The sequence below is a fragment of the Hipposideros armiger genome, unplaced genomic scaffold (genome assembly GCF_001890085.2).
Source record: "Hipposideros armiger isolate ML-2016 unplaced genomic scaffold, ASM189008v1 scaffold_67, whole genome shotgun sequence".
Classification (NCBI taxonomy): Eukaryota; Metazoa; Chordata; class Mammalia; order Chiroptera; family Hipposideridae; genus Hipposideros; species Hipposideros armiger.
In genome coordinates this window covers 3,949,146-4,016,569 of record NW_017731417.1, presented here as the reverse complement: position 1 = coordinate 4,016,569, position 67,424 = coordinate 3,949,146, and the positions used below count along the sequence as shown (strand labels likewise).

The 67,424-nt window shown below is 40.5% G+C and overlaps 1 protein-coding gene and 1 long non-coding RNA gene across 8 annotated transcripts; one reads left to right on the top strand and one right to left on the bottom strand.

Moving 5' to 3' along the window:
* Positions 1–10,732: 10,732 nt before the first annotated feature.
* PPP4R3A (protein phosphatase 4 regulatory subunit 3A) lies at positions 10,733–47,331 on the top strand. 6 transcript variants are annotated; one of them, XM_019642318.1, is made up of 16 exons: positions 11,533–11,699; positions 17,116–17,172; positions 22,073–22,128; positions 25,805–25,903; positions 29,769–30,386; positions 33,170–33,247; positions 33,330–33,446; positions 33,890–34,006; positions 35,875–36,006; positions 36,103–36,205; positions 37,432–37,590; positions 42,669–42,838; positions 43,726–43,868; positions 44,561–44,751; positions 45,187–45,413; positions 46,497–47,331. In XM_019642318.1, exons 1-16 carry the CDS (start codon positions 11,558–11,560, stop codon positions 46,605–46,607), a joined length of 2,520 nt encoding a protein of 839 aa, XP_019497863.1. In that variant the 5' UTR covers positions 11,533–11,557; the 3' UTR covers positions 46,608–47,331. The 6 variants fall into 6 exon arrangements, with proteins under 6 accessions (XP_019497865.1, XP_019497863.1, XP_019497861.1 ...); XM_019642316.1 differs by having other exon boundaries at positions 33,890–34,045; XM_019642317.1 differs by having other exon boundaries at positions 33,890–34,045; positions 44,561–44,727; positions 46,497–47,208.
* LOC109382659 (uncharacterized) lies at positions 32,137–56,725 on the bottom strand. Of its 2 annotated transcripts, XR_002123959.1 has the most exons (4): positions 56,248–56,725; positions 51,919–52,066; positions 48,367–48,469; positions 32,137–32,224 (listed from the first exon to the last, which is right to left on the bottom strand). It is a non-coding gene; the product is annotated as an uncharacterized LOC109382659 (long non-coding RNA). The 2 variants fall into 2 exon arrangements; XR_002123958.1 differs by lacking the exon at positions 32,137–32,224 and having other exon boundaries at positions 47,231–48,469.
* Between the last annotated feature and the right edge of the window lie 10,699 nt (positions 56,726–67,424).

Below are 67,424 nucleotides of genomic sequence, written 5' to 3'. Positions count from 1 at the left end.
TTTTTTTTAGCAGAAGACCTATAGGGTATGAAGTTGTGAAAACCCCTTGATCCTTGAACCATCATCTCTCCAGGGAATGTAAGTACAGTCATCACTGGAAGAATCCCATGAACTTTACATGTCAATTAAATTCCTCTTCAGAAGTTATGATATTTCCAGGGACCTTCCCCCCCCCCTTATATAAAATATCTTCACATTAACAGCACGATTTAAAATTAAATATGAAAATTTTCAAATATTCAAATAGTTGCTGAACATAAATTTCTATCATTCATAGAAGGCTACTAAAAGGATGACAACTTCTGACCACATTTGTTCACTATATATTTATTGTGTTTTTCATTAGGTCCATCAGTATTTAGTGTTTGTATATTACTATGGCTATTTAGTTTAGACTGCTAAATAACTTGTTGATATTGTTTAACAGATTATTTCTAAAATGGTGTTTATAAAAACAGGATTCAGGGGCCGGCCGAGTGGCTCAGTTGGTTAAGAACTCGCGCAAGAGTGCGAGCTCTGAGCAACAGCGGTTCGATGCCCGGCCCGAGCTGAGTTGCTGCTGAGCTGCCAACAGGTAGCAGGATGGCTCAGCTAAAAAACATAAATAAATAAAAACAGGATTCTGTTTAATCATAGCAGTTAATTAATGTTTAGCATTCTATTTCTAGTTAATCAATATTCTATATCATCTTACAATTTGCTGTTTAGTACTCAATACTTTTTTTCCCCAAAAAATAGAATGACCTTACCTTTTTCATAATAAATAGTCCTAAAGATGTCTTTACAGTCAAATTTTATTTTTTTAAATAAATTTTAATTGGGGAATTGGGGGAGGGGAACAGTGTTGGGGAATCAGGGAAGGGGAACAGACAAGCTGCTATCTTTTTGTTCTTTAGTCTAATTGTGGAGGATGACTGCTTCACTGGCCCATATTGGTGTTATCATTGTGCTCTTCCGGGATGAGGCAGATCGGTTGCTGGCCATTGGACAGCCGCTTACGGCGGTTCATGGCAGTTACTGCCAGCCCCACTGCAGTCTATGCCGTTGCTGGCGACTCACCGCAGCTCAGGTCCAGATGGAGCTGTTGTTCACCATCTTAGCTGTAGATGGCGCAGCGTCACTGATCCTCATGTGGGATCCGAACCAGGGCCCTGCTGCTCAGAGCTGGCACCCCAAGCCAACTCTTAACCAATGTGCCACTCTGCTGGCCCTACATACAGATTTTTTATATTAAACTTTCTCTTCCTTGTTTGGCATTAAATGTAATTCAATTATGACTATTTCCCAGAATTCAACATCAATTGCCTTGGCGACATGATGTTATCTCCTGAATGCTTTGTATCAACAATTGTCTCAAACTTGAAAAGCATTGTAGTTATATTAAAACCTGGCATTTCATTCCCAGATATTTTATTTCTTTAAGTGATTGGGTTAGGGGAGACACAGAAACTCTAATGGTTTCAATATGATCAAAATATTGCTGGTAAGAAATTTAAGTAAATTTGATTCAAGTAAATTAGTGATGTAAATACCAGGCTATTCTAATTTAGTTCCCTTCTTTCAGATACTTAAAACCCTTACAACTATTATATATATAGAGAGAGATGCTTTTTAAGGCTTTCAGTTTAACTAAACAGAAAATATTCAAATTGACTTTCTAATGGCTATTATTCATCTGAAGACATTATCACAAGAATAGCTATATTTAATTTTGTTTTGCATCGTATCACCTCTAAGGGGTCCGTGGTGGCCCTTAAAAACATAGATCAATGTCCTGGAACCTGTGAATGCGACCTTATGGGGGGAAAAATGGCCTTTCTAGATGCAATTAAGTTAGGGACTTTGAGATGGAGAGATTGTTCCAGATTATTTGAATGAGTCTTAAATGTCATCACAAGTGTTCTTGTCAAAGAAAAACGGGGAGATCTGATAGACACACAGAAGAGAAGACAAAATAGAGGAGGAAGACAGTGCAGCACCTGCAGCCACTAGAACAAAAAAGGCCAGGAACAGATTCTTTCCCCTGGGGCCTCTGGAGGGAGCGCCACTCTGATGACATCTTGGTTTGGGACTTCTGGCCTCTGGAACTGACAGAGATGGATTTTTGCTGTTCCAAGAAACCCAGTTTGTGGTAATTTGTTATTGCAGCTCTAGGAAATTCATATATTCTCTTAGTTACACTACTTGCTGGTGTATTTCTAGAACATCAGCTGCTTTTAAATTTTCTGGTCTTCCACAGTGGCATATATTTATTTGTTCTAATAATAGAAACTCACAAGAGCACCTCAGGAAGCACTATTATATTTTGGATTCAACGATGTTTTAATCTGTGATGATGAGTTATAATATTTCCAGGTAGGATCAAATGGGGTTTTAGTTGTGGATTGTTTCATCAGATCACATTAACTATGTAGAACTTTGTATCTACTAATAAAAGAAAATACCATATGTCATTCTATCACGGCAGGCTAATTTATATGGTGAAAACAACAAAAATTGGTGGGGAAAACATTTTTTTAAATCTTAGTAGCATTTAAAAATGATAATAAAGTAAGAAATTGTAAACCCAAAAGTGAAGAGAAACCAATTATCTAATAAGAGAGAAGGACAGAATCCCAGGACATTAGGAGGAAGTCTATTGGACAGGATGGACTAGAGGTAGAACAGCCCTCATGGAATTATACAGCGTTTTCAAATAACCTGGGTTGACAAGAGCATCTCAAACCTTCAACTTACTTTCAAGTGATTTTAAATTGGTAGTAACCCAGGAAACTGGCAGACGCAAATGCAACTCTTCTCTGGTTCTTGACCTCAAGTTACTTCTACAAATAATTTTTCAAATACAGTGCCCAAACTACAGCCGAAGAATATAAGGACCCTCCCCCCACCTCCAACCCCCACCAATCAGCCTCTGAGCAAGAGGAAGCAGAAATAACAAGCAGAAACAGACCCACCAAAGCCATCAGGCATTGCATTTACCAGATACATGCTATAAAACAGCTGTACAAACTAAGTTTAAGTAAATAAGAAACAAGTTTGAAGATCTCTCTAGGAAAAGAAAAGAGAGGGTTTGTTAATTGGATCATAGGTTGTTATAACTAAGTAATCCAGGTCAAGAACAAGGAATGTCAACCAGATTAGAGAGATAGAAAGATGGGAAATACAGAAGAAATGGCCGACTTAGAAGAGGCAATAAGAAAATCAAAATACAATCAGATGTTGTCCCACAAGGGGAAGATTAGAGGGCAGAGGGCAAAACTCAAAGTCCTTTCAGAGGTTTCTCAATTTTATTGATCTTTTTAAAAAAATCAGCTTTTTTTTTCATTGATTTTCTCTATGATTTTTATGTTTTCAATCTCATTTATGTCTTCTCTAATCTTTATTATTTCCTCTTTCTCTCATGCCATGGGTTTATTTTGTTCTTTTTCTACGTCTAGAGGTTAGAGGTTGGATGATTGACGTGCAACTTGACCTCTTTTCCAATGTATGCTTTAAGTGCTGTAAATTTCCCCTTGGTGCCGCCTTAGCTGTGTCCTACACATTTTCATGCACAATTAAAAATTGTACTTGAATTTTCATTCAGTTCAACTTTTACAATTTTCCCTTGGAACTTCCTCTTTAATACATGGGTTTTTAATAAATGTGTTCCCTAGTTTTCCAAAGGTTAGAGACTTCCCTGTTAAATCTTTCTGTTATTGAATTCTAGTTTGATTTATTGTGATTGGAGAACATACTCTGTATAACTTCAATTCTTTAAAATTTGTTGAGGTTTGTTTTATGGCCCAGGATATAGTCTGTCTTGCTGTATGTTTTGTGGGCAATTTGTTTTGCCACTTCCTCTGGCCTCTGTGGTTTGTGATGAGAAATTTGCTGTCATGCAAATTGTTTTTCCCCTGTAGTTAAGGTGGTGTTTCTTTCTTGCTGCTTTCAAGACATTTTCCTTGTTTTTAGTTTTCAGAAGTTTGACTATAATGTAAATGGTGTGGATTTCTTTAGATTTATCCTATTTGGACAACTCAGCTTCTTGAATCTGAAGGTTTATGCATTTTGCCATATTGGGGGAGTTTTCGACCATTATTTCTTTTTCAGCCCTGGCTTCTTTCTACCCTCCTTAGCTCTCCAAAAACATGAATGGTAGATCTTTTGTTATAGACCCACAGGTCTCATAGACTCTGTTCATTTTTTTTCCAGCCTATTTTTCTCTGTTGTTCAGGTTGGGTAATTTCTACTACAGCAATACCTTGGTTTGTGAGCATAATTTGTTCTGAAATAAACTACTCGTATTGCAAGACAGCACTCGTTTACCAAGTTAAAATGTATTAGAAATGTTTGCTCGTCTTGTGGAACACTTGCAAAACAAGTTACTCGCAATCCAAGGTTTTACTGTGTTCTATCTTTAAGTTTGCTGGTCCTAGATTCTGCCATAGAGTTCCTCAATTGAGTTTTTTCATTTCAGTTACTGTATTTTCCATTTCAAAAAATTTCTATTTGATTCTTCTTTATATCTTTTATTTCTTTGCTGAGACTTTCTATTTTGTTCACTTGTTTCAAGTGTATTCAAGTGTATTGTTGTTGAAGCGTTTTATGATGATTGTTTTATAAACTTTGTCAGATAACTCCAACATCTCTGTCATCTCAGTGTCAACATCTATTTATTTTTGTTGTTGTTTTTAGCTGAGCCATCCTGCTACCTGTTGGCAGCTCAGCGGCTGCTCAGCTCGGGCCAGGACTCGAACCGCTGTTGTTCAGAGCTCAAACTCATGAGCGAGCTCTTAACCAACTGAGCTACTCGGCCGGCCCCTTATTTATTTTATTTTCTTTGTTTAAATTTAAGCTCTACCCAGTTCTTGAAATCACAATAATTTTTCAATTGAGTCTGGGATGTGTTGGGTAATATATTAGGAGACTCTGTATCTTACCTAAACCCTCTGTTTGTCTGGCTTTTTCTGACGTAACTCCAGCAAGGGGAGGGAGCACTGCCTCGTTACTGTCAGGTGGGGGTAAAAGTCTAGGTTCACACTTGGCCTCCTCTGACATCTAAGCTAGGGTGCTCTTCATTACTGCTGGGGGTGGGGGTAGGGATGAGAGTTCCAGCATCCCAGTAGGCCTCCACTGATACCTTCCTGTCTGGGAGGGGTAGGAGTACTTGAAATCCATTCCTCTTCTACACTCATTGGAACTGCTTTAATTCAAACTTCTGTCAATTCTTTTTTTAAGATTTTTTTTTATTGGGGAATTGGGGGATGGGAACAGTGCTGGGGCATTGGGGGAAGGGGAACAGACAAGTTGCTGTCGTTTTGTTCCTCAGTCTAGTTGTGGAGGATGTTGCTTCACTGGCCCAAGTTGGCACCATCATTGCGTTCTTCCCGGGCGAGGCAGATCAGTCGCTGGCTTCTGGATGGCCGCTCACTGCGATTGCTGGCTACACACAGTAGCTCATGGCAACCCACTGCCACAGGGGCTGCAGCCTACGCTGTCACCGGCGACTCACGGCAGCCCAGCTCCAGCGAGCTGTTGTTCAGCATCTTAGCTGCAGAGGGCAGTGTCACTAGCCCTCATATGTGGGATCCAAACCGGGGCCCTCTGGTGTCCCAAGCCAGTTCTTAACCAACGCGCCACTCGGCCGGCCCAAAATTTTGTCAATTCTTGCATGGACTGGGACAGTTAATTTATAAATGGATTCCCTCACTTTGATATCACTGCTCTCCAATCCTTCCTCCACAATGCTTCCAGTGTCATCTTTTAAAAACACAAATCTAGGTATCACATCCCCCTACTTAAAATCCTTCCATGAATCCCTGTACCCTCCAGAACAAAATCCAAAACAATGAAAAGCTTTCAGGATTTGGTCCCTACCAAATTCTAGCACCATCTCACTCTACTGTTGACTCCTGAACTCCAGCCACATTAAACTCTGTGTCCTGGAATTCAAGCCCTGACAGGACTGAGGCCCTGAGGCAAAAAGAGAACAAGAGAAAAAATACCACACCAAAAAAAAACAAAAAACACCACAAAAAAAATCCCCAAATCCCTTTTCATTCCATCTCTTCCCCATCAACAATCTCATGCCATTCCCCCTACTGACTGAGCCCAACCAGAAGCAGAAGCCACAGGGCAAGAGAGCCTGGGTGAAACGCTCCATAGGGATCAGTCCCCAGGCCACAGAGCAGGGCAGGGAAGGGCAGCCAAATAGAGAATAAACAGCACATTGAACTTCAAGTCCTAGGGAGGCAATGAACCAAAATTTTTTTTTAAAAGATTTTTATTGGGGAATTGAGGGGATGGGAACAGTGCTGGGGAATTGGGGGGAGGGGAACAGATAAGTTGCTGTCGTTATGTTCTTCAGTCTAGTTGTGGAGGACGTTGCTTCACTGGCCCAAGTTGGCACCATCATTGCGCTCTTCCCGGGTGAGTCGCTGGCTTCTGGACGGCCGCTCACTGCAGCTGCTGGCTGCTCACGCTGGCTGCTGGCTACGTATGGTAGCCCATGGCAACCCACTGCCACAGGGGCTGCAGCCTATGCCGTCGCCGGCGACTCCCGGCAGCCCAGCTCCAGGTTGAGCTGTTGTTCAGCATCTTAGCTGTGGAGGGCAGTGTCACTAGCCCTCATATGTGGGATCCAAACCGGGGCCCTCTGGTATCCCAAGCCAGTTCTTAACCATCGCGCCACTCGGCCGGCCGGAACCAAAATTTTATCTTGCCAAATGTCATTCTTTATCCCCGAATATCATGAAATTTTTGGACCGAGTTCATCAGTGTGTGAATTCTAGCATCCCAGGTCTCAATTCAAATAATATTAAGTGTGTTAGAAAAGGCTCCCTTTTCTTTTTATGGAGAGTACCACTATTTTCCTCTCCGTGGTTTTAAAATTCTTCACAGTTCACAAAGGAATTAGATAATTATACCCACATATAGAATCTGGTTGGTGTAACACAAATGGTTAAATATATGTCCAATGTCTTTTCATCCCATTCGTAATAGCCATATCTTAGCATGTAGAATTTTATAAATTTCAGAAAAACAGTTCCTCTTCAGCACAATAATTGAAATCTACCCCATGGGCTCTTAAACAAATAGATATCCTTGCCATGAGATGTCGTAATATGCTGCACAATAGTGGCCAGAATCCATAAGTTGGGCAACTTGGACTATGTGCTTTGGATACTGTTAAGTAAATATTTAAAATGTATCTTAAAAATAACATGGTGCTATGAAATAAAATGCTTATAAATGTAATGAAAATGCGAATGTATGATCATATTGGCATCTGCATTTATGGAGAGAATTTAATGATTTCTATTATTCTTACATTCATTGCTGCACACTTTTGGAATTTGAAAGCTCGAAGTGTCATTAAAGATCATCTCATCAGGATTAGAAAATTGAGGCCCAAAGGAGTTTAGTGTCTTATACCAGATCACCAGTTTATTTTTATTTTTTTTAAGGTTTTATTGGGGAATTGGGGAAGGGGAACAGACAAGTTGCTGTCATTTTGTTCTTCAGTCTAGTTGTAGAGGACGTCGCTTCACTGGCCCATGTTAGTATTATCATTGCGCTCTTCCTGGCTGAGGCAGATCAGTCGCCGGCCACCGGTAGGCCACTCACAGCGGTTCTTGGCAGCTCACAACGGCTGCCGGCTGCTCATGCTGGCTTCTGGCTACTTGCTACACAAGGTAGCTTATGGCAGCCCACTGCAGCAGGGGCTGCAGCCTACGCCGTTGCCAGCGACTCACGGCAGCCCAGCTCCAGGTCAAGCTGTTTGTTAACCATCTTAGCTGTAGAGTGCAGTGTCATTGGCCATCACGTGGGATCCAAACCAGGGCCCTGCTGCTCAGAACTGGCATCCCACGCCAGCTCTTCACCAACGTGCCACTCGGCCAGCCCCCAGATCACCAGTTTAGTGGCTGAACTCTTATTAGGGCTCAAGTCTTCTAAGAGTTGGTGCCATGCCTTTCCCCATACAGATACCATTATCTTCACAAACATGTTGGTCATCTATATGGGTGGCGCATTCAGGAGTTGGGCAGTGCAGAATCCAACAGCACTGTTCCTGTCCTTTCCAGGGTTTTTATTTTGAAGCAGGCAACACTATAAAAGGATACACGCAACATGGACAAAGGTAAGTAACATAGAGTAGGTATAAATATTGCATAATGAATTGGCTCCACTGCGTATCTTACAAGTTTATGTTATGCATGAAGTGTTCAGGGGAAAAGCTTAATGTTTAGAGACAGGAGAAATCAGTATCTTATTTAATCCTTACAGCAACCTTAGAAGTTATTATTATTCCTATCTTATGAGTGAGAATACTGAGGCACAGAAAGGTTAAGAAATTTGTAAATGTCACACTGCTACTAAGAGACATGACCTAGATGCAAAATACAACACCTACATCCTTGACCACTGACAATGTATCTCAACATTTTGTGTTTTGCAACCCCTGTTACTGAACTCCATTAGGAATTTTCTTAAATGGTATCACCATTTGTGCATGGTATAGGATAAAGTGGTTCTAAACTATTTATTTACACTGTGATAGTTTTGTGTCAATTTGGCTAGGGCTAGGCAGTAGTATCCAGTTATTCGATCAAGCAGTAATCTAGGTGTTGCTGTGAGGGTACTTTGTAGATGTGATTCACATCTTTGACATTAAGTAAAGAAGATTATCCTCGGTAATCTGGGTGGGCCTCATCCATTTAGTGGAAAGACTTTAAGGCCAAAACTAAGGTTTCCCTGAGGAAGAAATCCTGTCTGTGGACTGTAGTTTAAGTTCCTGCCCAAGAGTTTCCATCCTGCTGCTGACCTGCCCTGTGTATTTCAGACTTGCCTCACCATACCCCACTATTACATAAACAATTCCACAAAATTTCTCCGTGTAGATGTATCCTACTGGTTGTTTCTCTGGTAGAACCCTGACTGATACAACTCAACTGTTATTTAAGATTATATTAAACAGTTCATTTAAACATAATTGTTAATATTACTTGTTACATATAATTTTAAATCTTTTTTCATGTAATAAATAATTCCTATTTATCTTAAAAGTATACTATAAGGAAACATGATCTGTCCACAAATTATATCATTTTTGGTTTGAGGATCAAATAAAGTAATAACGTGAATCAATTTGATGATGTCTTACTATGTCAAAAGTGGACAAAATTGTTGCCACGTCCTCATGCTTGAAATTATTGCTTTTTACTTTTTAGGAAAAACAATTGCTTGCTTTTTAAATTATTATTTCTAGTTTTGCTTATAAATGATGAGCGTCTCAGGCTGCTCTTTGCAAGCATTTCTTTGTATTTGACATGGTAGGGGAGGGAGGACCTAACTTCGGATTTTAAAACTGAAATCCCACATCCTGGAAAAGCCCTCAGCCCTGGTTATGCCATCCAAGCCTCTTTCGGAATAGATGTGTATAACTCAAACTACATTGCAAGTTTGAATATGAAATTCCTGGTAACATTAAACACTGCACATGTCATATCAGTAGCCACCAGCCACATGTGGCTGCCAAGCACTTGAAATGTGGCTGCAGGAACTGAATTTTAAATTTTATTTAAATTTAAAAAAACATACTTGATTCATTCTTGGACAGATTTTAAGTATGTTTGAAATAATTTGAGGATGTGAATCTACTTTTTCAATAAATTTAATGAAATCTCATTACACATCAGGTATTTCCAACAAAAATTTAGCATCCAAATAGAAATTTACACTAAGGGTAAAATACATATCATATTTTGAACTTAGTATGAAAAAAAGGAATTAAAATATTTACTATTTTATTATCTTGAAGAGATTGCATTCAATAAAATACATTATTAAATTTCATTAGTTTCTTCATACTATTTTTTAAGAAGTGGCTACCACAAAATTTAAAATTACATCTATGGCCCAAATTTTATTTCTAGCGGACAACAATGACCTAGATAGCCTGGCAAATGGAAAAAGCCCCCAAAATGGTGGCTGTTATCTACATGAGAGGAATGAGAACCTGATTCCTTTCTGAAGATTAGCCGTGCTTAACATGTAATGTTGAGAATTACTCGTCATTATATAGCATCGCATGTTTTTTGTAGGCCACTCAAGTTCTTTTTGTAACATGGAGAGCTAGAAAATAACTGTTCTGAAAAAGGATAAAGAAAGGAGGCAGCAGCTGGATTGTAAGGTTTTAAAGTTGGCACTTTCTGGTCTTGGTCCCAGGCCCAGAAAATGCCAAGTGTCCCAAGTTCCCAAGTCTCGCTCGCTACAACAGTGCGTGCCCCATAGCAGCTCCCAAGACCTGTGGCTGATCTCTTTGCCAAACCTGTGGCCTTTCCCGGAAGCTTTTCAATTTATTCCCAAAGGAAAACAGCCTGAAGTCAGCAAGACTCCAGCGCCCCCAGAACTCCGCGCTCTGGGTGCCCCAGTGCAGCCCCAAAGGCGGCCCGGAAAGGACACTCGTGGAAGCGGGAGCGCCGCTGGAGAGCCCCAGGCGAAGTGGCCCGGGGGCTAGACAGGGAGCCACGCGGGAAGGCGGCGAGCGGACTCCGGGTCCGAGAGACCAAGCGCGCAGCGGGTAGGGAGCAGGCTGCACAGACGGCCGGAGGCCTGTTCCACGCCCCTTCCGAATCCCCAACCTAAACTGATGACGAACACAGGGTGCGACGGACGCACACACCGCCCAGCGCTCGCACGACAGTGCGTGCAGGGAGCGCGAGGGAGCCCCGGGCCGTCACCGGTGCGACCAGCGTTCCGCCTCCTTCGCACCCGGCGCTCCCGCCACCTTGGCAACTCGGCGCCTGCCAACCGCCTCCGTCCGAGGCTTTCGACGCATTAAGGCTCCCCCGCCTCACTCCTGTCTCTTTAAATGGTGGGACCAACGGGCCGCCCCTGCAGCTGCTGCCTGGGTGGCCCCGCGCGCCGCTATTGAGGGGCGAACCAAGATGGCGGCGGCTTTGGCTCTGTGAGGAAGACGGAAGAGGCGGCGGCAGCGGCAAAGGAAAGGGATTGCCACTAGCCACGAGCGCTCGGCTCCTGGGGGCTTTTGGAGTCTCCCGCCCAGTGGTAGCGGCTGCAGCAGGAGCAGGCGCCCGTCAGCGGCGGACATTTGAAGCAGGGGAGCGGAGCGGAGCCACCGGCTACGGTGGCAGGGTCAGGTATAAGGAAGGAAAACATGGCGGCGGCGGCGGCCTGAGGAGGCGGCGGCGGCGCGGGAAGCGGCTTCGCGGAGATCATGGCGGAGGCGGGAGCAGGGCAGTGACCGTCGCCCCGAGTACCCACCGCGGCGGAGCGGGAGGCCGCTTATCGCTGCGCGCCCCACTCGGGGCGGCCAGGCTCGCCGGGCCTGGACAATAGCGCCGAGCCACCAGAGGCAAGGAAAGGCGGGGGTCCAGAGCTCGGGCCCGCGAGCGGGCCATGCGGGCGCCAGCGCGGCCCCGCGGCGGCCAGCGGCGACAGTGAAGCCGGGGAGCCCTTCGCCTGCGGGCGTCCCCCCGCCTCGGCTCCCTCCTCCCCCGGACCCCTTTCCTGGGCGACTCCGGCGGGGCCTTTGCCCCGGCTCCTGGGCGGCACGATGACCGACACCCGGCGGCGGGTGAAGGTTTACACGCTCAACGAGGACCGGCAGTGGGACGACCGTGGCACCGGGCATGTGTCGTCCGGTTACGTGGAGCGGCTGAAGGGCATGTCCCTGCTTGTCAGGGCCGAGAGTGACGGTAGGTGAACCCCTTCTCGGCGGGACCCTCGCCTCCCCCACGGCCCTGGGCCACCTCCCTGGCTCTTGGGGGGCCAGTGGCCCTCTGCCTACGCGGACGGAGGGGGCGGCTACCGCCTCGGGGGTGGGCGGGCCACGGGTCCCCCAGTCTTCACAGGGGGCGTTCGAAATGTTGTTTTCTCCGAGTGCCTGGTGGCACTTGCGAGGACGAGTGGAGCCAGGCACGTCTGGGCTGTTGCCTGCGAGTGCGGAGGGGTCGGAGCCCTGGCATCCGGAGCCCGGGCTGGGCTGTTCGTTTGCACTCGAGTGACCTTGAGAAAGGCACTGATTAATCCGATCTGCTTCCCTGGTCCACCCATCTGTAAAGCAGGCATGAAACTTTTCCCGGAGCTAAGAAAGTTCTTAGCTGTTTCACTCTTTGGAGAAATAGTTCCCTGTGCTTTTCTTTAAAAAAAAAAAAAAATTTTTTTCCTGTTACATCTTGCCGATCCTGTTGCAGGTGGGCAACACTGGTTCGTGGTTCTGGCAACTACACGCGGCCGAGAAAATGCTTCTTTGCCGTAAGAAGATAGATTTGTGTTTCCCAGTGTTGTCCTTTTTATTGCAGAATTTGGTGTGTAGTGTAACTGTGTAGTCGTCTTTCAAGCTTGGAGTCATTTTATGCGAGCTGTTTTGACTGCTTAAATGTATATCCATAATTTGGTTCAGTTAACAGGTGGGGAAAAGTTGGCAGATAGCTTTAAAACCGTTCCAGTCCGCCCTAGCGCCTATGCTTCACATATTTGGAAACAGCCCTCAAGGTTCAAAGACCAAGTTGTTTTGGAAATAAGTGTTTCACATTTTGAAAGACCTACTCTTTTTAGGGATCGCCACTTACCTCTGTGGCATGTTCATGTCAGGTAAAACTATCTTCAAATTGTTTCTTCTAAAGTTGAAAACCTGTCTTGTTACATTAACCTACAGCCTTGTTACATTAATAGCCAACTATTTCAGCTTATTATGATTGTAGTCGCTGTGTATCTAAATTATTACAAACTCATTTCAAATTTTAATAGGACTCTACTCAACTCAGAAGTCTAATTCCATGAAAAACAAACAAGACTCACCTTTGTGTAATTGAAGACTCCAGGAACATTGATTTCCAATTTAAATTGAAAAATGGTAATTTGGAGTATATTGCCCACAGGTTATCTTAATATGGCTACCAAAATAACTTAAAAGGGGAGAAAAATTATTTCCTTTTGGAGTCGTTTAAAGGGTTTTGAATACATCGAGTATATTTTTGTGAGGCTCATTTGCCTCTTAAAATACAAGTTTGTATGTCAAGTGTTAGTGTGCTTTTGTATGTGACTATCAGAACTATAACCTCTACATCTTTGGATGCTTGGAAAACTTTTTACATAATAAGTTGGAAGGTATGGGCTTTGTATGTTCAGTCTACTTCTTTTGAGATGAAAGCATGTGTCGAGTTGAGATCAATTCTTAGAAGCCTCATAGTTTGAAATAAGGCATATAACTTCACATGGTGTGTTTAATTGGCCTCATACAAAATCTTTCGTTTAAAGTATTTTTAAGCATTATGTCTCAATGTCATACTATCATAGGGAATCATACTCTTCTAATACAATAGGAATCTGGTTTTTTCCCCCCATTTTTATTTTTACCACTTTAGAAATAGCCCCTAACCTCCCTCCTTCCCTTCAGAAGGTTTGGGGTCCTGCAGTAAGGTAAGTTGAATGGCTGAAACAAAATAGATTTAATTTTTAATAGGGAAAGAGAAATGAAATAAATTAACTGATGTGCCCTTGTTAAATTTAAGTTGTAAGGAGAACTAAATCCAAAGAGTGGGCTTAGAAAATTCTAGAATACTTGTGAAATATTGTTGTAAATAATCTTTAGTTTTAGTAACATTTTTTTTTAACAGGAAAGAATAATAAAAATTTACCGAGTGCCTACTATGTGCCAGAGACTCTCTACTTGTGTCCTCTGGTGTAGGAATTATTACTAGCCATATTTTACAGATGGGGAAACTGAGGCTCGGAGAGGCTAAATAACACAGCTTGGTTAAGAAGCAAGATCAGTGTTCATACTGGGTTTGATTGAGATATCTAACTTAAGGCTCGAAACTAGTATTATCAAATATTTAATCACTAACTGTTTACAGTGTGTTTTAAATTTCCATATTGCTGTCTGCTTGCATTTGCTACTTTATACTTACTTAGACTCAAGGTTTATCTCAAAGAAAATGAAAACAATTTTTAGCCTAAAGATATTTAAAATTATGGTTTATTTCCAAGCCACACATAGGAGTTTTTGTATTGACTGCGAGTTTGGGTTATCCATTATTGTGTGCTTTTCCCAATTCTCCATTATAGGTAATTGAGAATTTTCTTTTTATTGTGACGAGCAAAATAGAAAGTGTTTCTGATTGTCTATAAAATGAGTTATTTATCTTGTTAGAGGAGCTTATATACTTATCTGAAAATCAGGATTGCAATTTCTGAATGGAAGTACTTGTGGCCTCCCTGTTACAGGGCACATCTGTCTGGTAAGTATGCTCTTCCCCTAAAGCTGAGTGGCCTGGCACATCTGTAGTCCACCTTGCCTTGGAGGAGATAGATGTCCCACCGAGCTACTGAGCCCATTTTTTGGATTGCATCCTTATTCAGTATAGGTTCCTACTGACAAAATATGTTGTAGGAGGACTTCAGTAAAAATAGGTTACCTCATTTCTCAGATTTTATCGTAGCTATATACCTGCAAAGTTCCATCTTCCAATAAAGATTACTTAGTATTGTTTTTTTTAGTATTGTTCTTTCAGCTTTTGTTGTACCTGTTAACTTGCTGAAGTCAGGGTGATGTCATCCCTTACTTGCTCTCTCACTTTACGTTCAAATCATTATACTCGTCTTTGTTATGGTTTTTACCACCTCCACCTGCCAATTTTAGAATTGATAATAAAATTGGAATTTCTCCACACACTTACAAAGTGTGTGGATGTCTTTGACCACAAAATCATATCCATGCTCTTTACTCTGGATTACTTGCCAAGCATCAAGAAAGAATAATGTCTTAGTTTTTGGTTTTTACCTTAAGTTTTGTAAAGTATGTTTTTATATTTCAAAATAGTTTTATGTATTATCTGACTTGACTATTTCATAGTTAAAAAGGATAAATTCTCACTGTTATTCGAGGCATGGGGAAATGTTTTGTTCAAGGTAGCTCTGTTAGCTAATGGTAAAAACGAACCCTGTGCTTCTAGAACCTGGTTGTAGGTAGATCTTCGTCTCCCTCTATGATGATTAGAAAAGGAAGTCAGTACACTTGGGGTGGGGAAAAGTCGTTTTTGTTTTGTTTTGGCTGTTGTGGTGAGAGAAATAAACAGAAATAGCAGCTTTTTTCTTTTTTTTCTTTTTTCTCTTTTTTGCTATTCTTACATATCAGTTAGTATAGACTCTTGCATACAGGAAGCATTCTGGATGTAACTACCAAGATGAGCTCAGAGTTAGTACTGAGAGAAATATTTCATTTGAAAAGTTGATTTAAACACTTTTTGTTTCTTGTGTAGACCTACTTTGTAGAAAATTAATATGCTTAGGAGTGACTAAACCCTTAGTTATTTTCTGTAGCATGTGATAACTGAAAGTTTGAGGGCCATCAACTACAATACATTGGGTATAGGTGATGGGGCTGGAGTATAGTGAAGGCTTGACAGGTATGGAACCTTTTAATGTAATGCTACTAATTTTTTTTCTAAACTTTTGTTTCAGTTTTTAAATGCCATGTGTAATCTGTGGACCACAAAAATCAGGAGAGAGGGACTTGGAACACAGACCTGCTGTATAGGTTTAAAGTATACACTATCTCCTATCCAGATGAGATTTTGGACTTCCATTAACTCATTTTTGATGGTGTTTTCTTCCTACTAATGAAGCACAGTATCCTGACCTTAGCTTTGAGCATTGATAACAATATACTGGAGAAGCCCAGAAGTTGAACTGCTTACTCAGGAGTGACAGAGCTAGAGCTGTTCATTCTGAAATCCTTAAGTGTTGATCCGAATCGAAGCTGAGGCCTTAACACCAAACCAGATACTCCCATACGACCTGAATCTGATTGGTTGGTTGATATAAAAATAGAACCACAGAAGTTACAGAAACTTTATAATATTTCATTTTTCCAGTGAAAGGAGATGATATCTTTTAAACAAGTAAATTTTCCAGCTAAATAAAACTGTACCAGATTAAAAATCTCAGCAATTTTCAGGGAATGTTTCCTAAATGTATGTTAGCGTGTTTTTCTTAAGCAGTATAATGAATCTGTGTTGGTCAGTATTTCATTTGTAATATATTTCTGGATCATCGTTACCAATAATTTTTCTACTATTCAGTGCAGTGATGCCAGTGAAATTACATTCTGTTCATGTACTAAAACAACAAGTGTTGAGTGCTGGTTATGTACTAGATACTGGGATAGGCACTTTAATATAAATACTCAGGTAATACAGCAACCCTGTGAGGTATTATTTTTTCTGACCCTAAGTCTTGTCGTATTAATTCTTTGAATAGTTTAGTTTTGTGGTCTTTTCCTGCACCCCACCAGAAATCTAGAATTTTTTTAAAATGTAAAATCTTTCCATTTAAAAATATTTGCATGAATTCAGTGTATGAATATGTTTGTTAGACTAGGAATCAAACAAGTTGTCTGCTGGCTGGTTTAAATCCAGGCTGATTTAAACTCTTTTCAAGTGATATTTTAGTCTGCACTACCAACAACCACCCCACTCCCTGGAGGTGTTTGTTTTGTTTTGATGGGGTGTTTTGGGGGTTGGCAACACGATACCAGAAAAACTTGCACATTTCATTTTACAGGAGGAACCAAGATGTCATGAAGCAGGGAGTGAACATTTTTAGTGACCTAATTATTTATAATCATAATTGTACTATTTGTTTTATTGTTACTTTTTCTTGCTGTCAGTGTTTGACAGCTTCTATCTGCAGTTGTCTTGGTGATGGTCTGAGTGGCATTTCCTCCTCTATACTATTGTTCCCCATTTCCTGAGTGTACAGACCTCCTTTTGTCAGTATATTTGGGGCATCAATTTGTGTCAGGATACACAGATCTATCTCCTCCAAAAGTAGCATTGTATTCCACTATATATTTATTTCACACAGTACACTGTTGGTGGCAGAGAGTAGCATTTCTCAAACATTTTTCCTCAGGATACCTTTATACTCTTAAAATTGAGGAGCCCTAAAAGCTTTTGTTTATGTGGATTGTATCAATTGATATTTACTATATTAGAAATTAAAACTAAGACTTTGAAAAGCTTTTCTAAAACGAGAAACATGGAAGAGTGTCTGTCACCTTACATTTTTACAAATCTCTTTAATGCTTGGCTTAATTTGTTTTTAAAGAAGGAGTATCATCTGCATTCAGTCTGTTGCAATATCACAGTATGGACACTGAGAAAAGTAAGTGTGAAAAAATGCAAATACCCTCTTAGTAATATGATAATAGTTTTGATTTTCCAGACCCTTTGAGGGCCCTACAGTCTGGGAACAGCTGGTGTAGAGATTGTTTCTAGTTTTTTACCATTACAAACACTGCCAATGTCTTTATTCATATACTTGGCACCTATGTGAGGATGTAAGTTAATTTCCTAGAAGAATTGTTGGACTAAAGAGTGGTATCTGTTTAAAAGCTTGCTAGATAAAGATAAATGACCCTCTAACATGGGGCTGCTGACTTTCAGTCTTAGTAATAGTAAATGAGAATAAAGGATCCTCATTTATTTTTGAAGACATATATGTGCAAATGTGGACTTGGAGGCCTATCAGAACTTCTTTGGAATTGACTGACAAGCATTTGCTGTCAGGAGTACGCTTTAGTTCACCTAAGGATGGTTGATTTTGCTAGTGGTCAGATTCTGCAACGACAAACTTAATTACATGTACTGATGCATTCCCCTTAGCTTGATCACTCTCTTGATTTTTCTTTGGTCTCCATATTTCCTTCCCAATCATTCAGGTTGGATGTGGGAAGGCCTTTCTCAAGTCTTGATATTGAAGTTTGCTGTGTAGGGTTATCTTGCTGTGGTCTGTGTGACAGTGTCTTTCTCAGATGTGTGAGGAGGAGGTGTCACTGGGAGGGTGAGTGTGAATTCCTCTTGGGGATAAGGGCATCAGTTTTATTGGACAGGATGAATGTGATTCTCAAATAAGTTGGGGTGGGGAGCTGTCATGCATGTGTGCTTCAGGTATTATTAAGATATACTGGACCTACTGCTTATCAAAAGCATGTGTATCCCTTAATAAGAGCCTTTTCTAGGCCTCCCTTGATGTTGCTTCAGGTCTCCTACTAAGGATCATCTTCCGCATTTCTTCCATTGTCTCTGCTACCATGATGAATGCCTGTCACCTACAGTTGAACTCTACATCCACAACCATAGCCATATATCACTAGGATGGAATTACTGTTCCCAGTACTGTAGCTATAGAGACGGATACAAATACATTTGTTGGGGGGAAGGATGGTGTTAATGCATATTAATACTCAGCTGGATCTCTTTCAGTTGACTGGAGATGTGCTCATAACTTGGTCTGATAGAAACTAGGAACCTAATAGATGGACTAGAAGTAGGTCTTGTCATTATTATCTTCCTTAGCCCCCAGTGTAAAAGGCTGTTTGCCATGTTCCATCCTGGACAGCCTCTGCTGCTTAGGGAACATGGGGTTTGGGGACTAGAACTGGAGTTTCTCAAGGGGTCTGTTAGACCACAGCCCTGGTATGTGGCTGAAATGGGTTTCAGGAAAGATACTTGCCTCTTACATCTTAGTGGCCCAGAAAAAAAGGATCAACTTGGCCAACACCAGTATCTTCTTGTTTTAGCCAGGGCTTCGGGTCGGAACACTTCAGACCTGCAACTGTGATTTTTCCTTTGTAATCACCCTGAAACTGTAACACTACCGAGCAAGCTTTGAAGCAAATGCAAAAGGAACTGGTACTTAAAAATAATAGTTATACCATTGCCAGTTTTGTGTTTTGTTTTAGCAGCTGCCAAGTCAGTGCTTTCTTGAAAGCACAACTTGAAATAACTCCAACCCCCTGTGCCATGTGGTGTTTATCCCTTCTCTTAAACTTAAAAAAATAAAACGCAACAACTTTCAAGTATAATATGTACATCAAAAAGGCACACAAATCCTAAGCTTGATGAATTGTCGCAAAGCACACAGATGAAGAAACAACAAACAACAGAGCCAGCACTCTGGAATCGTCTCCTCACCCCCACCCCCACCTGCTAACACTGTAAAACCACAACCTCACTTCTGACACACAGGTTAGTTTTTGCCACTTTTTGAACTTGATAGAAATGAAATTATATTGTATATACTTTAGTCTGAAGCATTTTTCATTCATGTTTGTAAGGTTCAAATGTGTTGTTTTATTCACATTTGGTTAATTAACATTGCTATATGATGCGCCTTTTGAGTATTTATTTACATTTTAACTTTTAAAAACAGCATTCACGTGCCATATAATTCACCCAACGTATGTAATTAATGTTTTTTAGTATATTCACAGGGTTATGCAACCATCATTACAATCTAATTTTAGAACATTTTGTCCTCTCTAAAAGAAATAAATAATGTACCCATTAGCAGTCATTACCCATTCACCCCCCCCTCTGCTTCTTGTCAACCCTAAACAACCACTGATCTCAGATCTTTCTCTAAATTTGCATATTCTGAACATGTCACATAAATGCAGTCACACAGTATGTGGTTTTTTTGTGACTGGCTTCTTTCATTTATAATGTTTTCAGGGTTCATCCATGTTATAGCATGTATCAACTTCATTTCTTTGTAGAGCTGAATAGTATTTCATTTTATTTATCCATTCGTCCATGTTGGGACATTTGGATTGTTTCTACTTTCTCACTTTTATGAATAATGCCGCCATGAACATAGGTGTACACGTGTTTGTGTGGATATATGTTTTCATTTCTCTTGGGTATATACCTAGGAGTGGAATTGTTGGTAACTAACTTTCTGAGGAACTGCCAAACTGTTTCCAAAGTGGATGCCTTTTTACGTACTCATATAAGCCAAATGTGTGAGGGCTCCAATTTCTCCACATGGCTGTCAACACGTGTGTCTGTCTTTGATTATAGGCATCCTAGCTGGTGTGAAATGATACCTTATTTGTGCTTTTGTTTTGTATTTCCCTAATATGTTGAACATCTTTTCATGTTTATTGTCTATTTGTATATCTTCTTTGGAGAAATGTCTCTTCAGATCCGTTGTCCATTTTTATTATTGGATTATTGGATTGTCTTTATTATTGAGTTGTAAGAGTTATGGATAACCAGTCCCTTATCAGATATATGATTTCCAAATAATTTCTCCCATTCTGTGAGTTGTCTTTTCACATTCCTTGACAATATTTGTAGCACAGATGTTTTCAGTTTCGCTCACGTCCAATTATGTATCAGTGATTTCCAGTGATTTTTCTTTTGGGTAGGTTGTGCTTTTGTGCAGTTTAACTTGTAAAGAGGCATTACTCAGTTTGGTTTAATGACACTAGACACCTCTTGCATCTTCTGAAATGTTATAAAGTAATTCAGTTGCTTCCTTCACTCTATTATCTTATATAGTTTTCGAGAGAGAGTTTGTTCTTGAGGACATGATATATTTCAAAGTAGGTTATTTTGGAATGTATTTTCTGATAGAAGCCATCTAATTATATATATATGCCATGACTCATCTTTAAAAATAAGTTTAATCTATAATGTACCTGACATGCTCTGTGATCCCATTGGGAAATAATAGAATGCAATTTTTGTTCTAGTAGTTAAAACAATGAAAGAATATTTACAAAGATAATTGGAGACTTTTAATACTTTTAAGGGACTCTAGACATTGAGTTCATTTGCTTGCTGTTTTCTTGTTATGAATGTATCACTGCGACAATTCTTAATTACCAAAATAAAAATCCAATAATTGTGCATATAAAAAATTGAAGAGGCACTGGAAAATTTTGATTATTCTGGCAAAAGTTAGAAAAAGAGGAAGAAGATTAAACAGTATTTCCTCTAGAACGTGAGCATATTTGTCTGAACTTCAGCCAAAAATAGTAAAAAGAAAAGGGCCTAAAGAAATGAGGTGCTGGGGATATAGGTGGGAAAAATATGGAGACTGTTTAGTTACCTTAAGTACAGAGAGGAAAAGAGATAGATTTGGGGTTAAGCAGCCTAGACACAGTGGGAGGATTAGAGTGAGGTGGGAAGCTGTTTGGGTGCATAGGGTATTTGCAAATTAAGTCATTACAACTTGGTAAATGTTGGTATTTTACCATATCTAGTATCACTTAGCACTATTATTAGAATATCAGCACATAGTAGTAAATGGTCAGTAAATCACCACTATGAACAGTATCATAAAATTAGTAAACACATTTTAATATAAAAGCAAGCTAATAAAATCTGGAAATGTTAAGAGTAGCCTCTTCTCAACTGGCTAACTACTATTTGGAATGGGAAAGCAAATGTTAAGTGTTATATGAGAAGAAATGAAAGCTTTGGATGAGAGACAGGTGCAGAGAAACCTGCTTCTTAGGCATTTTGGGTCAGAATCTGTCTGTAGCACATTGGGGGATAAACTGGAACTTGTCAATGAGGGAAGAGATGTAAGGGTAGTCTTAAATTTTGCTCTTTGTCACAAAGCAGCATTTGTTTTCTAAATATTATGAGTCTTATGATACTGCCAGGAGTCGGGGCAGGGGGACAGAAATGTGTAAAGCAACTTATTATGAGAAACAAATTGAGTATTTGAAGATGGAGAAGTGTAATTCCTGTATTAAGAAACAGAAATATGAATCTTTCTGAAGGTGAAGCATAATTTGGGGATATACTTGAGCTATGTGTGGATCATATACTTGATGTTTTCAAACTTTTGCAAATGAATTATCATTTCCAGTCTTGAGAGACCAGGTTCTATTATAATGCTTACTTGAACTTTTAAGGTATTACTCTAAGTAATAATGTATATCAAAGATTTAAACCCCAATTATCTGGCTTCATGCTGTGTTGTTTCACTACCCTGTGCCATCCATAAGTTGTTAGATTTCTACTACTGTCTTGTACTCTTCAGATGATTTTTCTTATTAAAAGTAAACATGTACAAAGCAGGCCTTTCTTAGTTTACAAGTTATTATATTTAAGCTTGTATTTTTAAAAAATATTTCCTTAACTGAAGTTGTATTCATGTGTGCATCAAATGTACAGAAAATCAAATTGTGTGTATTTAAGGGAATATATAATTTTGCTGCTTTGCAATTACATAATGGAATGTCTTTTCTTTTTCTGTTTCCTAGGCTCTCTACTTTTAGAGTCCAAAATAAATCCTAACACTGCATACCAGAAACAACAGGTAAAAATTGGAAGATGTTGTTTTATCTTGCATATTATCCTCTCACTTTGGTGATTAAATGAAAATTTACCACTTGATTCCTTACAATGAAAAATTCAAAACAGATTATTACATGCTTTGCCAGTCTAATTCTAAAATGTGATTTCTACCAATCTTTAGTATATAAAGCAATAATTTCAAATAAAAAAACTTGATGTAATCAAACATGTTCCAGATAGTCTAGCAACTGAGCCTTAATTCTCAAAAATTAAAACAGCAGTTATCTTGTTTCTACCTAGTAAAAAAAAGTGGCCACTGTTGTAATCAGCTGCTAACACAGCTAAAGAGTAGAAACGCCTTCTTTTGCTGTTGCAGATGTTAGTACAGAAGGAATATTTGTATCCCTTTGTAGCAATTCAGTGGGGACCAGATTCTGATTGCTTACATAGCCTGAAGAGGACCTTGTAATGATGTTAGTTTTTAAGGCACCTTCAATTTGAGTACACTCTTGCACCCTTCTGATGTGCAAGAGATTAACTGAAAGTAAATCTTTCTCTCACTTAGTACCTACAAGGTGTGATCAAACAATACAGTGAACGTTTAATAAAAAAATAAAATTTACAGTAAAAGACGCATTGTCATTAATCCTCCTCAGAATATTCCCTCTCGCTTTGAAAACACTTATCCCATCATTCTTGCCACTTTCTGAAGCAGTTCTGGAAGTGCTCTTTGTGAGTGTCTTTAGTTGCATTGTTGTGGCTGCCTCGATGTCCCGAATCATTTTGACTTTGGGGAAGAGCCAGAAGTCACGGTGCCTGATCTGGTGAATAAGGTGGATGACACAATGGGTGACATGGAACCTTTCTGTTGTGATCACAAAATACAATGAATGCTGCTGCCGAGTGCCATCCAACTGAAAGGCAGGCTCTTCAATATGGGAAGTGGTGCATCTAACCTTAGTAATAATGTGTGACAAGTTTCAACTTGTTCAGTGCTGTCAGTTGGGTGTGAGCTACGGTTCAGTGAAGGTGTGGTTTAAAGTATGCCATAAATCATCCTCCATCATGACTACGCTCCATGTCACACAGCACTTCTGGTATGGCAATTTCTGTCAAAAACATTATGGGAGGGCCGGCCGACTGGCTCAGTTGGTTAAGAGCTCACTCGAGTTTGAGCTCTGAGCAACAGCAGTTCGATTCCCTGTCCGAGCTGAGTTGCCGCTGAGCTGCCAACAAGTGGCAGGATGTCTCAGCTAAAACAAACAAACAAAAACCATTACGGGGTGTCCTCATCCATCTTATTCATCGGATCTGGCACCGTGTGACTTCTGGCTCTTCCCCAAAGTCAAAATGATTCAGGACATTCAGGCAGCCACAACAGTGCAACTAAAGACACTTAAGAAAGAGGACTTCCAGAACTGCTTCAGAAAGTGGCAAGAACAATGGGAAAATTGTGTTCGAAGCAAGAGGGAGTATTCTGAAGGGGATTAATCACATGGGTAGTACATGGGAAAGCTGATATTAGCTCCTAAATTTATTTAATGGTGATTAATTTGTCCAAAAACATTGGTACAGTATGAAATATTTTTCTGATATTTTAATGGTCTATTAACACTTGCATTTAGTACTCTTAAGAAAACATTTAGATTGGTTGGAATGATTGGAGACTAGAGTATTTGTCTTTGGTGTTATACTTAAATACATAAATTCATGTTTGGAGATTTCAGTCAGCTGAAGAGTAAAAGCACACCCTAAAAAAAAGGAAGGATTGAGTCTATTTTGAGGATGAAGGAACAGATCTATGTCTTAACCTATAAGTTACTGGATGATAAGCAAGGTCATTTGGTGAAAATTAGGCTCTTCGAGGGAAACAGAAAAGCAAGTCATGAAAATTTTCTAACTTCCAAATTTGTCAAGTGGGTAATTAACAGCGTGTGTGTAGCTGTACCCTGATTTAAGCCTCCAAATGATTCTGAATATACATTGTAGCAGAGCAGTTGCTTACAGGTATGTGTTAAATCTACCTATTACTAATATGATACTGGTTTTAGGCTTGTTCCAGTGGGGTCATAGTATCACCAATTTTCATAACAGTGTGTATTATACCCATTTTAAAGATGAAGAAGCTGAGGCTCAGGGAGGTTACCCACCTGACTAATTTCTGCCATGTTGATCTTACGGTGTTCACGTAAATTATTTTCAACCTGAACAAGCTACTCAGTCACTGTGGAACAGATTGCCTGCCTGGGATCTGTGATCTCAAGAAGTCTTTGAAGATAGTAGAAAGGGGCCTTGAGTTCTTTTTTAAAATTCTGACTAAGATTGTGGATTTCCCCTATCAGTAATGCTTCATAGCCTGATCAAATGAGCATTTATATACTTCTGGCTGGCATCACTTTAGTTCACTGGGAGACTATTTGTCTAATGATAGACAGTTATATACTTGACTGAACAGAGTTAATATGCAATTTAGCAGACATTTTTAAACATGGGTTCCATTTGTGTACAATGAAAGGTGTCCTTGATAGCAAAGAAAATGCCACAGTAGAAACATAGGTCCTTTAAGGTACCTTAAAGATAACCTAGTTATGTTTCCTCCTTAATACAGGAACTTTTATCACCCTGATAGATACTCAGCCAACCTTTGCTTGGCTCCTTTCAGTTATTTATTGGTTGGATTGAATTACTGTTTTCTTTATATAGTACTCAAATCCATCTAACTCTTAACTTCTTACTCCTAATTCTTCTCTTTAGACCATCTTGAAAAAAATGCTACCTGATAATGTTATGTTAGGCTTCTTTTTAAAAATGTAACTCTCCCTAGTGCCAGTCAGCATTTCCTATAGAAGATGATTCATAGACCTCTCTCAATGAGAGGACCTTTTTTTTGAAATGGTTGATTGTTGTGAAACAGTATATGTTTATTTACAGTCAGTATGTTTGAAAAGATACCTATACCCTATAAATATTTTTATTATACTATGCATACTGTAGAATACATACTATTTTGTACTACAGGGAATATAAAATGGTCTCAGTATTGTAAGTATAGTGTCTTGCTGAGATTATGTCTTAATAAAAACTATTGAATGGTTTATTAAACTTACTATCATTAAAAAAATTAAAGTGTTTGAATAAGAGTGAAGGCGTGGTAGGTTGTAGGAGTGTCTTGCTTCTTGAACCACAGTACTGGTGAAGGTTAAAACCTCTGTCTAGGTAAATGCTCACATATTACGAGTTTAGCCATTTTCAAGGGCTTCATGGCCCAAGTGTGCCCCAGGTAAAGAACACTTGATGTTGACAATAGAAGGAGGAACTAGGTTTATTAATCCCATCCTCCTAACATGCCCTAGTTTTTATTAAATGCCCAGACTTTATCTTTAGGCATTTTGACTAGAGCATAAAAGGTAACTTAATGTGCAAGCATAGGTTTGATATAATATTTACTTTGTATCTTTTAGTACATTTAGATGGTGTGTCATTTTGTAGTGGTTTTTATATACTGGTTAAACTTCTTAAGGAAAACAGTTTTCATTTTATAGGTTGGATAAAATGAGGTATTGGTAATTACCAGTATCAATGTTGCCAAAAGTAAAAATGAGTACTGTTCTCAATTCCTTGTTGCTTTATTCGTTTGCCTTATACTTTGAAGTAGTTTGTGATAATGTATGTTAATCAGACATTTCTTTTCTCTCAAGGATACTTTGATTGTGTGGTCTGAAGCCGAAAATTATGACTTGGCTCTTAGCTTTCAAGAAAAAGCTGGATGTGATGAAATTTGGGAGAAAATATGTCAGGTAATTTCAAAAATTAGAAAATCAACATATTCTCTTAAAGTGTTTTGGTTTTTGCTATGCTTTCAGCTAATGCCCAGGATTTTAAATAAATAGACAAACATTTTGTATAGATCTCTAAATTCACTGCTTTCTGCGAAAAAGATTGATTTATAGGAAAATGCAACCTATTAACTCCAAACTATCCATCCAGACCTTTGCTCCCCTATGAGTGCTCACTTGCATCTCAGATGCAGTAACCGAACATAATCTGACTTAGATCTGTTCATTCTCCCATCGCCCTCATCTCAGTAAATGCCATCCAGTTGCTGAAACCAGAAATTTGTGGGTCGAGTTTATCCTTCCTTCACCTCTTATACCCATCCAGTCCCTCAATTACAAATCTTAAATCCATTTACTTATCTTCATGGTCACTGTCACAGTTTTACTAAGTCACCATCATTTCTTGCCTGGTTATTGTTTTCATCTTGCCTGGTCTTCCCAAAGTGATCTTTTTTAAAATGATCATATCACTCTTTGTTTAGTAATTTCTTGACTTTCTGTCTGTTCACCCTCATCTTGCATATTCTCAGTTGATTCTGGAATTTCCTAGTGACTCAAGTGCCTCAGTGTAGTGACATATCTCCAGTCTTGTGCACGCACATTTTGTGCACGCACATTTTGTGCACTCTGCTGGCTTAAGCCGATGACTTGTAATGGACTCATTTAGATCTTGCATCCTAAACACAGTGTCTTTATCTCCACATTTATTTTAGCTGAAGAGTAATCTTCAGCAGATTCCTTGATTCACTGGTTTCAAGGTGTGGTCCTCAGACCAGCAGCTGGAGCATGGCCTGGGAACTGATAAAAATGTAAATCATGAGACTCCCCTTCCCCCTTCCCCTGCCCAATCTCAGATCTACTGAATCAGAAATTCTGGGAGTGGGTAGCAGTAATTATATTTTAATAAGGCCTCTAGGTCAGATAGTCTCTGTCAAGAGCGAGATAGTAAGTAAATATTTTAGGCTTTGTGGACCAAACTGTTTAACAGCTATTCAGCTCTACTGCTTTAGTGAGAAATAGCCATAGATAACAAACATAAATGGCAGGGCTCTCTTCATGTAAAATTGCATTTACAAAAACAGGTGGTAGGCCAGGTTTGGCTGTAGTTTGTCAAGCCCTGCTTTGGGCGATTCTGATGCTCCCTGAAGTTTGGGAGCCACTGCCTTAATAGCAGCCACAGTGTCCTTGAGGCACAGTTTTTCCTTAACTTGTAGAATATATTCTGCTATGTATTCTACTCAGCTGTGTTTTTCATAAATTACCTGTCAAGTGGTTAGTTAACCTCCCTCCCTTCTCTTAACATGTAAGAGCCTAACATTTATATCTGAATGCCTTCTTCATGCTTTTTTTTTGCTTTCTGCCCCATACAGTTGTTTTTATTAGCATATTCCTCTAGATTTTTGTCCTGTGGAGTTCCCACATAAAGATGAAATTAATGAGCTTGGGGTATGCTAAAATTATTAGCACCCATTATTCAGACAAGTCTAACTTTCCTTCACCTTTCTGAGTTGAACAGTTGCACCCTGGACACAACCTTCTATTAGACCAATCTGCACTCAGTATGTTACTACTGTGTTTCCCCGAAAATAAGACCTAACTGGAAAATAAGCCCTAGCATGATTTTTCAGGATGCTTGTAATATAAGCCCTACCCCAAACATAAGCCCCAGTTAAGATCGTCAGCCAGACATGTCTGTTTCAATAAATGTAGATTTTTGTACATGAATAAAGGAATAAATGTAGATTGTTGGAGCAAAAATTAATTTAAGACCCGGTCTTATTTTCGGGGAAACACGGTAGCATGCCTAGTGCTCCTTTAATATATTGTCTCATCTTCACTGTGGTTTCTTCTTAGTCTGTAACAACATAAATTTTTCAGCCATCTTCACTTGGGGCACAGGTGATCACTCTGGCTATTTTGTTTTTTTTCTGATCTTACCCTGCAACTTTTACATAGTTTCTGTTTAATATTTCGTTTCTCAGTCACTCTTTTATGATACTGTCCATACTTCTCAATCATTATTTCTGGATCCTGGCTTATTCTAGATAATTCACTATATTTTGCTCTCTGAGATCTTACATGTTCCTCAGTTTCTTGAACCCTACTCACCATTCTTTGAACTGGAATACACTCTTGCTAGCAGTTATGTCTGGGTGCATCTTTTTCCTTTTTATATTTTTCATGGTCTTCACATTCTCATTTTCTTCATATCTGTTTTCTAAGACAGACTTTTAAGAGTTATCCTTTCCCTTAATGAAAGCGCTCTCATCTAGCTTAGTCTGCCTTTCTTTTGTTTCCATTCTTCTATTGCTCTTGTTCTGAAAGACAGACTGAAACATATTTGTCAAATTGCACAATTCCACCTTGATTCTCTGAGATCAGATTCCAGGAGTATCCTAAATGCAGGCCCTTTTGATTACTTTCTTAACCTTCATATTTGCAAATTAGCTCAAAAAGATTGCATTTTCATTACAGGAAGGGCTCTTGTCCCTTTTCATTTTTTAATCAAATGCTACCATTTTTCTGTAGGTAAAGCCATTGCTTGAGTATTAGGAATCTAAGTCTATGAGAGCTTATGTAACTAACAAATCCAGAGCCAACTTGAGACTGTGCCAGGTACAAGCTGTGAATGTGCCTAGGCTCCTTTGAGTGGGGCTGCCCACTGGGTTAAGGTCAAGACCATATCACCTTGCAGCATATTTCAAAACATGTTCCAGGCCTTCTTCCCTTCCAGTATCCATCTGCAGTATCTCTTTGCAGTTTAGGTTTCTTGGCCATTACAAATAAGGCCTAATTTTTCTGTACCCTTAACCTTCAACTTGGCCTATTGGGCTGTTTTAATGGCAGTGTCTCAAGTTATAGGGCCAAGAAAGCAAAACTGGTTTCATTTCAAAATATGTCCTTGATCTTTTGTAAAAATATTCTTTTACAACTTAAAATGTATTCAGTTGTGAAGATTTTTAAGTTATTAATATCTTTTTATAATGAGAGCCCCTACACTGACATAAAGGTGGGATGTTATGACAAATGTTAGGACTTCTAGGGGATCACAAAAGCTACAGATGTGGGTGTGTAGACAGGAAAACTTTTCCATGGTTTGGTCACCTAACTTTTAGCAGATACTCTTGGGGGATAGCTCTACTACATATAAGTTGCAGTTACTTTTCTGTGGTTTCATTTTTGTGTGGCTGCATTTGTTTCCCACCCAGTTTTTCTTAATCATATTTTTGTGCTACCAACCAGTGTTTATAGCAAAACTTTGGTCCAAAGCCTGTTTGTACATGCTCTTTGGCCCTTGATTTCTAGAATTGACAATAAGTATTTTCCTTGTTGCTTACAGTTCATGTATTTTCTATGGTCACAGCGTTATGATATTTGATATTTATTTCAACTTGGAGGAGTTTGGCTGTCCTGGAGCATGTGCTGTGAATGTTTCTGAGACTTGTCCTGGTCTGTTGGAAAAGAGGGCCGTGGGTATAAGTTATGAGTGGATGTTTTAGCATCAGGCCTCTGCATTGAGGGTCTGCAGGGCACTCTTTCTTCACAGTTAGTTTAGCATATCCTAAAATGTTTGTCGCTGGTAAACCTTGAACTTAGGAGGAAGCTCATCCCATCTCTGAACTTTGAACTTCCTTCCTTAAATTGAAAGTATATATGATCTGTAGAAATGTAACTTAGAAAACTAGGCAGTTGGGTCAAGTTTGAAGGAAAGTCTTAAACTTGAAAATTATTGTTATAGTTTTCTTATAACATCTCTTGTGTTCATGTAAGTATCATTTAGATTTGCTGACTAAATTGTGTCACTTATATGAATCTGATTTAATAGGTTCAAGGAAAGGACCCTTCAGTGGACATCACTCAGGACCTTGTAGATGAATCTGAAGAGGAGCGTTTTGATGATATGTCATCGCCAGGTTTAGAATTGCCATCTTGTGAATTAAGTCGCCTTGAGGAAATTGCAGAACTTGTGGCATCATCTTTACCTTCCCCCCTGCGTCGTGAAAAACTTGCACTAGCACTGGAAAATGAGGGTTATATTAAAAAGCTCTTAGAGCTTTTTCATGTGTGCGAGGATTTGGAAAATATTGAAGGACTGCACCACTTGTATGAAATTATCAAAGGCATCTTCCTTTTGAATCGAACTGCTCTTTTTGAAGTTATGTTCTCCGAGGAATGTATAATGGATGTCATTGGATGCTTAGAATATGATCCTGCTTTATCACAACCACGAAAACACAGGGAATTTCTAACAAAAACAGCCAAGTTTAAAGAAGTGATTCCCATATCAGATCCTGAGCTGAAACAAAAAATTCATCAGACGTACAGGGTCCAGTATATACAAGATATGGTTCTACCTACCCCTTCTGTCTTTGAAGAAAATATGTTATCAACACTTCATTCCTTCATCTTTTTCAATAAGGTAGAAATTGTTGGTATGTTACAGGTAAGTTTTAGCATTCTTTTTTCTACTTAAGAAGATACCTACTTGATTGATACCATTTAAACTTAATTGTTTTTAGCAGAAGTAATTTTCTGTTCCCTTTAAATACCTAAATTTTCTTTTTACAGACGGTATGCCCAGTCTCTCAGGTCTGGTGTTTTAAGGTGTTTGCATCAGAATTGCCCAGGCTGCAATTTTCTGGATTCCACACACACGCACATGCGCACGCACCCCCACCCACACACAAAACACAGATTCAAAATCTCTTGTGAGCTGGCCAGTAATCTGCATTTGTAACACCCCCAAAGTCAGAGAACCTTTCGGTATATTATCCCATAGTGTGTGAATTAGTCTATTCTCTAACTGACAGAGAAGTTTGCACAGTGCAAAGATTTGTGAATTGTGTAACTCCAGGGTTTTTTGTTTCTTTGATGCCCGTGATATTGCAAGAATTACAGATATGTGACATGACTTGAAAGATATATAATAAATAGCCTTACTAAGCTCACAAACAAAAAATTATTTGAAACCTGGATTTGTTAAATAAAGGAAGGCAAATAAGAGCTGCTTGGTAGCACATGTTACAAATAAGGCAGGAGTTTAATTTTCATGTCTGTTCCTTTTTAGAAAATTGTATTTTCAGTGTCCTTGGCCTTTGTCACTTTAAAAATAATAATAAATTAAAATACAAAAGTCAATTTTACCAAAACTGTTTTCCTGGAACTAGTAATTCCAGTTCGTGTTGACTAATTTGACATGTTTTCCATTCATTTAAGACAGACATGTAAACAAAAAATATAGACAATACAGCCTGGTGAGTATAGCAGTAATCCTCTGTACAGTGTATTGTGATCGATAATGGAGGAGGGAGAAGGGTTTGGTACTAATTTCCATTTGTTCTTTGATAAGGAACTAGTTTTTGCTAGCTACCTAGTAGAGTCTCTGTTCTGGCCCAGTTTTGGTTCTTGTGTTCCTTGGCTAGTCCATAGTGCTACTGGGCCTTTAGCACCACAAGGTTCTCATGCTGTGCACTGATTTGTCGCTGCCGTTTCCTTGGTCGTTATTACCATACTTATTAAGTATGAAAAATTTCAAGTCGTTAAGTCCTACTGTATAGAAAGGAGAACTTGACAAATTTTTTCGACAAGGAGTGAGTGTGGTATAATTTAAAGCTACTTAAAGTACACTTACAAGTATTTTTACTTAAAGTAAAAATATGTATACAATCATCCCTTCCCATTGGCTACTCTCCCTAATACTATTAAACATTCCTATTCTTTCTACTTCTATACCCCAAATGCAGCATTTTAATCATTTGATTTCCATTTGGTGGGATACATTATATCTGGGATGCATCTTGAAATTGGATGCCATTTGAGGTATGGCCAATTTCTACATTTTAGAAAATGGTGGGAATAACCAAACTACCTTAGTATTACAGAAAATGATTTGTTTTTTTTTAAGATTTTATTGGGGAAGGGGAACAACCAAGTTGTTGTCCTTCAATCTTAGTTGTAGAGGGCGCAGCTAGCTCAGCTGAAAGTCCAGTCGCCATCTGGCTGCCTGTCAGCAGCTCGTGGCTGTTCAGCTCAAGGTGCTGTGTTCAATCTTAGTTGCCAGTGGGCACCATCCCATGTGGGAATCGAACCGGAAATGTTGTTAGGAGCACGTGCTCTTACCAGCTGAGCCATCCTGCCACCTGTTGGCAGCTCAACAGCAGCACAGCTCGGGTGCAGCTCACTGGCCCATGTGGGAATCGAACCGGCAACCCTGTTGCTCAGAGCTCACGCTCTTAGCCAACTGAGCCACTTGGCTGGCCCCAGGAAATGTTTCTTAAGTACCTAGAACAGAGAATATGGAATTCATGACCTAGTGGGAGATTGTATACAGACACAAATGTACGTATGTAGGCATAGACATATCTGTAAGGCTGAAGTAGTACTGAATTTACTTCTAGCTGAGATAGTATGGAATTAAAATACAACAAAATCTTAAAAATAGTGATGGAAAAAATTGAACAAGCAATCAGGAAGGCTGTACTACCTGCTAACTGTGATTGGGCTTTGGGTAAATTTCCTAATCTGTGTCAATTGTAAAATAAGGAGATAAGATAACCTCTGAGTTTCCAAGTTCTATATTCTGACTTATTTATCCATATCAATATCCTATGAGAGTGTCTTTTGAATCCTTTTAAAAATAATGCATATTAAATTCTGCATATTTGGCTATCTTCAAGTAATGTTTCTTTACAAGCTCTGAATTTAGCTTTTAAAAGAAATGGACTCATTTTCTTTGTCTTTAAAACATGAAGGAAGCTTTATCTTCACTTTAATCTCTTTTGAGAGGCTGTAGAACCTGAATTCTAAATTTAAGGTTATGAAACCCTATGGAAACCAGGGGTCTGTAAACTATGGCCCATACCTGTTTTTGTAAATAAAGTTTTATTTGAACACAGCCACACTCATTTACATACTGACTAGGGCTGCCTTCTGCTGTAACAACAGAGTTGAGTAGTTGTGGTAGGGACCATATGGCCTGCAAAGCCTAAAATATTTACAGTGTGGTCCTTCAATAGATTTAGGAAACAAGAGCCTTGCCAAAATAATAAAGAATAATCTTTCTGTAATTGATAATTTATTCTGTAATAGCTTGGTTTTTCTTTCTCTTAGAAAACATTGCCAATAACATCTTTTTCTAGTTATTGCAATTTATAACTTCTATTATAGCTTCTTCAAAATATTTTATTATGCTCTTCCTATTAACATAATTTATCTTTGATTTCACAGGAAGATGAAAAATTTCTGACAGATTTGTTTGCACAACTAACAGATGAAGCAACAGATGAGGAAAAAAGACAGGAATTGGTAAGAAATTTGATATTATAAAGGACATGAAGCTAAAACAACAGACCTTTTATATTCACTTATCCTTTTTCTCTAATTTCAGGTTAACTTTTTAAAAGAATTTTGTGCGTTTTCCCAAACGCTACAACCTCAAAACAGAGATGCATTTTTCAAGACTTTGTCAAACATGGGCATATTACCAGCTTTAGAAGTCATCCTTGTAAGTTTGTTTCTCCTTATATTTAATTACCATTATATTTTCAATCCACAAGAGTAATATATTTTTAATTTAACATGTAAGTATTTGATGATAGCCAGTATTTAATATTAGCTGTGTATTACAAAGTTAAAAAGCTATAAAATTCTGGTATTAGAGTTTCTACACAGTACTGAAAGAATACCCAGAGGAATTTTCCATGTTTTTAATAATTTGTTAACTTTGCAGTCTATTAGTTGGCATATTAAAGTAGAAAAGTAAACAGGAATAAAAGTGTAACTTCATAGAACAAGACTTTTTACTTTTACATGCAGCAGAATTTCCTTGACTTTTTTTTTTTATTATTATTGCAGTGTTTTTTTATAATTTGTTAGGTTTTGGATTTACATAGCTGTAAGTTCCACATTTGTATAATTACAGGAGAAATAAGTGGTTTTTGTCTGCAGGGCATGGATGATACACAGGTGCGAAGTGCTGCTACTGATATATTCTCATACTTGGTTGAATATAATCCATCCATGGTACGAGAGTTTGTCATGCAGGAGGCACAGCAAAATGATGATGTAAGTAAGAAGTTAACAGAGCAAAAAATAACCAACAAGGTAAATATTATCTGCACTAACAGTAAGTATTTGTACGTGGGGAGCTATAACTGTTACTTATTTAAGGTTTAATAGTTCATGTTTGGGAAAAGTGTAGCCATGATATCAGATGGCTTATTCCCCAAAGTCGGCTCCTGTCTCAGTTTTAAAGTGTGTCTCACAATAGCTATTAGTTAATGTTCAACTTAAATTTCTTTTTAAATTTTTTTTTTCTTTTTAAATTTTTGAGATCAAGTTTAATTCTGAAGTTAACTTGCTGTATTGTCTTGTTTAAATCACTCAATAAATTGTTCTATATGTGATATTACGAATAACTTCCCTAAGGAAACATTGACTTTGCTAGGGATTAATTCTCAGAATCATCAAGAATGATGAAGCACAGGCCCAGAAAGTATTTAGGGTGCCTTCACTACCTAACCATAGGGAGGGAGCACACACACACACACACACACACACACACACACACACACACAATTTTAGAATTATGTGAGAGAATGTATCCTGGTAATGCAAAGGACACGCCCAGAGTATGTGGTACATGGCATATGTGACAGCCCTGAATGTGTGTGCTCTGTTTTCTTTTCAGGTAATTAAAGCAGTGGTTCTGATTTTTTCCCCTTTTCCTTATAAAATATTGAAAGTAGATTTTTACTTAATAATAAACTAAGATAATTCTCCCCTCAACTCCTTAAGGGAAGGTGGGGAAAGACATCCTCTTAGGCTGGAATTCTGTATAGATTTGTTTTCTTTATCATATTTTTACAAAATGAGAAGATTGACTTTTACTTTTTACAAAAAGTGATTAAGGCACTGTGATGTCAAAATGAAGTGCAATACCTAGTAACATTTATATTTAAGGTGTTTTTTTTTTTAATTGTAGTGTCAGGGTAGGTGCAGAAAAGTACCAGTTTGAACTGTTGAATATCATGCTTTCTTTTATAAAATAGTCCTATCTTGAAAACCAAAATATCTGTATTATTAAAAACAAAGGCTCTTCTTGTTGGTCCAGTAACACACTAGTTGAACATACGTTGATGTACTTGACTCAGGTGCAGTAGGTCTGTTGATCCCCAGTCTTGATCATCATTTCCATATATTGTCTGCATTTTCTTTCTAACCATCCTACCATTGCATATATAGGCAAGAGCAGGGATTTTCTCATTGGATCCCTCTCGGTTTTTATTTCCTTGGGCCAGAAACAGTCAGAGAGGGCCTCAGGAAGACTAGAAGTCAGTTTTCTGTGACACGTGGAATCTGTATAATACACTTGTTCTCCTATGTGTCCTCTAACTACTGAAACCTCATACTCCCCAATTTCAGACATTCAGATACCAACTAGTATTTATTTTAAATGGAAACTTTATATTATTTCCATAAATGGAGAACAGATAGAGATTATCATTTGCCATAAATAGAGGGAATCTAAAAATGTAGTGAAAATAGAACAATGGTATAAATTCTAGCTAAATATTCTTACTATTAAAGCTATCAACCTAAGGCCCATTAGCTTTCTTCAGAAAGGGAACTTTGTTATCAAGAGGTACAAAGATCGATTAGCACCAAACTGAAACTTTGTTTTTGCTTTAATCACAGGGATTTAAAGATAGTAGAAAAAGAAAGAAACTGTTTTTGGTCCCGTTTAGTGTAATGTGCCTGTACCACACTTTAGGGAAACACTGCCATATATCCTGTTAAAGAAGTCAGTCATTTCATTTTGTTAGTAACAAGACAGCTAGGAGCTAGGTATAATGCTGTAGTATGTCATATTATGTGCTTTTTCCATTTTTCCTGTAATGAGTGATCCTTATTATGTATATTTTTCTCACCAGGATATTTTGCTCATCAACCTCATTATAGAACATATGATTTGTGATACAGACCCTGAACTTGGAGGAGCAGTCCAACTTATGGGCCTGCTTCGAACTTTAGTTGACCCAGAAAACATGTTAGCTACTGCCAATGTAAGCCACGGGCGTTTTTATCATACTAGTATATTGTTTATTGCTGGTAAGAACCAATGCAGTTAAAGGTTCATGGAACTGTTTTTGATTCCCTAGAAAACAGAAAAGACTGAATTTCTGGGTTTCTTCTACAAACACTGTATGCATGTCCTCACTGCTCCTTTACTGGCAAATACAACAGAAGACAAACCTAGCAAAGGTAAGATAATGCAGGTTGGTAGTTAAGTTCTTTGCTCTTGAATTCTGAAACTCAAAGTTGGTGTCAACATAGAGGTCTACTGTATTTTCAAAAAAGGTGTTTCAAGTAAAAGGTCTTTAAAGTGCTATAATTAGATAACAGAAAGGTAAAAAAAGATGTAAGAGATAATTGTTGCTTTCAGAATTTTAAAACAATTTTTTGTTAAGGCAGTATTTGTATTTTGCATTTACAGAGGTGAAGTAGAAGGAAATAGCTATGAAAAAATCCATTTTTAGTTATTTGTACTCCTGATGTGTAGTAGAGCAAAGCTCATACTCAATATTAAGCAGTTTGTACTTGCATTGAGTATTATTCCTGTTTTGATTATTATTTCTGCATTTTATTCTTTTAGCTTTAGCTTGTATGTTGTCTGCTTAGAGAGTAGTTTTAGAGTTCACTGGGAAATCCCTTATTGAAGCTTTGAGAATAAATACATTATTTTGTCATGAATTATCAATATAGTATATTTAACTTATAACACCACTTAGAAATAAATGTTAAACTTACCTTTTTTTGTGACCCTAGAATCAAGTGTTGGAAACGTGATATTCATTTTTCCTATCTACTTTATGCATATTAGGTAAAGCTTGAGGCCTCTTTCCAAACCCACATGTTCAGTTCATCAAACATTGAGAACCTACTGCATGGGAGGCACTGTGCTATAATCTTTGGGGGCTTAATGGGGGAATTGAAAAAAGTGAGTAAAATACTTCAGAGGCTTGCTGCCTGGTGAGGAAGATAAGCCAATATTTATAATTCAGTGTGGACTCATTATGTGTAGTAAAGGAGACACAAAACACACTGGAATCGTAGAAGCAAAGAGAGGAACTCCACCAAAGACCAAATGGTGTCTGGCAGGACGTCCTATTCTACATGTACATCTGTTGTAAGAATGGTAGAAAATTCTTGCACTTCGGAATAAAGCAGATCTATTAATAATAGATTTGTATCCCATCTCTGCCTTACTAACTTTTCAGATTTGGGTCTTATGAAACTAATTCCTCATAGAGTTGTTTAAGGAAAAATGTATAGTTCTTGGCACATGGTAGACATTCAATAAATGTTTCCTTTTCCTTTAAAATATTTGGTTTCATAGAAGGCATTTTACTTGATTGGAATTTGGATTCTTACATTAGGGAGGAAAAGCATATTAGCCATTAAATGTAATTGTGTTTTGTTTATTTTAGATGACTTTCAGACTGCCCAGCTGTTGGCACTGGTACTGGAATTGTTAACATTTTGTGTGGAGCACCACACCTACCACATAAAGAACTACATTATCAACAAGGACATCCTCCGGCGAGTGCTGGTCCTCATGGCCTCAAAGCATGCTTTCTTGGCATTATGTAAGTGTTGCTTCCTAGTAGTATTTTCTATGTATTATGTTGTTGGTGTCTTTAGGTCTCATTGCCTGAGAAGGAAAGATCGCTGACTGAAGGTCAGGAGATCTAGGTTCTAACACCAAACCACACTGATTATGTCCTCGGGTCCACTTTGAGCAGGTGACTCTCCTGTCTTCTTTCTTGTTAATATACAGCAAAGGGGTTAGAGTGTATCTCCAAAACATATTCAAGGATTATATTCCATCATTGAGATGGCACCTTAGATCATTTTACTTCTGCTATTATTTTTTCAACTCAGTATAGCATTACTAAGTACAAGTCAGGCATTCTTATGAGACTAGCTAGAGTCACATGAAATCATGAAGAACATTTTCGTAATTTGGAAAATTTATAGCTAATAGAACTGATTTCCCAAAATACATTCTTTCTATGTTACAGAATGCCTAGCACAAATGGCTACAGATGGTCCATTTGTTCATCCCACAAATATTTTTTTCCGAGCTTTATTATGATACATTTGACATATTACATTGTGTTACCTTAGATATTTTAGAGCAGGGGTGCCAAACTTCAGCTGTGGCCAGTCCAGTCTGTGATCTATTTTTGCACAACCTGCAAGCTGAAAAATGTTTCTGATTTTTAAAGGATTGTTAAAAAAAAAATAAATAAAAGGCTAGTGAGACCGTATGTGGCCCACGAAGCCTAGAGTATGCACTGTATAGACAGACCTTCATGGGAATAGTTTGTCAACTCTTTAGAGCAACCGATAGTCTTTTAACAAAGTTGTTTTTAGTTATACTACATGTTTTTCAGAAATTGACTTTCACTGTGTTCCTAAGACCTTAGTTTGTTGATGTAAAAAACATTTTTCTGAATTGGAAATAGGTTAATCCAGAATCTTCTTGATCATGTAGCAGCCAGCCTTCCTTGGTAAGTTGGCAGACCAATTTTAGGCTCAATAAGAATGTCTACTGGTAACTAAGTTTTGCTTTTTGGTTTTTATAGTTAAGTTTGGTTGTGTTGTTTTTTGTTGTTTAAAGGCATCATAATCATACACCAATTAGAGGCCTGAACATACATCCATTTTTGCCATCTTTTTATACTTCATTTTAATTCTTTTTTGCTTACTTGATTTTTTAAAAAATATCCTCAAATTACAAAAACATGTTTCTGATGTTGATTTGTTCTACCAACATTTTATCTTCAAAATGGTATTAGAAATAGGTTTCCTTCTAGAGAATACATCTGGTCAGAGTATATTTTCATTTTTGTAGCTTTCAGATATTTAGTACCTTCTGCTAATTACCCAGAACTTTTGATGTTACCTTAGTAATCTTAGTAATCTTTTACAGCCAAAAGTAATAGATGTCATTAACCTAGACTGCTAAGGACAGCAAAAAATAAATTCATTATTTTGGTTCTGCCTTACTATTGCATATATCTGTGTACTAAGCACATGTGAAAGAAGGGCTTTTAAACTCGTGTTCATTTTCCTTATGTAACTGTCACAGCAAAAGTGAGAGCCCCGAGACCAAGTTGAGAGGGAGTTTATAATGAATGCTTCTTTGAACTGTTTTTTCACGTTGACAAAGGTTTTGTTTGAGTGGGAAAGGGAGTTGGTGAGCAGATGGGACAGAATGAACAGCTGAATAAATAAGTTAATCAGTTTTATTTCAGTAAATGTATTAACCCACTACTATATTCCATTGATTCTAAAGTGTATATTTTTATGCATTTATCATTTCTCAAATCAAGGTGAGTCTTACAATTAATGGCATGTGATGATTGATAGCTTTTTTTGTTCATTTTGCTTTCTTAGTAGCAGAAAAGATAGTTTTTTGCAATCAGTGGCATCTTAGATTTGATGAAGTACAGGAAAATGAAGATGATTAAGACCTGGACTCAGCTGTCAAGGGGATCAGAGTTCATTAGGAGATAGTCTATAAAAATTAAAACACACATCATAAGCACTGTATTATGATGTGTTTAGAAGGACAGTGGAAATGTAGAATAAATCATGAATGAGGCACATCAGGAAAATTTTTGCAAGAGTTCAGTTGAGTTTGTCTTGGTCATGGGAGAGTGTGACATTGTCTGACTACACAGTTAGGATGTGCAGATGTGAAAAAGTGTGGTGTGTTAGTGGTTTGGTATAGGTGAACACATGAGTCCAGTGGGAGAGTGGCAGGAAAAGAAAGGACTTTTTTCTTCAGCTTTTCATCTCATTTTGCTTGCAGTATTACAAAACATAATAATTTAATGAGAACTATGAAGAGAATCATTACAAGTCAATGAAAGTTTATACTGTAGGAAAATTAAGCATGCTAGAAAAATCTTAGTTATGTTTTATTATTAGTATTTTCCAAACTTAAGTTAGGTTATCATTAAATCTCTTTCTCAAATGATCCTCAGTGTGGCTGTCTTCCCAGGACTGAACATGAGTAGCTTCTGAAAGAAGACGCCAGTCATGAGGAAGGAGGTCTTTAGGCTGGCTTGGGCAGTGTACAGAAGGAGTCTGGGTCAGGGGGTTTCTAAGAGACCTGACTTAGGTATTTTCTTGTCCCCTGAGAAAGGAGTCCATTGAAATAGAATATTATAGTATTTTTTAAGAAGGATTTTATTAGTAAATTTAGATACATACTTGTAAGGACAAAAGATGAGTGGTTAAATGTAAACAGTTTGGGGACTTAGGAAAACTGTTCATTTTTATATCTGCTGCTTCTAATTAGTATACTTCAGGCAACTAATCAAGTCTGTAGGTGAGACCAGCAGTCTTTTTAAAAATTTAGCCTTCGTAAGTTGGGTGTTTGTGTGTGTATGTGTGTATACAATGTATACACCAGTTATATCAGTCTTATTTCTTGGCCTTTTCAGGATTCCATGAGCCTTTAAGCTCATATTTTTATATTGTCTGTTTTTTTTTTGTTAAAAATATGGAAATCCATAAGAGGAATGCAATAAAGAATGAAAAAACTGTTGTAGATGCTTTTATTCAGCTATCATTAGTTACATATGAGGCAAAAAGTCCCAAACTTATTACATGAAATCTCATGTTGTATCAGGTAAAGGCCAATTATTTGTTTTAGCGATGATTGAAACTAAGCACAAGAGCTTCCTGGCATGTTGATGACAGAGCAGCGAGTGGAAGCAGAGTACACTCACTTTACATTGAAAATCCTTTCAGTTACATTGAAAATGGTTATGGCAATTTGACCTACCCCAGAAGCTTTCTCTATAACATCCTTTGAGCAACTTGACTTCATAGAACTCACTGGTAAATTTTTGAAAGCAGCCTTTTATTTAACAGAAAATTGAATTTTTATTTAATCAGTAGTGGTTGGATATTTTTGATACAGGTTTCTTTTCGGGGAGGGCTTTGAGTGGAAACAACACAGTTCTTGATATAAACAAATGAGGGCAAATGGAAATGAAGAGCAAACCAAAAGACCATTAGAACTACCTTCTTTCCTTGCTCTGGAGGAGGTAGTGGTGCCATCTGCATACCTGGTCTTAGTGAATTCTAAGAAGGGAGTTGCTTTTTGCTTACCTAGAAGCTGCATGCACACCCCACAGGGTTCAGCTAGTGTATGTTATGGTAGGACACAAGTCTCCACGTAGCCTGCAGAGCTGGAGGACCGATTCCTAATAGCTCTGGCCTCAGTTACTAAAAGCTGGAAATTTGGCCTCATTAGCATGAACTCTTGATTTTTATTCTAACAAATGGAACTGCCTCACTAAGTTCCTTTGTCTAGTAACTTGACAAGAAAAACCAAACTCTTGAGACCATTGTTTTGGGAAAATAAACCCTTATTCGGGTTCAACTTAAAACAGAGAAAGATGCCTCTAATTGTTTGAAATGTCTTATTTCACCATGCTTAATGTATTTTAAAATAGTTTAAAAAGTAAATTGCAATTAGTATTCTATAAACTATTTTGAAACTCCCTGCCCAGAGTGTCTCTTTAGCAAGAGACACTCTTAAAGTTGGATTGTTAAGGCAGTTTATAATCAACTGTACCTAACTGGGCATTCACTTGTGGGCCTCTTTTCTGCCAACTGAAGAAAAATTGAGCTGCTTTACTCCTCTGCCTTCCCACCCAGAAACCGTGTCAGCATGGTTGCCTGGCTACCTGCTCATGAAGGACTTGATTAATAACAAATTGGCAATTTAACGAGCCACTTCCATGATCTCCAAAGAAACCAAAATACAAACACAATATTTAATCTTGCCAACCGAAGACGATGTGACTGCATGAAGTGAGTATGCTTTTTTGAACTGTTTACAAGAACTGGGGCATTAACTTACTGATAATTCCTTGTAGGTAAATAGGGCTTTGTTGAAGTCTAGCTGTCTGTGTATATTTGGATCTTGATGAATGGTGACTTCACTCTCCATACCTCAAGATGTAAATATACCTTTTAATCTGTAAGTTAAAGCCTAATTGTAAAAAGGAAAACTAGGAAAAACATTAAAAAGCATACTCGCTGCAATAAGCATAGAGGACCACATTTTAAAAACAACATCCTCTAAATTTATGTCTAACTATGGGAAGGCAAAATCTGGATCGTGCAGATTTTTGTGGGTTTATAGCATTTCTACAAACACATCCACAAATAAACCAGTGCAACCCTTGAATTCTGATGCAAAATAATAAGTGCCCCAAAATAATGAAGATCAGGTTACACGGTGGATTGCCCTCATAAAACAATGGTTTTTCTATTGTTTTAAAGTATATGTAAAAGGATATGTTTAGAATTCTCATCTTAAGTAGTATGATAGGTTAATTCATTTGTTAGCCCTATCTTAGCTCCTATTTCAAATGTGAAACACATTTTGATCATTAGTAACTTATTTCCAGAATTTTTCTGGCTCTCTTAAGACTTGTGTTCTGTGATGACATACACTACTTTTATAATGTACTTTTCTGGTAACCCTTCTGTAATCCTTATCTTCAGGTTCATACTTCTGGAAGCAGTTAACATGACTGCACGAAGAATTACATTTGTTAAACAGGTTTTCTTTTTTTTTAAGTCTAAATATGGAAATGTGGTATGTAATTTGAACAATGCCTCTGTGTTTCAGGTGCTCTTCGTTTTAAGAGAAAGATTATTGGATTAAAAGATGAGTTTTACAACCGCTACATAATGAAAAGTTTTTTGTTTGAACCAGTAGTCAAAGCATTTCTCAACAATGGATCCCGCTACAATCTGATGAACTCAGCCATAATAGAGATGTTTGAATTCATTAGAGTGGTAGGTTCTGTACTTTTTTAGTTAGAATTTTGGTTTTAATTGTTCGACAAACTTGAATATACATTATTGATACTTTGGCTTATTTGAGATTATACGAGTATTTGGAGAGAATTTTTAAAAGAAAACCAGTGTTACCAAAAGCTTGTGAGAAATTCAGTTCAAATGAATAAAAACCAAAATACTCTCTCAGCAGCTGTGACTCCATTCTATAGGACAGTTTGAAAACTGGTTTAACACTGTCAAGGTAACATTTTAAGAAAGTAAAATTACAGTTGAGAGATAAGTATTTGGATGTGTTTTTGGTGGTTTTAACTTTGAGGTCTCTGAATTTTTATTGACTTTTCTATACGTTTCTAAAGAGCAACTTCATAAACTTTTCTGGATTCTTTAATAATACAGCAGTCTTGTGGTTCTCAAACATTGGTGTGTATTAGAATTAGCTATGGCATGCTTTTAAAAAAATTATGGTAAAATATACATAACATAAAATTTGCCATTTTAACCACTTTTAACTGTACAAGTCAGTGGCATTAAGTGCATTTACATTGTTGTGCTACCATCACTACCATCCATCTCCAGCACTTTTCTGTAGTGTGATTTTAAAATGGAAACACCGGATCCCACTCCAGACTTATGGGGTACAAATCACCTAGGATGGGACCTGGCCTACGCATTGACTTTGGAAAGGCCCAGAGATAATTCTGAGTACCAAACATCAGGGGCTGTTGAAGTAGCCAGTATGTTATGCCCATTTTCATTGTTGGATTATCTCTAAGATTGTATAATAATTTTATGAAGTTAAACTATTTTGGGCGGGTTTATCAGTTGATTACAGTTAAGTCATATCTTTCTAAAATAACATTTTCAATTACAATTTTTTCCTATAGGAAGATATAAAATCATTGACTGCTCATGTAATTGAAAATTACTGGAAGGCACTGGAAGATGTAGATTATGTACAGACATTTAAAGGATTAAAACTGAGATTTGAACAACAAAGAGAAAGGCAAGATAATCCCAAGCTTGATAGGTAAATTCCCACATATTTGAATCTATTATTCAGTGACAAGTTGTATGGTGGTGGCTGTTTTTGCTTGTCTGGTATTATCTGGCTTGTCAGGGAAGGAGGAAATAACAGATTTCCTGAGCAGAAATTTTAGTTTTTTATAATGGTCAGTGTAGGTGTTTTCCTGAAGGTATAGATGGATATTAATGTGATCTGTAGACTCTTCCTCAGGCATATATCAAACTAGACAATGGAAAAGAAGCAAAAAATAAAAAAAGAAACCCCAAATGTTTTATGTGACAGTGAGGCTTCATGTGTCCAAACAGATCAGACTATTATCTCACTTGCTTTGAATTACTTTAACGTTACAGATTATTTTGAGAAATCTTGTACATTTCCCCAAATACCTGAATTCACATACTTATATATTTTAAAATCCATAAATTATGACTTGTTAATTCCTGATGTTAAGTTTAATAACTGATCTGGAAATAGTACAATTTTGATAATAGGAAGTTTGATTCCACTACTTAACACTAGATATGGCGGAGTGCATTTTTTAATTATATGTTGGGTAAAATCTTGTCAGCTTGTTTATAAATCTGTTTTATCCTGTTGATCTATTAAGACTGGATCTTATTCAGAACAGTGCTTGAAGACTAGCTGATGAAGTCTTTATGAGTCTGTTTACTCTGCTTTCTTGTCTTTACTCATAGTATGCGTTCCATTTTGAGGAATCATAGATACCGAAGAGATGCCAGAACACTAGAAGATGAAGAGGAGATGTGGTTTAACACAGATGAAGATGACATGGAAGATGGAGAAGCTGTAGTGTCTCCATCTGACAAAACTAAAAATGACGATGACATTATGGATCCAATAAGTAAATTCATGGAGAGGAAGAAATGTATGTCAGAAAGATGGGCAAGGAAAAACGCAGTCTTTCGCACTCTAGGTTTATTCTTATTCGACGGAATGATTAGGATCTAATTTGTATGTGTCGACGTAGATTTTAAAGACTGTTGCTTTATAGAGTGTGAATTAATAGCTCTGTTGGGAAAGTATAGACTAAGTTTTCTTAAGTTGACTTAAGGAGAAACATGTTATTTCAGGAAGGGTAGGAAGACTGCATATGATACTGAAGGTTTCATTCCTTCTCAGTAGTAAAATCCAGTGGATACTGGTGTTTAGTATTTTGCTAAGCTTTGTTCCGAAATTATCTTAAGTGTTTCTCCCTAGCAGAGGAGTAAGCTAGTTAACTGTGTTTGAGTGCCACCTCATTTGGGAGGATTTTAAAATGATGAGGATGGTTGCCAACTATTGACAATATTCTTCTTTTTAGTAAAAGAAAGCGAGGAAAAGGAAGTACTTCTGAAAACAAATCTCTCTGGCCGGCAGAGCCCAAGTTTCAAGCTTTCCCTCTCTAGTGGGACAAAGACTAATCTCACCAGCCAGTCACCTGCAACAAATCTGCCTGGTTCTCCAGGATCACCAGGGTCACCGGGGTCCCCAGGCTCTCCTGGATCCGTCCCTAAAAATACATCTCAGACGGCAGCTATTACTACCAAGGTACACTTTTGATTCCCAGGCCTACCTAATTTAAGCCTTCTCAACAGCTAATTGTGACTGAGACTCTGGTTACTGGCTTTTGAAACTGATGTAACATTTGTGAACTTGAGAGTAATTCTCCTACCACCACCTGAACTTACCTAAAGTTGAGAAATTTCTGAAAGGTTTTATGACAAATACAGAAGTCTGACTATATTCTAATTTTGGTTATTTGCATTTATAACCTCAGGTACATATTTGTATGGTCAAAATACTTACAGAAATTTAAGTTTTGAGTTAATTTTGTATCAGCTTTCCCAGTTAATACCAAGATAAAGGCTTTATGGGTGAAAGATAATCTAACTATCTGTACACTTCTAACTTTATTTTGCCAAGCAAGGTTTATAAAAGGAATTAACCATCTATTAGTAACATTTCACACAAGAATGAAAACCAGTTCTTTGGTTGCTTTATGCGGCCCTCACAAGCATAACAGCCTGGCAGTTGGGATTCATTGATCTAAATCAGGAATATAATGCCCATCCCTGTCCCTTTCCCTCTGGTGTGAGCAGGAGACCTCTAAGCGCTAAAAGTGAATGTGAGAGAAACGTTGGAATGAAGGGGCAGGCTGAGGGCCAGGCCAGGGCAGTGAGCTTCGCCCTGGCCGCTTATATAAATAAAGTGAGCCCCAGTGGTTTCCGGTGAGGGAGCAGGGCGGGCTGAAAGGAAGCCAGAGGGGCCAGGCAGAAGCACTTGCCTAACCTCTCAGAGTCTGCCTGCCTGTATTTCTAGTGGTCAGTTTATCTTCTGTAGTTCGTTTTGATGCTAATATTTAGACTTTGTTTTGAATGCATTGTTAATCTTTGAAAAAATGTTAATGTTTCTTGGGTGATTTGCTAGGATTATAAACTAAAAATTTGTTTTATTCTGGAAAATTTAGGAAATATATAAAAATAATGAATTTCAGTTGCATAAAATCTCATCACCCAGCAATAACCACAGTTAGTATATTGGGGGTGGGGGTGGGGTCTGTGACCATTATCTAGACTTAAAACATGGATTTGAAACTAGTGTTTTCCTTAAATAATCCTTGTTTCTGAACAGGGAGGCCTTGTGGGTCTGGTAGATTATCCTGATGATGATGAAGATGACGATGAGGATGAAGACAAGGAAGACACGTTACCATTGTCAAAGAAAGCAAAGTTTGAGTCATAATAATGGCAACTGCCTACAATCAGTACCTGTTGAAAAAACTGGTTCTCGACCCCTACCCCCTACAAAATCCACAACAAAGCAGTGGTCTCTTGTGAATGACTGACAGATCAGCCTCGCACACTTGACTTCTGCTCATCAAGTGCCAATTCAATGGAGCAGGAGGAGGGGATTACATTGGGGGAAAGACAAGCCTTTGAGCTCTCCAGCTTGGACCACACATTGCCCTTTTCTCAGGGAAGGAAATGGAAACATAAAGCCAACAGGGCAGGGGTTTTGTAAGTGGAACTCTGGATTGACTGGTCAGTTGCTACAATCAGAATATGCTTTCTCGGACCATGTTTGAGACTCAGAAGAATAGGCTTTTCGGCCATAATTCTTCACTAGTTAAGAATGCCAGCAGTTTCTTTGTATAAAGAGACCTGCCTTTAAAATCCTACATTCTGAACATTTTAGTCAAGCTACAACAGGTTTGGAAAACCTATGGGGGAGGGACAAATATAAACTTTCCTCTTTTTTATCTGTTCCCTTTGCCCTTCGAACTGCAGATTTTTTTTAAAGTGGGGATTTGTCCCTACTTGATTAAAGATTGAGTGGAATTCTAGATGTGGTCATTTGTGTCATAATTTTTTTTGTTTCATTTTGTTTTTGATTTTTTCTCCCCTGAGTGTATGCTTAGTTGTTGAGTATATATATTTGGGACCATTAAACCTTTTTTTTGATGTAATATATGCTAACGTTGTGCTGGTACCTGTTTTACCATGTGTAATTTTTGTTCTACATCACAGTTCTTAATTTGTTTAGAGTTTTATGAAAGATGGTATAGTTTTTATTGACAAAAGCAAAGTAATCTTACAACTATGTGCATACAAAAGCAATACTATTTTGTGACTAAATATTTTATATTAAAATTTACATCAGCAACTGTCTTGAGAATTCAGGGAAGTAGAGTGGAATTTAAAATTTTTAAACGTAGAACCGTGAAATTAGTATTCCAAAGAGATTCTGAAATTTCATATCTTGGGAAAATGACGGTACATTAAATCAAAATTGAGGATGGATGATTTAAAAATAACACATTTGACTTTTGAATAATAAAAAGAAAAGTGAAGAGTAAGAGAAATTGTATTAGTTGTATGTTTCTTTTTTTTCTTTTTTTTAAACTCCTCCCTTTGGAATACCAGCTGGAGTTGAAAGCGGTGGTTCCTAAATCAATACCTGGCCAGAGGACCATCAGACATCACTTTTTTACTAGGTTCTTTTTATTGTCTTAGGTGTGCTAAGTTCTTTTAAGGAAATGAAATCTCAATTCCATATACCCTCATTTTTAAGTGGAGATTTTAGAACTTACTGTTTTAAGTATCATATACTTTGAGTAGCTACTAAGCACTGTGTGCTTCTAAGCTTTTGCTTAATCCTCAGTAAATCCTAACTTGTACCAAAAACAAGATAATATTGAATAGTTGGCTAGAAAACCATAAAGTGACACTTGCTACAATCATGAAAAGAGTTTTGTTGTTGGCTATTTTTTTAACAGAAACTTTGCATGCATAATTATAAGAGTTCAAATATCTCACTATAGTATAGACCTACTTCTGAATCACAATTTCTGGCTATTAATAATTGAAGTTTATCAACTTACCTTGCAAATAAAGAGAAGAAAAACTCAATAGGATCTAAGTTAATTATATCATGTCTTACTTTGTTACCTAGAAAGTCCCATGTGAAATGTTTGTGCTTTACACGTACAGTGTAAACTCACCTTTTGGACTGACTCTTGGAACACTTATTTGCCTTGGTATTCTGAGGGTTCTTGGGTAGACAGAAGCAGCATAGCATCCCTTGCCTTCATAAATTGTGGTCCACTATATTTAAAAAAGAAAGATATTTACTACTGGTCTTCAACATTTAAGAGCTGCCCTTACGTTGATGGATTATTGTGTTTCATTAGTTACTATTGTTACTGAAGTTAAACTTGACACAAGTTGCTATAATAGGAGAAATGAGATCTAAAATAGCTCCTCATTTTATTGAGGAAGACTGTTAGCAATAAGCAAAAAGACTTAGCTAGAAATATAATACTTGATGAATTGACATAGTTCCTTCCATCTGGCTCATGCTCTTAAGTATAGATACTGTCTTGATAATTGATGTGAATACAATTTTGTGAATAGATTATTTTCCATTTTCATGATATGTATTGGTTCTTTTGCTCATTTTGCAATGTTTAAAATGAAAAAAATTTTACTTATAGTGATTACAATTTCTGAAAAGACATTATTTGTTATAATTGCTACAGGAAACACTTTGACATCCTGTCTTGTCTAGAATTGCTCCCCTGGCATTTTTTTGACAGAATGAAGCCTGATGGTTTTTCCCTCCTGATTGTATTCAGATCCTGCCCATTCTCCAGGAACTCCAATTTGCAAGCCAATTTTTGTACTGAATTTGGTGCTGAAGAACCGGGGAGGCATAGACTAGGGGCAAACATTCTTCCTGGTTTCCTTAATTGATTTAAGTAATGGTTTCTATAAAGCTTGCAAGATTAGAGCAACAAGTTTAAACTGGAAGATTTCTTTAAGTGGAAAACTTTTCAGGTTGTCAACAGATGCCTAGTATTTACCATAAACAACTGTTTGAACAGCGTTGCCAGAATCCCTTTTGAAAGAAAACAGGACCTTCAAAATTCTTATATATGAGGTTATATTAACTTTTTCTGCCATAACATCCATTTTGAGCAAGAAAATTATAACATTTTTAAGAAATAGATTATTATCGTCTACCATTACACTGGGACATTGAGACAACATGAGGCAGTATGTTGTGATACCCAGTGCTAAAACAGTTTGATTTTTATCTCCTTGGCTTTAATGCTTCATCTTGGCTCTTTAGAATGATAATTTCAAAAGGAAACTTAACCTGTCTTCAGATAGATAAATAACTACCGGAGTCAGATGTCTTGTTCCTTAAAATAACTCTGGTTGGAGACACAACTTTTCCTTGACCTTTCTGCTCTCCTAGGTTAAGTTCTTCCATGGACTCGTAGCAAATAGTGATTTCTTCAACATGGTGCTAAATGGGTTTTTGTTTAACTTTCAATTCTCACCATGTCAATGAAACTGGCTGGTGTAGGTCACATCCCACCAGCCAATTCAATGGGCCCTTTTCCACCTTTACATGGACACGTCAGCAGCATCGGCTGCTATCCACTGGCCCTTGATAGCTTTCGCTTGGCTTCGATCGCATCATGTGCTTTAACCTTTCTCACAGCTCCCTTCTATACCCCTTACATGCTGGGATTCACTAGGGCTCCATCTTGGGTACTCATCTTCCCAAGCGCCAGCCAGGCCACGTCACTTGTATGTCCCTGACCCAATCACACAGTGCCCGAACAGACGCCGGAACCTGCCTTGTGCCCCTCTGCTCTCCCTGTCTTGCCTGCTGAGGAACTCATTCACCTTTCAACATGCGAAAGTATTCCCCTGACAACTTCCTTGAAGGAAGTGGTTATATCCTTTTCAACTCTTATCCCTAGTATTGAGCATGACACCTAGCCCACAGATGGATCTCCAAAATGTTCCCTCGGTGAATGAACGAAGGACTGACTACTGTGCACAGAATATACAGATGGAAAGTCTGAGCTGATGCCCTTATTATACAGTGAAGAGTTTGAGTCATTCTTGACCATAAAATTCCCTCTTGTGGATATAAAGGGAGGACTCGAGACTGTCCTTTGTACTTCTGAGCCTTCGGTTAGTAGTACTAACGAGGGTGTTTGAGGTTCATTGAATTACCCGATTTTGACTTATTTCAACAACTCCGAAAGTTCTTAAGTGTTCCTGGTCTAGTCATCCCTGGCTCCAGCACCTCTAACTCCTTAACTCTTACTGGTCCTTTGGCCACAGGTCTTCACATGTAAGTACAGACCCCTGCCTTTTATTGCCGGACATAGCCATGAGCTATACATTTCACAGGCCACTCATCTGTTGGTCTGATGTTTATTAATCTCACGCTCCTATATTCCCTGGAATGTAGTTCCTGGAAGGCAGGCCCAGATTTACATGATTGTCTTTGTACAGCTATTAGTACAGCACCATAGATGGTGGTTAGGTACAGAGGTAGATCGATGGCAGATAGGTTAGGTAGCTTTCCTATGTAAATTTCAATGGACACTTCACAGGAATAAAAGGGATGCATTTTCTTCATTTCCGAAAGGATAACTCATTTTAGCCTAAAAAACGTGATGACTCAAAAATTATAGTACTACATTCTAGCATTAAACACCTTTTATTCAGGAATGTCTTTCTGCTGTCATACAGGAAAAAGCAGGTTAATTTTACTTTAATGCTACTGTAATTTAAAAAATGCTACTTCAGGTTTCCTCATCCTAACTTCTAAAGCACTGCTCTGGAGGAAGATGTGGAAATAACGACACACTTTATTAACCAACCTCCAAGATGGTTCTGTTTTCGCTCATACTGAGAGACAGGAGTCCCACCAAAACTAAGAGCTGAGAAAACTTTGACTTTTTTAGAATTCTTGGCTTTCAGAGTTAGGGTAGTGAATGTGAGGAATTGTTATTAGTGAAAACCCTTCATCCAATCTTACCCCCCCCCCCATCTGAGCCCTTGAAGGACCTATTTTGGAAGACTAGAATGGGGAAGGGGATAGGACAAACAAAACAGGCTGAAGGAGCACTCAGGAAACCTCACGCACAACGTACTCCATGCATGTTGAGGGATCAGTTGGTTCTAAGAATGAATTTCCTGGTAGAAAGTGGAGAAAAGTTGTGGACAAAGTATAATGGCAATGGCATAGTTAGAATGGCCTGGGTTTCAATTCTTACTCTGCTACTAGGACCTCGGCAAATTCTTTGAGCCTTGGTTTCCCCATGTAATGGGAGTAACATCACAAGACAAGTGTGAGGACTGCAGACTAGATGTATGCAGAAAGCAACCAATGGTAGACAACTATTTCATATGTTACAATAGTCTAAATCTGGAGGGTGATGGCTATGACTGCCTTGAAAACCTAAGTCTATGCAGTGGGGGATCAATATACAATATTGTAATACAATACAATATATTGTATCTGGGGGGGATACATTCCAAGACCCCCAGTGGATGCCTGAAACCGTGGATAGTACCAAACCCTATATATAGTTTTTTCCTATACATACATACATACCTATGATAGTTTATAAATTAGTCACAGTGAGATTAACAATAAAAATAAAATAGAACAATTATGACAGCATCATGAAATAAGTTATGTGAACATGGCCTCTCAAAATATCTTCCTGTACTGTACTCACCCCTCCACGTGATATGATAAAATGCCTACATGATGAGATGAGTGATGTGAGGTGAATGACGTAGGCATCGTGACGTAGCGTTAGGCTACTATTGACCTGACAATAGTAACAAGCACTTTCCAGCTTCTCTTTGGCACATCCGAATCACCTAATCATGAAAGAAATGCAAATCAAAACCATAATGAGACACAACCTCACATCTGTTAGGATGGCTGGTATCAGAAAGGTAAAAGACAAATGCTGGCGAGGATGTGGAGAAAGGGGAACCCTTGTGCACTGTTGGTGGGTGTGCAAACTGGTGCAGCCACTATGGAAATCAGCACTAAGATTCCTCAAAAACTAAAAATAGGGCCGGCCAAGTGGCTCAGTTGGTTAAGAGTTAGCTTAAGAACGCAAGCTCAGCAACAGGGCCACCGGTTTGATTCCCACATGGGCCAGTGACACTGTGCCCGAGCTGAGCTGCTGCTGAGCTGCCAACAGGTGGCAGGATGGCTCAGCTGGTGAGAGCATGTGCTCCTAACAACAAGGTTGCCTGTTCGACTCCAGCACGGGATGGTGGCTACGCCCACCCGCAACTAAGATTGTAACACAGCACCTTGAGCTTAGAGGCCACAAGCTGCCGATGGGCAGCCAGATGGCGACTGGCGCCCTCCACAACGAAGATTGAAGAACAACAACTTGGCTGCTCCCCCTCCCCAATTCCCCAACACTATTCTCCTCCCCGAATTCCCCAATTAAAATAAAAAAAATTAAAAATAGAACCACCCTATGATCCAGCAATTCCACTTCTGGGGCATTTATCTGTAGGAAACGGAAACACTGTCAAGGAGACACAGCCACCTCCATGTTCATAGCAGCATTATTTACAATAACCTGGAGAAAGAAACAACCTAAGTGTCTATCTGCTGATGAACAGAAAAAGAAGTGGTATACACACATACACACACACATGAATATTATTCAACTGTAAAAAAGGAAATCCTGCCATACTAACTGAAATATGTCAGACAGATACTGTGTGTTAATACTGTGTGATCTCACTTATAAGTGGAATCTAAAACAAAACAAAACCTCATAAAAAAAGAGGACAGATTTGTGGTTACCAGAGACAGGAAGTGGAGGTAGAGGAAATTAGAGGAAGGAGGACAAAAGGTACAAACTTCCAGTTATAAGATATATAAGTACTAAAGATGTAATGTACAATGTGATGACAATTAACATTCCTGTTTGGTATACATGAAAGCTGTTAATAGAGTAGATCCTAAGAGTTCTCACCACAGGAAAATGTATACATATTTTTTGTATCTACATGAGATAACAGATATGAACTAAACTTACTGTGGTAATATGTAAAATCATTGTGCTATACACCTTAAACTTATATACTGCTGTACGTTAATTATATCTCAACAAAACTGGAAAAAATTTTTTAAACATAATCCAAAGCTACAGTAATCAAAAGAGTAGAATTGGCTTAAAGACAGACATCTAGACCAATGAAATAGAATAGTCCAGAAATAAACCTCACAAAAGGTCAAATGATTTTTTTTTTAACAAGGGGGAAAGGTTTTTTCAACAAATGGTACTGAGCAAACTAGATATTCCTATGCGAAAGAATGAAGTTGGACACTTAACTCAAAATGGATCAAGAACCAAAAAGATAAAGCCTAAAACAATAAAACTCTTAGCAAATGTAGGACAAAGGCTCACGACATTGAATCTGGCAATGATTTCTTGGATATGAAACAAAGGCAATGGCAACAAAAAGAAAATAGACAAACTGGACTTCATGAAAATTGTAAGATTTTGTCCACCATGAGACACTATCCACAAAGTAAAAAGGTAACCCACAGAATTGGAGAAAATATTTACAAATCATATATCTGATATGGGATTAATATCCAGAATATATAGAGAACTACTACAACTCACCAATAAAAAAAAAAAACAACTCCCATTCAAAAATGGGCAAAGGAACAGACACTTCTCCAAAGAAGATATATGAATGGCCAATAAGCACAGAAAAGGACACTCAATATCACGAATCATTAGGGAAATGCAAATCAAAACCACCACAAACTCAGAATGACTACTATAAAAACAAAAACAAAACCCAGAAAACTAAGTGTTGGCAAGGATGTGGAGAAACTGGAACCACTGAGCACTGTTGGTGGGAATGCAAAATGCGCAGCCTCTTTGGAAAAGTGTGGCGGTTCCTAAAAAATAAAAAATAGAATTACCATATGATCTGGCAATCCCACAATACCCAAAAGAATTGAAAGCAGGGTCTGAATAGGTATTGTACACCCATGTTCACAGCAACATTATTTACAATACCTAAAACATGGCAGCAACCCATTGTCAGGTGAATGCATAAGCAAACTGTGGTACACACATACAACAGAGTATTATTCAGCCTTAAAAATGAAGTAAACTCTGCAATATGCTGCAACATGGATGAACCTTGAGGACATTAGGCTAAATGAAATAAGCCAGACACAAAAAGACAAATACAAGTACGGCACAAATGCTTATATGAGGTATGCAGAGTAGTCAAAATCATAAAGACAGAAAGTAGAATGTGAGTTGCCAGGGGCTTGGGGGAAGGGAGAAATGGGAATTAATGTTTTATAGGTACAGAGCTTCAGATTTACAAGATGAAACAGTTATGGGGATGGATGGTGGTGATGACTGCACAACAATGTGAATGTATTTAATGCCACTGAACTGTACACTTAAAATGGTTAAGATGATAAGTTTTGTAACGTGTATTTTAATACAATGAAAAAGAAAAAACTTATATTATGAAAGTAATATATGTTCATTATAACAAAAATCAAATACAGAGACACAATAACAAATAGCCTCCCCTCCCCCCAAGTTGTACAAATAATTTAAGCTCCTATCAGGTAACATAGACATGCATTTAGCTTGCACTGCTAAGCCAGCATTTTCTGAGAGGCGTAAAAAATTCCTTTATCAGAATGAAGATCATAATTACAATACTGCTTCTGTCTAGGAAGCAATGTATAAAGCAGAGAAATTACTTTTCTTGCAGAAATGAAAGGAAAAAATGTAAAAACAAAGAGTTAAATTTCAGACAGATGGAGTAAACGTCAAGGGGTGTTCTGGGGGGATGGAAGGCCACTGCTGAGTGGTTAGTATATGGTCTATGTGTTTGCTTCCTGAAGCTTATGCCCCAACCTGATAGAAATTTAGGGGAAATAATTCTTATTAAAGTAGTGGTAGAATGGGGCAGAGGAACAGACAGTGATTATAAACCCTATATGCATTAGTAATCTTCAACCTCAAATTTATAAAGCCATATAGGGAAAGCGTTCTTATTCTGATTTTAGGGGTTAAGATTTTAGGAAGTAACCTGTCCAGGTCATCCAGCCCATTGGAAATTTCCAACCCTGTAACCTGGGCACCATCCAATTTAGGTGACCCCCTGCCTGGCAGGGAACAAGGATGCTGAGTCAACTTCTTCTGAAAGTGAGGTTCTCCAGCCAATGAACTGTTGATACATCAATGATCATGAACCAACACAGCAGCTAACTCACCCCAAAACAGAAATTCCTGACCTGGCTGTAGCCCAGAGACTGTCAACACCCCCAGGGACAAATTCTCTCACCACAGTGGGAAATGTCTCACTACCACTGTCAGAAAGCATTTGTGCAATGTATTTCTTAGTGTGAGATTATGGTTATCAAATAACTTTAAAGATCCTCTCCCCTCTTTCCAAAAGTGTTGGGGTCAACGTGAAAAAAATTCTGGCTGCACAGGCACCCTTTACAGAATAGGTGCCTTCTAAACAAAGATGGGTGTAGATACACTTTATACCTCTTTTCCAACCAATTTTACGAGCTGGACAATTAAGGCATTAATTTAAAAACTAATGAATTTCTGGTGCACAAGAAATACACAGGTTCGAAGTTTTAGTTCCTCTGCAGTCTCCCACTGTCTTTTCCGGCGCTCTGACTTCCACACTTCTTTTTAGGAACCCCTAACTGTCTGCTTGGCTCCCGAGGCCACAATCTCACCCACTCGCCAGTCCAACAAGGTGCGACACAACTCAGCTGCAACACTACAATTTACCGGCAGGTGGCGCAGCCCTAACACTTGACAGAGCCAACTTTTCAAATTACTAACCCAACCGGCAGCCATTAAGTGCCTACTGTACACTTGCCGAGCATTACGCTGGGCGCTTCAGGTCAACCCCTCACCGCGGGATCAGGTGGGATCAGGTAGGATCAGTGTGAGGCTTACATTAGTTAAATCGATTAAAGTGCTTTGAACAATGCCTGAATTATAATGTGAAATCATTACCAGTACAAGGTGAGGTGGCAGAGACGGGCAGGAACTCGGGTCCACCGTAGCTGTCTCAGCAGGGAGATCTGGCCCCAAGATGTGCTTTCCATTTAGTTGGGGCCCTTGTCCTTTTTCCTGTCGCTTGCCACCAAGCGGCTGCTATGTCCCCCAAGTTGGAATGTGGAATTGAGCTCCTCTCTGGCAAAGTGACGGTGGTGTTGGGGGTGGAGGGAGTGGAGTCACAGTTAGGGCGGGCCCAGGTCGGTGCGGCTACATCACCGGCTTGCTGCAGGAACTCATAGAAAGAAGACCGAGAGGTGGGCACGGTGGGGCGGAAGAGGTCGCGCCCCCAAGACCTAAACTCTACCCAAAGTTTACTCCTTTGGCCTCTGGGCCTGCGCTCCACCTGCCCGCGAGACCTACCCCAGCACGTGAGGTGCGCCGGCTTGGCTCTCCCGCCACGGGCGCGGGCGGGGCCACTCTGCAGCACTCGGGACTGCAGCTCCGCCGACGGGCTGCACCTGCCAGCGGCCCAGTCTCGGGGTCGGGCTCTGCTGTGCCCCCGGCGTGCGGCGGGCCCGGGGTGACCTCGGAGAGCAGGGTGCCCCAGTCCCCGCACGCAAACCGGAGGCACAGGCGGGGACCAGGACCCCTGCGCTCTGGTCCGCACTTGGCGCGGGGCCCTCGCAGGGAAGCGCCACGTGCTGGGGCCCCCGAGCGCGCCCAGGCTGCGCTCGCGTAGGCGCGCGGAGGCGAGCCCACGTGCGGGACCAGCGCACGGGCGCCCCCGCCCCTCGCTCGCGCGCGGACCGCCCCGCTCCCTCCCGGCACCCTGCGCAGCCCAGCCCGCGCCGCGTCTCCAGGGCCGGGCACCGCGAGGCGGCGCGCAGGCAGCCCCGGGCTGCCGCTTGGGGGCGGGGCCGCCGCCCGCATTGTTCCTCCCGGAGCCGCTGGCCCTCCCCTCACCCAGCCCCGGGCGGGGCGCGGGGCTGCCGAAGCCGCGGAACGTGGGCTCGCGCCCCGCCTTTGTCTCCCGGGCGCGAGCCGCCGTCGCCCCGCGTCCGCCGCTCGCTGCCAGAGCCGCTTTGTGCCGCGGCGCGGCGGACGGGGACCGCGGGGCGCCGAGCCGGCGGGCGCAGCCTCAGCATGGACCTGACTGTGTCGGAGCTCATGGAGCTCTTCCTGCAGAGCCCGCTGGTGACTTGGGTGAGTGCTCCAGGCTCCCCGCCACATTGTTGGTGCATCCGCTCCTCTCCCGCCCGCCTGCCGTCTTCGCAGCCCCGACCCGTCCGGGGCCCCGGGTAGTCCCGGGACGCGGGGACTCACCAAGTGTTCCCGGCCGGGGCCCATGCCGCGGGGTCTGGAGGCATTTTCAACTCCTGAGCGGGCGCGCCGGGTGCAGGACCCCACGGCGCTTCCGGCCCGGCCGGGGCAGCGCGGGTACACCTGTTCCCACCGGGGCGCTGAGCTGGCTGCCCGGGAGCGGACTGGGTCGGAGTGGTCACCCCGGCCCCTGTGGCTTAACCAATCGGGAAAAGGACCCACTCCCCGAAAATATCTGCGTGTAGAACCCCTGAGACCGGCGGGTAGATGGCGGTGACGAGTGGGGGTTGGGGGGGGCCCGAGTAGGAACGTGTACAGGCTGGAGTGGGCGCAGTGATTTCTAATGGATTTGACACGTGAGAAATTTATTGAAAAGTCCATTTTATTTTACTTTCCCGCTCTGGGACGTTGGAGAAAAGTGGCGAGGAAGTTTTCCTCCGGCTGTCTCACGTCTGTTGCCTGGTGCGGGGAGTGGGGAGAGGCCCTGGAGAAGGGTGGGCTTGGTGCCTGCTGAAGCATGGGTGGGCGTAAGGTGACCCCCTCTGCCCACACGGGCTCTGCCCGCCTTTGCCCTAGAGAGCTTTAGACTGTGCGCGTGGGGTTGACTTTTCCTGCCTTACTCTCCGCGACCACAGGTGAAAACTTTGGGCCCATTCGGAAGCGGCAACCAGGACAACCTGACTATGTACATGGATTTAGTGGATGGCATCTTTTTGAACCAGATCATGTTGCAAATGTAAGTTATTTTCATGGAGGAAGGGAAAATAAATGATGCTTCAGAAATCTTAAGTTTGTAGAAATGGAGCGTGAGTTGCAACGGGAGGGTTCTTTGCACGTGGGGCTACTGGTATCTCAGTGGTAAGTGCCTTTTCGCTGCCATTGGTTGGGGTATGAAGAACTCTAGGACAGCGAGTTGGCAGCGTGTTTGATGAAGGATATTTGGAATTGAATGAATGTCATCCACATGGTGTAGGTAGTGCAATTAACTTCAGACTCAGGTACTTAATTGTGGTTTAAACTATGAAATTTTAGAAAAACAACAACAAAGAAAAAACCTCTTTGGGGGCAAGGAGCTGTAACGAACAGTGTCCGGTTACAGGAAGTGTCAGGGGTGGGTTGGGAGCATCCTGAGTGACTATAAAGTTTCTCTCTAGGTTAGGACGCCTGTGTTTCTGAGCTCCCTTTCAGTTCATCTTCCATTTTCAGCTGCCCCATGGCAACTGCCATTGGTTAAGTCACTTCTCACAAACGGGATTTAAAGTCACTGTGTTAGGAAAGCACAGGGAGTCAGAAGGCTGTGGTACTGTTTGTTTTACAGCATGCAGCCTATGCAGGGTATGGTGGAAGTTACACTTGTTAGCATGTGTGTCTGACCACATCCTTTCCTGTTGCTGAATTCTGCAGAGCCTGGCTGCCTGATTGACAACCTGCCACATGTAGGTGTTGGCTCCTAGGGCTGCATTCTGTTTTTAACTCAAACTGCAGGGGACATATTGGCACTGCATGTCGGTATGATTCACAGGCACTAGAAGCAAAATAAAACATCCTAATGTTCTCTGTAGAACATCCCTTTTTGCTCACCTACTCGCCTGCCCCTAAGCCAATTGTCACAGTTGAGCATAAACCCTTTAGCTAATGAGGATCAGCTTCATTTGTGGCCCACGGAAGGAGGAGGAGCGGTTAGCTTTGTCATATTCAGCAAGTGGTTTAAATAGATTTACCTACAAAAGGTCTGTTTTAAACAACTTCCCAAGAACATTGCCCCTTTTGTTTTACTAAATCATTCGGTGTCATGCTGTAGGAGAGACACTTCAACCTTAATGTTTTTTTGGTTTTTTTTGAAAGGCACTACCATTCTCACCAATTCTGTGTTTGATTGGGTTCTAAAAAGACACATCTGTTGTCAGCATTGGTCCAAGAACTGTGAGGAAAGTGAGTTTTCCTGGGGCAGCCTCATAGCATAGTCAAGTTCTGGCAACTCCCCCCAATTCTGTTAGACCCTGAAAATTACTGGGTTCCATTGGCGCAGCCACCAGTGAAAGTTCAACCTGTCCTTACCCAAGCCCAAGACTGTTTAATTAAAAAACCAGCAGTATCCCCAGCCTTTTCATTCAGCTCTTACACCCGGGCAGAGGGGAGAACAAAAGCCCTGGGACTGTTTCTCTTTCTTCCCTGACCTTTGGAATTCCTGAAGCGTTTACCACTTGCTTGTAAATCAGGAAAGCCCGTTGGACGTTCCTTTGAGAAATGCCAGCTCATCACTTGTTCATACTGTGGCCCGTGGCTAAATTCAGTTGGAAGGGCTTCTCCTCAGCCCTTTACAACTTCCAGTGTTGTTTTCTCCTCTGTGATACGCCAAGGTATTCATTCTGGAAGTGGGAGCTGATAAGTTTGCAGATATTAAGGCTTCAAGAAGCGCTTCTGGTTCCTTCTGGCCTGAGTCAGGCACAGAGAAGGGACGACAGGGAATCTGTTTGGGTGGCTTCCCAGAAGGAGGAAATCAAGGAGAGAGTGGCACCAGCAACTCATAGTTTACTGATTGGACGATCAGAATAACCCTGCTCCTTGGTGAGAGAAATGAGAACATCATTTGCCTCTGGAAGCAGGACGGAATTGACTGGAAAAGGGGCACAGGGAACTTCTGGGGGTGGTAGAAATGTTCTGCATATTGATGTGAATGTGTTTTATTTTTCAAAACTCATCAAGCTGTAACTTAAGATATAAGCATTTTACTCTATGTAAAAATTCCCTCAATTTAAAAAAAAAAAATGCCAGCCCTGGTGCGGACGCCCTAGATAGCCTGCTTGGTTCGAACTCCAGGTCTTTCTCATAATAGCCGCGTGATGCCAGGCATGTCACTCATTACTTCGGTGTCTTCATCTGTAAGATGGGAATTGGAAAGTACCTCCTTTAAGAGATGGTTGTGAGGATGAGATGAGACGATGTGTTAGCATTTCGCACAGTGCCTGCCACTTAAAAGGTGTGTCAATTACTTATGTATATACCATCTTAATCCAGAAGGGATTTGAGACACCTCACAGAAGTTCTTCTTTTTTCAGCCTCTCTTTTTCCCACATTCTTAGGCTCCTAGATTACTGCATAATTCTTAGCCTTAGTCCTCTCCCAGTGGGATCTGAGGCAAAACCGGACTCTGGGACCCACGTCCTAGTCCCGCATCTAACACTATATTTAATTAAGCTAAGCTTCTGTTTTCACTTCTGGCAAATGGAGAAATGTCAGGCTAACTAGTAGGTAAGTGCTAAAGCTATTCTGCTTTATCTCCCAGGCTAGTTAGTAGCTCCGACTCTGAGCTCCTCACCTATTTTGATAAATTCCCCCCAAGTTGGTAGGACCTGAGAAAGTGGCAGAGAACAGTATGCTAACTGGGTTGCTGGAACTCAGATAAGAGGCATGTCACCTAACACTTCAGAGCCATATGGAGGCTGGCTGGGGGTCACATGACTGCACCTGGGCATTGTCTCTGGCAACTGAAGAAGGCTACGGTAGTAGTCTTTTGGCCCTGGCCTCCCGGTGACATCAGTGCCTGAAAGCAGGAAAGCCCTGTGAGCTCAGCTTTCAGGGGAGGCCCAGGTCTAGGAGAATTCCTGAATGAAAGTCGGGCATTGAGTGGCATGGCTGGAGTTGCATGGGAAAACTTGCTGAATAGCTCCTCTGTGAACGCAGAGTCTCTGGGTACCCATGGGTACCCAAGGGAAAACAAGGTGTCTGATCCACTTCGGACACATTTTTCACTATCTCACAGGAAAATGATTTAAGAGTTTGGACTCTAGCAGCAGGCAGACAAGTTCACATTCCTTCTCTGCCACTTGATAGTTCTGGTACTTAGCGCAAATTATTTAAACTCCCTACGCCTCCATTTCCTGATCTGTAATAAGGGGGTGGTATTTTATAGACTTGAGGAGGATTAAAAAAGATTATGCAAATGGAAAATGCCCCCATGATGTCAATCATCGTCATTGTTAGCGTGAGGCCCAGAACTGGGTTCATGTGTATCCGCCTGCACGCGTGTGCTGGTGTGCATGTACTTGTGAGAGTGGACACCTGATTTGACCCAGATCAGAAGCAATGGCTCTTGATCGATTTCCTGCAGCAGAGAGAGGTGGCGGTCACGCAGTGCTGGGCAGAGTGTGGCATAGGCCTCCCTTAACCGTAGTTGACTTTTGATTTGGTTCTTAATAACCTCTGTTTACCCTGAGAGCCATAGTAAAAGGAAGAAATATGAAGGATCATGATATGTTGTCTAATTACTCACCTGGTAAATAACAAGGCTCTTGGAGTGTTGTTTCAATTGGCTGTTGCTCACCAGAACAAAAGCAAAGATGATCAGAGGTTTCCTTGCTGTCGCCTATCGGACAGATGCCCAGGCTGCGACCCTGGGTGCGTGTAGTCCCTTTCAGGCGCAGTGGTCCTCCACATGTATGCTGGTGCCCTCTGGCTCCTGGCACTCCTGGGGAGGTCCCATGTGACTTAAATGAAAGCTTGGGACTACAGTGACACTAAAACAGAAAAGGCCCTGCTATTTAAGTTCTGCTATTTTAAGGAGCACATTTGTCACTTTATGAAATTGCTTCTCATCTCTTAAGGTATCTGTAGTCAAGGGAGGCAAATTGTACCTTTAAGATAAATTATTTCATCACGCTAGGTACACTTCTGTAGCTAAAAATGCCTTGTGGTTTAAATTCTGAATGCCTCCTCTATTCCTAAATTAATTTCCACTGAACTGTTAACCTTTATTTTCTCAGTAATAAATGGCTCCCAGAGAAACATGTAATGTGTAGATGGCTTGGTCAGACTCCACTGCTGTGTGAGGACAGGAAGAAAATGTTTGTCACATGACAGTTGAAATGAGGTCCTCTGGTTGCCCCAAGGTGCGCCCATGTGACCACTTCAGGGGATACAGGATGGTTGAATAAAATCCATGACTGAGTACTGCATGTAATGTGTAAAAGGGATTTACACACAGTGCAGTGTGGGGACTCCTAGTGTACCTATCAAACATTTACTTAATGGTTGAATTTGAAATAGCTTTTTTTTTTTTTAATTGTACTTGCAGTGACATTTGGAATGATTTCTATATGTAGAATTTTTTTTCTATTTGTCAATTTTGTATTAATTATTGATTTCGAATGAGCTGAATGGCATTGAGATTGATTTCCTTCGCGCCCAAACGCCCCTTCCTGTGCTGCTCCTTATCGAGGGGCGGGATACCGAGGAAGGAGGAAGAGGCCTGCCTCCCTTCCATCATGCCAGCCCCCAGGAGGCTTGGCGCCCTTATCACAGGGCTCGGATGACAGATGAAACCGGGAAGACAGCCCTCATTTGAATTAGACATCCTTCCCAGTGTCTTGGGACCAGTAACATGGGGGAGGGCTTTGTTATGAAAAGCAGAGTGCAGTCCATAGAGAAGTGGCAGCTAAATCCTTGCCGGTGAGCCTGTTCTCTGCAGATAGGAAACCTTTTTTGATACTGAGAATTTTGAGACATGTCCTGTGAGTGTATAGACTAGTGAAATTGTAAGTCACTTGTGTCAGGTTTCTCGTTTCATCACAACCAGACCTGACTTGTGCCTGAGACTGGAAAATAGATGACACTTGGGGGGTTTCCCACGTGCATTATTTGTGTCTTGACTCTTTAGCATTTCTCGTAGGCTGCCTTGTCATCCGTGTAGTGTCACTGGCTGATGATGTCGGGTTTTCAAGATAGAATTGTGTTCCTGGAATGTAAATCCACAGCCCAAGGGCAATACGGGTGACAGAGGAGGGGAACCCATGCAAAATGGAACATTAATGACTTTTTATTTTAGTCAGAAAATGTACCATTTTCCCCCCTTTTCTGTCTTTTCCTTTTTGGGGGGCGGGGGGAGAATACTTAAGTTTTATTGCCAACACATGAGCTAATCATTTGGGGTGAACACATTTTATTGTCTCTTTTCTTGATATTTCACACACTTTGGTTTGTTCAGCTTTTTATCCTTTTAACCTTGAAATATATTTTGGGGTAGTTTATTGATTTTTATACAGTGTAACCCTTTGGGTCTGCATTGACATTTGGTGGTGGTTTATGGGTGCAGCTAACAGTGGGGATGGGAGTGACATTGGTTAAGGGCCCGTGGTGGGCTGGGTGCTTGGTGGGGGAGCAGGAGAGTGATGGGGCTCGTCTGAAGCCCCACACTCACCCATCTTGGAGAAGACTAAAGGCACTTGATCGGGAGACGCCGTTTCCATTCTCGTGTTTCTTCCCCTAGAGATCCCAGGCCTACAAATCAGCGCATCAACAAGCACGTCAACAACGACGTGAACCTTCGCATTCAGAACTTGACCATCCTGGTGAGGAACATTAAGACCTACTACCAGGTAAGGGCCGCCCTCTGTTCTCTGGAGTTTTGCTGTGCGCCCGGCGGTGTCGTCATTTGAGTGGTTTCCCCACAGGAAGCCAGGAGGACATGGTGTTCATGGATAGTTATCCACTTGATGACTACTTGATGCAAGTGTGTTTGTCCTTGCATCGTTTTTTGTTTTGGTTTTTTTTGGCGTTGTGAGAAGGGTCAGTTATTGGGCCACTTTGTCCAGCAAATCACGACAGTGGCCGGGAGCATGCAGTCGAATGCGGAGTAGCTGGCATGGACCCCGGGAGGGGCACCCTGACAAGGCCCCCATCCACAGCTCAGTGAGTCTTCGTACAGGAGCATCAAGAGGTGGAGGGAGATAAGGGATCAGAGAAGGGTTATGTTGGACCAAGAATGTAATCGGCGAGCCCCCAGCTTGCAGACACCTGTGTTCACCATGTCAGGTACTCACCGCGTCTCATTAGCAGGTAGTCAGTGGGTCAGGCAGGAGGGCCTGATGGGGAAGGGCTGTGAGAACCCCCATCCCAGCCTTGGGAAGGTCGGGTAAGAATCTTGGATCACGTTCATGATCTTTATATGGCCAGCATTGCTACAGCATGGACTTAAACTGCCCTGCAGAGCCCTGGTTTTCAAACTTTTTCTTAGCAGTGTAATTCCCCCCCACCCCACCCCTCACCCTCATGTGATTTTTCTTGAGACCCCAGGTGAAGCCCTATGACTGTGATCGACTTAGGGATTGAGGAACCCCTAGTGCCCTCTGCTCAGCCCCGTTCTCCTTCCAGGGCATCTCTGTGGGTTCCCAGGACCACAGGACCATGATTTGAGAACCACTGCTTAAGAACAAGTCCCTTCCAGATTCATGCCGGGGTTTCACTGCGACCTTGGCCATTCTTTGCCTCTGAGACCTGTCCCTAGCGCTCAGCTTCCTGGGCTGTAACTTATTCTTGGTTTGGGAGCAAATCCTTCCTGTCCTGGTGCTGTGATTGCTGGGTCTGAGGTCAGCTCAGGGCTGGCTGGTTAAGCTGCTGAGTGGAATTTGTGCTGTGGCGTGGGGGTGGGTGCTGTGGCGTGGGGTGGGGGGCCCAGGTCTTGCTGAGGGCTGTGGTTGCTACAGGACCTCTTGCTTCTGACTCAACTCCGGTTTGAAAAAGGATGGGAGAGGGAGGGAGCAGACGGTGTCCTGGGTTTTCTGAGATGATTGTTTCCATCCTCCTCCCATTGGGGTCGGGGTGCATGAGTGGTCTTGGGGTCCTGGATGCTTTGCCCGAGTAGTCACTTCAGCAAGCCACCTGTGCTCATTCCAGGGGACTGCTGGTAGCACAGCACGGTGGATTCTCTGAGCAGCCTCTGGAGGCTTAGCAACCAGCCCCATCCTTTTTGTTACAGATGCCAGCTGTGCTGAGGAGGGACCGGGGCCAGGGAGAGGCCTGGGAGGGCTGGATCTGTGTGGCTACAGTGGGTTGTTTCCTTGTCGGAGGGGAGCCACACTCAGCGAACGCTTCTCTGTGACGGCCACAGTCTCTTGGGAAGTTGGGCAAAGGCGATGGTGCTGCCATTGAACTTGGGTCTGGGTGTGGAAGGAGCTGTCTGGTGGCTATGCTGGCACTTGATCCCTGTCTGCAAGCACCATTCGTGGTAAACAGGTGCTTTTGGTGCTGTGTGCTAAGTGCCAGGGCACACACATGGTACTTGCAGTTCAAGAGACAAGACCCCTAACTCAGGCTGCGTGGCAGGAAGTTGGAGGAGGTGACGACTGAGAGGCGTTTCGGTGGGCAGCTGAGTTTCCAAGTTTGGAGGCTTATGGGAAGAAGAGGAGGGAACGTGGTGATGAGGTAGAGGAAGGCATGGAGGCACGAGACAGTTCTGTCCCCCATCCATCACGGCCAGCGCTTTCCACAGTTGCTTGGATAAAGGCTGTTTCATCCAAGTTTCAGGTGAATCAAAACCAGAGAGGATGTCAACATGAGAGATACAGAAATTCAGGTTTCAAAACAGGCTTGCAAGGCTGGCTAGAGCCTGCGGCAATAATTCTCAACAGAGGCGTGTCCCACCTCAGGTGTGGCTGGGAAAGGTGGCGACCTCTCCCATCTGATGGCAGTAGTGAAGGCCTCAGGTGGAGCTGAGGTTTCTGAAGCTCTCCGTTAGCAGCATGGAGCAGTCAGGCTCTTGTGCCAGCTGTTTGGCCATGCAGACGCTGTCCTCCAATCTTGCTGGCCGAGTAGGACGCGCGCAGGTGGTGACCAGTAGCTCTGACGGTCCAGGTCTGGGCCCGACACCCGTTTGACACTGTGTCAGTTTGGAGGCAGTTTACTACGTTGCGGGGGCACTGTGTAAAGTTCCAGATGATGGGAACCGTCAGAGGAAGGAAAGATGGCTACTCCATTCTCGTGGCCCAGAAAGGCTCTTAGGTAGGAAGGAGGACCCTGGGTCCTTGCTCACTTTCTGCAGTGTTAGCTCCTTGATGGCAGAGCTGCTGTGCGTGGCAGCCTCTGCTCGGCCGGCCCAGAGTAAATGTTTGCTGAAAGCACTTGCCAACGGCCGCAGAGCCGTCCCTGCCCCTCAGCACAGCTCACTCAGAAAGCTGGCAGGACGTTTGCCTTTTGGGTTGACACAGGTTAGGTGTGGGTAGTGTTGTGCTGTGTATTTTTTCCGTCTGGTTTATTGTAAAATAAAGTTCTGGTCATATAAGTACTATGTACTTTTTATAAACAGCTTGGAAAACAAACAAGTAGCAAGAAAAAAAGAACCACCCATAATCCCACCACCCCAAGACAATCACTCTGAACACTTTTAGTGTTTCCTTCCAGTTTTTGCATGAATAGTTTTTTGTTTTATGCCGCTGTGGTCGTGCCATATATACAATTGCATATCCTGTCTCTTTCCCCTCCCTCCTGACATTATAGCATAAACATAATCGGTTATTATTGTAAAGGGACATTCAAGAAAGCTTTCCAAAAGAAGTACTGCCCAGCTTCCCCTTGTCGTGAGGGCTGGGAATGGAGACAAACGTCGTGCCTTACTCTGACTGGGGCGGCCACGGAGGGCGAGGGGTCCCCCCCAAGCAGAGTGGAACTCCCTCTTGCCCATGGCTTTTCAGTAGAAACGTCAGGGTCACAGAATCCAGCCCTGGGTCTTGTTTGCCAAGCAACGGTTCTGCCCCCCGGCTGTCCTTTTCTTTCCTGAGGCACCATGGGGCAGGCACAGTTAGGAAAGAGAGGACCCTCTCTTGAATAGCATGGGCTTGTTTCACAGGGAAGCTCAGATTTTGCCTCTAAAAAATCTGTGCAAAGGATCCTTGACCTTTTTCCGGGGACAGAGGACAGATGTTGGGTGAAAACCAGCATGGCCAGGCTCAGCCTGACCGCTGGTGTCTCAGCCAGGGTGTCAGGCCTCCTGACCTGCTGCTTGGACGCGGTCAGGGTTGGGGCCAGGAGTCATCTGCATTTTCAGACGTTGCCCCGGCTGTTTGAGCCTTACTGTCCTTCCCACAGCAGGGGGAGGAGGG

Bases quoted from the DNA above. Each gene is read 5' to 3' on its own strand.
- PPP4R3A (XM_019642316.1), top strand. From the start codon at position 11,558: ATGACCGACACCCGGCGGCGGGTGAAGGTTTACACGCTCAACGAGGAC. The intron at 22,129-25,804 runs GTAAAAATTGGA...TTTTCTCTCAAG, and splicing joins CTGCATACCAGAAACAACAG to GATACTTTGATTGTGTGGTC. The intron at 36,206-37,431 runs GTAAGATAATGC...TGTTTATTTTAG, and splicing joins AGAAGACAAACCTAGCAAAG to ATGACTTTCAGACTGCCCAG.